Source organism: Camellia sinensis, chromosome 7, assembly GCF_055761805.1.
Source record: "Camellia sinensis isolate YWXY chromosome 7, ASM5576180v1, whole genome shotgun sequence".
NCBI classification, from domain to species: domain Eukaryota; kingdom Viridiplantae; phylum Streptophyta; class Magnoliopsida; order Ericales; family Theaceae; genus Camellia; species Camellia sinensis.
In genome coordinates, this window is record NC_138967.1 from 55,555,762 (window position 1) to 55,622,598 (window position 66,837).

A 66,837-nucleotide genomic window follows, 5' to 3' on the forward strand; every position below is an offset into this window, starting at 1 on the left:
CATTATATATATAGAATGGAAATGATCAAAATCCGATGATAGTAGGGAGGGATCTAGAATTACCATTATGAGAGTGCAAAATTCTTATGATTTTAAGAGAGATTAACCAATAAATCCCATATTTTAGACTTGTGACCCATATAATTTCATATTTTTTCCTGGAGTGCTGCTATTAACACCCCATCAATTATTTTGGACCCCCCATTTTAGTTTTTTGTTTGTTACAATAATAATCTCAAATGAAATTACTAAAAAGGACATTAATAATCTTGGAACACCCCACCTCACAATTAAGCCTACACACCCGCTACATCATGAGTTATGGTTTATGAGAGCACCCATCTCCATCACCACCCATCCATCCTCCCCAAATTCCACCTTTCAAAACTTACCTATCCTCAAAACCTTGAAAACCTTTTGGATGTAATATTCTGGTGACAACCATTTGATTACCTACACTTCTCCGACAATGACAATGAGTGGAAGTTTTTTCGGCAACCACAACTCCATGAGACGAGAAGAGTACAACAATAAAAAGCTTAGAAGAGATTCTTAGATTTGATGGTGTTCTTAGTTCAGAGGAGATTGATCTTGTAAGGGTGAGTTTCTTGAAAAGAAAATGACAAAAATGATAAAAATTAGTCGTTATTTTTTTCAGGTCTAAACTCTTGAATACATGACCGAAATTCGGGAATACAGATCCAAACATTGTTTATTTGTTCAGGAACAGGTAACCGAACATTTATTATTTGTTCAGGAACAGATAACCGAACATTATTAATGAACCTTTTCCAAACTTTAAAATCACAAAACCCAGGTAAGATAAGGAACAAGAATTGAAACTGTCAAAGAATTCAAAGAAACTCGCCTGCGCCAATCCAAACTCCTGGACATCGCAAAACTCACAAAAGTGGAATTTTGAATCAACAACAAAAAATCCTATATTTATTTTCTTAGGTCATGAACAAGTATATGGAGATGAAAGAGTTATCACCTTCATGAATTTTGTTAGGATTTTTGGAAGAGAGGCTTTTTGGAGTGTGGGGTTGTGTATTTAATTGAACGGATGAAATGTTTTTACAAAGATAAGTTTGGTATTATTTAGGAGGGAAAAAAGAAATTTTAAGAGTTTTATGCTGTGTTTGGAACGTTTTCCAAATTATGATTCTACCCCTATATTCTAATATGATGCTTGGATAGTATTCTCAAATCACATTTCCACAACATTTAGAAAACTCTGCAAAATGTTCTGTGTTTTCAAATTTTTTTTTTTTGAAATTTGGCCTAATCGGTTGACCGGAGCAGTGCAATTTGGCCTAAACATTCTGTCCCACCAATTGACCGGAGTAGTGCAATTTTTTTTTTTTTTTTTTTTGTAATTGACATGTGTTAATTTTTATATATTGGAAAAAAATATTTTTTGAATTTTTAAATTTTTTTTATGTACTTTAATAGAATTTTGAGTTGTATATTTGGTTATGAGTTGTAAGTTTTTGTATCAAATATCATATGTCACATCAAAAATTTCTCACTTAATTCAAAACTCTTTTACCAAACAAATTTTTCACACTCAAATTATAATTCCAAAACTCACAAACTCAAAATACAACTCCTACTCTCAAATCATATTTAGAAAGCTCTACCAAACGTAACCTTAGAATTTATAAATGGTAGTCCAAAGAAATGGAGGGTCCAAAATAATTGATGGGGTGCTAATAACAGAATTTTTTCTCTCTTGTGATCCATTTAGTCCTTTTGGATGTGTAATGACTTATTTGCTCACTATATTAGAGTATCACATTTGGAAAAAGTGCACTAAGGAGTTTTTAATTTTTTTGGAGTGTCACATGTTACATTTGGAAAAAATACACTAAGCGGTTTGTAGTTTTTTTAGGTCATATTTGATTTACAAGACTAATAGTGAAGGTATTAATAATCCCATCAAATTAATGTGGTATTCACTATTCAATTAGATTAGTAAGATAAATTATCTCCTTGTCTATTGTTTGATTTGTATTAGATAAGAAAACATATGCATGTAGAATTACAACTATATTTATCTTCTTTTCCAATCTTACCCTCCATTAATGTTTCTTCACAATCTTTATTTTATCAAAATTTCTTCATACACTTGGTTTTGAAAAGACATTATAAATAAATAAATAAAAGCAAAATAAAAATACAAAATACAAATGCCATGTTTGGTTTGTTTTTTAATTTTTTTTAAAAAATATAAACTAATTTGATAAAATAAATATCAAAAAATATTTTTAAATTTTTAAAAATTATTTTTAGTATTCTAAAATATAAAATTATATAAAAATAATAAGTGTTTCAATTTTTAGTCAATGGAAAAAGAGTTTTTTTATTTTATTTCCCAACTCAGAATATCTAATCCCACCCCTACCCCATTACTAATAATTTTACAAATTTGTTAAATTACTTATCCATTGGATTAATAATCCTAAAATAAAATTTCAAAACAAATACAAGATTATTGAGCCTACGGATTAATAATCCAAATCCCATACTCTAATCTTGTCAATCAAACCTGCTCTTAGAATGTTATGTCATACTTGTTATGTTGTCACATTTGGAAAAAGTATACTAAGAATTTTTTTAATTATTTTGGAGTATCATATTATACCCGCTAAGTTTTCACATTTGAAAAAACTACACTAAGAAATTTTTAGTTATCACATCACACCTACCATGTTGAAGTGTCACGTGTTACATTTGGGAAAGGAACACTAAGATTTTTTTAGTTTTTTTTGGAGTGTTACATCATACCTGTTATGTTGGAGTGTCACATTAATATATGTTATATTAGAATGTCACATCATATCTACCATATTAATAAAATGGTATAACCGTCTACCAAAACACTATCAAAATTAAAAATAGGGCCAAACGAAAAGAAATTCTCTAAAAAATTTAAAACTAATTAAAGTATTTATTTATAAGATGAGATTTATTAATAAATATCTTAACAAATTTTTAATTATTTAATTGTTTTAATATAATATATAATATTTTAAATTTTTTTGAATCCACCCCCATCCGATCCAACCCCATCGGCAAGTAAATAGGGACTTGGTTTGGGAAGTGGCTTGGCTATTTGGTTTTTTTTTTTTTTTTGTTTTTTTGTTTTTGTTTTTTTTAGTCTGAGGTTAAAAAGTCTAGTTTGAGAAGAACTTTTGACTTTTTTTAATTTTTTTTAAGAGAAAAAATATAATAAGTATCGATTAAATGTGATATTTTATTTTATTAAACTTAAAAACCTCACCTTGCCTGTTTTCACTTTTCAAAAAACACTTTTCAGAAAATTCTACTTTTTTATTTTCTGTATTTTTTTGTTTTTACTAAATTTTTTTAATAGTTTAAACATTTTTTTTACTGTTTAGACACATCTAACATAAATACACCTAAAAAGTGAAAAAATTGTAAAAACAATATTTTAAAAATTCACTAAATACCCAAAATATAAAAAATACAAGAATTCAGTACATTTTGTTATATTTTTATGTATTTATTAATTTTTTTAAATATTTTTTATAATTTTTTTACTTTTTAAATACATCTAAATAAGATGAATCTAAAAAAGTAAAAAATTGTTTAAGATTTAAAAAATATTCGCTAAAAACAAAAAAAAATATGAAAAACAGAAAAACCAATTCTTAAAAAACTAAATTCAAAAAATTCAAACGAAACACACCGTTATTTTTTGGCACTAAAATAACCCAAGCCCACTTCCGAAAGCAGAAACTCTCCAATTTATTGAAAAAAAGTAAACACGTTCGACTCTGACGCAGTTTGCTCCAAAATCGCAACTCCTACTTCAGAGCCCTTCCCCCAAACGCCATTTGTTGAGAAACAAGAAAACAAAACCAAACAAAAAAAAAAAAAAAAAAAAACGCACCATGTGGAGGAGAAGACTCACTGCTCAGCTCCACCGATTCGCCGCCGCCGGCCTCTCCTCTTCGCCGTCTTCGTCGCCGTTCCGGCCATCAGTCACTCTCTTGTCTGCTTCCGATTCCGCTACAAAGGTAGGTCTGTATATATGCTGTTGTTTTGTTAATTCTTAGCTCATTTTACGGTTCTTCTTGTCATAATCAATATGCTTCAAATGATTGATTTGATTTGTGAACCTTGTTTGTTTGTTTGTTTACTTGCGATTTGTGTGTGACTGAGTCTGCTCAGTTTTAGGCAAAATTTGAAATGAGTTCATTGCTTTTTATTTTTATTGCCATATTAGATACGTGAAGGTTTGCTTCTATATTCAATGTCTTGTGTGATTGTAGATTAGTTCATTGAAGTTATTTTCAGTGAAATAGGCTTATAATTGAGTTCAAATTTGGCAAATGAGATAGCATCTGCTGTATATGGGCAGTGGCGGAGCTAGGTTTTTGGCTCAGAAGGGGTGACATTGAGTTTCAAACCTTAGCAATAATCATAATCTTTCATTTGGTGGTAGGACTAAAAATCAGCGCGATGCCAAAGTTATAATTAGAGATATGGTCAAGTTAGTCGACTTATTTTTTTTTTGTTATTAGTTTAATTTTGTAGGATGATCATCGTGATTTAAAAATCAATGCCTTCATAAAAAATGAGAGCAAAATTATATCAAGATGCACATACATACACAAAAAGAGAGGTATGGAGAAAGACATGAGAGAGAAAGTGGGCAAACAATATAAGGTACATACACAAAAAGAGAGGTATAGAGAAAGACACGAGAGAGGTGGGGAAATAATATAAAATTTATAAGAGAAGATTTTAGCATAAGTAAACATTTAAAGTGACAAATTGAATGGATTTTGTTAAAAAAAGAAAAAGAAAAAAGTGGAGGTATAAAAATTAGGTACATACTTGAAACTTCAAATGAAAATTACATTTATATCTCTAATAAGAAAATGTGGCTACAGGCTCAGGTTGCTAGTTGGGTCAGTATTGTGGCTCATACTTGATAAATGCTTTTGGCACAGTTCCCGCCATTACACCATTTGTTGAACTGCTTCTCATCCTTGAATTCAATCAGTGTCGGAGTCTCAACCGCAGCTGTCGCATTATCGAAGCCCTTTGTCCTCACGTGCCTCTACCCCTATTTACGTTCTTTTTTATGCTTCTAAAATCAAAACATAAGGTGAAAATAAAAAGAAATTGTACAAAATTAATTTTTACAAGTGTGGATTCACTAGCCTCAAGTGGTAACTTGGATGCAAACTAGTCTTCTGCGTGTAGGTTTATTAGGAATTTAATTGCTTTAGGGAGAAATTAGAAAAAGAAAAAAAAAATGAGAAAGAAAAGGGAAAAGGTATGGAGACCAAAGTTGTTAATCCCGTACCGGACAAGGTACCACTTTTTTCACTGATACGGTACATATTGGTACCAGAGTGTTTTCGGATACCGTTTTAGATTTATCGCTACAAATAAATATATTTATTAAAAATATTGTCAAATAGTGAATAATTATAGCATAACAGAAACAAGTTCTTTTATTTGAAAAGGACTCATAAAACAGCTAAAAGCTTAAAACACAAATTTCAAACCAAACCAAACTAAACCAAACCAAATTAAGCCTTAAGTCCCATCAAATGGGATCAGCTACGTGAATCCTTCTTCTCCACTCGATTTTATGAAAGGCCATTTCGTTAGCCAAATTAAGGAGATTCGTATATCTATTTACTAGGCTAGCCCACGTCAATTTAGGTTTACTCCGGCCCTTAACACTTCCATCTACCGTCACTACATCACATCTCTTCACTATTGCCTTTGTTGGTCTCCGTTGTATATGACCAAACCATCTCAATCTATTCTCTTTCAACTTATCTTCTATTGGTGTTACTCCTATCCATTCTCGAATATACTCATTCCTAATTCTGTCTTTCCCAATCTTGCCACATATTCACCTTAGCATCCTCATCTCAGTAATATTCATCTTATCTACATGTTGTTTCCTTAAAACACAAATTCCACATACCTTAAAATGATTTAAAATACAAACCCATTGTCTAGACATAAACACAATGAAAAACATAATTAAGCTGTCACGCCCCCAAATCGCCCCTAGTAGTTTGGTGCCGTGATGGCCAGTAATCCGAGATTACCGAAGGCCGACTTACAAGAATCACATACAATCAGAGTATAAATATGGGGCTTACGAGTGCGGAAGCAACATATATACATATACAGAATTTAGATAGTCCATGAGAGCCGTGCTTAAGTCCAATGAAATGACATACATTTGTACAAAGTCTTACAACTTAGATACAATAAGGAAATGAGATACAAAATACATTTTGACCAAAAGGCTTCTCAAGCCGACATATACAAGTGCACATGAAATATAAGCTAAGAAGCATAATCTTCAAGATGGTACAAAATGTTAATCCAAAACACGTCGGCAATGCACCCAAAAACACATCGGCTACACGTCTAGGCCTCATGGCCTTCTTGCTCATCACCTACATATATATAGAGAGGGTGAGCTTGGATACTCAGTGAATGATATTAGAAATAAAGGTTTTGCATGATTGATATCCAAGATTTCTTTCAAAACAATACATATCATACTTTACAATCAAGGGGAAAAATCAAGTTCATTGCCGGCCTTTCAAGTTCCTGGAATGTTAATAACATCTACATATTACAAGGGGCGATGACATATCAAGACAAGAGTGCAGTTGCATTATAGTCCCCTGCAACTAAGGACTTTCAAGACAAGAGTGCAGTTGCATTATAGTCCCCTGCAACTAAGGACTTTCAAGACATGTCATCAAAACAAGATAGTGTTTGTTATACAAATAGGGATAGTCATTCATGCCGAAATCAAATACTCTCTGTCAAAACCAAGCAAAAACGAGATTTATCAAAACAGGTATAATATAGCTTTATTAAAAATACCACTCACCTAGTTCTTCACACGTCGGGGTCGAGACAAGCCCAAATCCTATAAACACATGGCAAAGCCTATTGAATGCACCTTCAAATAAGTCTCTTATGTACACAAATGATTTCGGAAAAACATGCTGGGCACCAACCAGGTCTAGGCCGAGGTTCCACACCTTCTCGCCGAGGTGTGTTCCCGAGGGCCACATTTAAGGACAAGAGATCGGGGAAAATCCGGGTTTCCCTCTACTGATGAATCATGAAGAACATGAGTATGAAAAACATGAGGAGTATGAATGTTCAATCACCACCTGACATCACAAAATCTGGGATTTTCATGCTACGAGTTCGAAAACATGGACCTGGGTACCCATAGTTGAAAATTATGCAAGAACAAACACAAAACATGAGTCTAGGCAAAAAGCTTTCGGATCAAAACGTGACTTTTCTTGAAGAACACATGAATGCCATTTTTTCTTCCTAAAACCGAATTTCAAGACGATGCATGGCGTACAAATCATATCCGATCATGCAATGCAATAACATGAACATAAGGAATATCATGAGCAGGTCAAGAATCTAACCTTAGAACACGAATCTAACGGTTTGATCTCAAGGAATCAAGCTTGAAGACTTACTTTCTCACTCTAAAACTCCTTCTTCCTCCTAGAGTTTCTCTCTCTACAAGGCAAGGTTATGATACCAAATGATAGTTTTCTTTACCCGGTTCTGGGGTTAACCCTCTGCTGAGACACGTGGCGGCGACTGGTTGGTTTCCCCTGAAAAGGTGGCTGACAGACCAGACAAGGCATGGTGGAAGGGTGTTCAACAAGTAAAGCGGTATGGGCTCTCTGACGAGGCAATGACATCGGCTAGTAACAAGGCGTATCTAACAAGCTACACGGAATGGCACTCCGGCAAGGGGTGACATCGGCTAACAAAAGGACTTCGGCAACTAAGGTGACAATGACCTCGGCTAGGAAGGACAACACTTGACTAAGCTGTGCCACATCTTGGCCTAGATGCGCCACACCTCGGTCTAGGTCATACCACTCCAGGACGAGATCACTTGGGTGCAAGGTAACATCTCGGCTAATGTGTCAAGGCAAGGACGGAGGTCAACAAGGGGTTCCAAGACACTTCTAGACTGAGGATGACCTCGGCTTGGAATGATCTAGGCATAACGTAACCTAGGCTTGGAATAACATCGGCTAACATAACTCAGGCTAGGCGTGACCTAAGTTTCACATCAAGGAAGGAACAAGACAAGCATACAACACTTAGACAAATCACAAGGCTTCAAACAAGGCATGGATTTCACTCACATGCAAGCTCAACAAGCCATAATCATACAGATGCTCATGAACATGACGAAGACATAGAATGTGGGTTCCTACAGTCTACCCTCCTTAAAGAAGTTTGGTCCCCAAACTTAAGTTACCTTGTCCTACGAATAACTCTGGGTAACGGATTTTCATCTCCCCTTCCTTTTCCCATGTGGCCTCCTCGCCATAATGTTTCTCCCATTCGATTTTCACCATTGATATCGACTTGTTTCTCAACTGTCTCACTTGTCTGTCGATAATTCTCATCGGCTTCTCTTCGTAGCCCAGGTCTTCATTAACTATAACCCCGGAGCAATCTATTACATGCAGTGGGTCTCGGATATATTTTCTCAGCATTGAAACATGGAACACGCTGTGGACTTGGCTCAAATCTGGCGGCAAAGCGAGTCTGTAAGCAACGGTGTTAACTCTCTCAAGAATTTCAAACGGCCCAATATATCGGGGTGCAAGTTTACCCTTCTTCCCAAATCTCGAAACTCCTGTCATCGGCGAGACCTTCAAAAATACATGATCCCCAATTTCAAATTCTAACTCCCTCCTTCTTTGGTCGGCATAACACTTCTGTCGACTCTGTGCGGTTTTAATCCTCTGCTGAATGAGTTTGATCTTTTTAGTTGTCATTTGAACCAACTCGGGGCCAATTAGAGCTTTGTCTCCTACTTCAGCCCAACATATCGGCGACCTGCACTCCCTTCCATACAAAGCTTCATACGGCGCCATGCCTATGCTGGCTTGATAACTGTTGTTGTACGCGAACTCTACTAATGGCAAATGCGATTCCCAACTTCCCTGGAAGTCCAACACGCATAGTCTGAGCATGTCTTCGAGTGTCTGAATCGTTCTTTCTGTCTGCCCATCGGTCTGGGGGTGAAAGGCTGTGCTAAATCTCAATTCAGTTCCCAAGGCTCCTTGTAGACTCTGCCAAAATCTAGAAACGAACTTCGGATCTCGGTCTGACACAATGGACATCGGCACACCATGAAGCCTAACGATCTCATTCATGTACAATTCGGCAAGTCGGTCGGCATTGAATGTAGTCTTGACAGGCAAGAAGTGAGCTGACTTAGTAAACCTGTCGACTATAACCCAAATGGAATCCATACCTCTTTGCGTCCTCGGCAAACCCACTACGAAATCCATGGAGATGTGCTCCCATTTCCACTCAGGAATTGACAAGGGTTGAAGAAGTCCTGCCGGTCTCTGGTGTTCTGCCTTCACTTGCTGACAACACAGACACTGAAATACAAACTCGGCTATTTCTCTTTTCATGTTTGGCCACCAAAAAGTCCGCTTTACGTCCTGATACATCTTGGTGCTCCCTGGATGAATGGCAAACTTGGAACTATGGGCCTCTTGCAAAATCTTCCTTTTCAACTCTGGTATGTCGGCCACGCACAATCTTCCTTCAAACTTAAGCACTTGATTCTCCATGGTGTATCCCGGCCTCGGCTTGGTGACGAATTCATCAATTACCTTCTTGAGGAATTTATCCTCCCTCTGCCTGGTCTTCGCTTCCTCAATAATGGTCGGTTCCACCGAAACCGCTGTGAAGCACGCCAAACTTCCAACTAACTTCCTGCTCAATGCGTCGGCTACGGAATTTGCCTTACCTGGGTGATACTGAATCTGCATGTCATAATCCTTCAGTAGTTCGAGCCATCTTCTCTGCCTCATATTTAACTCCTTCTGAGTGAACAAGTACTTCAGACTCTTGTGGTCGGTGAAAACTTGGCAAGATGTTCCATACAAGTAATGACGCCATATCTTCAAGGCAAAAACCACGGCAGCTAGCTCCAGATCATGGGTAGGATAATTCTTTTCGTTGGGCTTCAACTGACGAGACGCGTACGCTATGACTTTACCTTCCTGCATTAACACGCAACCCAAACCCTTATGTGAAGCATCACTGTAAATCTGAAATTCCTTATTAGCCGATGGTAGTACGAGAACTGGTGCTGTAACCAACCTCGTCTTCAGCTCCTGGAAGGCTGATTCTCTTTCATTGGTCCATTCATAAGCTGCTCCCTTCTTAGTTAGTTGTGTCAATGGCACTGCAATCCTCGAGAAATCCTTCACAAACTTTCTGTAATAACCTGCCAAACCCAGAAAACTACGAACCTCGGACACGTTGGTCGGCGTCGGCCAATTCACAATGGCTTCAATCTTATTGGGGTCAACCGATATACCATCTTCATTAATCACATGCCCTAGAAATGAAATGCTGGAAAGCCAAAACTCGCACTTACTCAACTTGGCGTACAACTTCTTATCTCTCAAGGTTTGCAGGGCAAGTCTCAGATGATTCTCGTGCTCGCTTGTATTCCCGGAATAGATCAATATGTCGTCGATAAAAATAATGACAAACTCATCTAGGTACGGCTTAAAGACTCTGTTCATCAAGTCCATGAATGCTGCTGGGGCATTGGTTACTCCAAAGGGCATTACCAAAAATTCGTAGTGGCCATATCTTGTCCGAAAAGCAGTTTTCTCGATGTCCTCGGCTTTAACCTTCAACTGGTGGTAGCCTGACCTGAGGTCAATCTTGGAAAAGACTCGTGCTCCGCGTAGTTGATCAAGCAAATCATCGATTCTAGGCAATGGGTACTTGTTCTTAATGGTCACCTTATTAAGTTCTCTGTAGTCAATGCAAAGACGAAGTGTGCCATCCTTTTTCTTAACAAATAGTACGGGTGCTCCCCACGGTGAAGTGCTCGGCCTAACAAATCCCTTATCCAACAATTCTTGTAATTGCGATTTTAGTTCTCTAAGTTCGGCTGGGGCCATTCTGTAAGGTGTTTTGGAGATGGGTTGTGTTCCTGACAGGATGTCCACAGTAAACTCTATTTCCCTATCGACAAGGTGGCCAGGCAACTCACTCGGAAAGACATCGGGGAATTCCTCAACAACGGGTATGTCGGCTAACTCAACACTTCCATTCAAATCACTTAGTATACTGCACAAATAACCCTGACATCCTTTTTGGATCAACTTGTAGGCCTTCATGGATGAGATTAAGTAAGGTGGGGGTACTACTCCTTTACCTTGGAATATGACCTCAGCTTGACTTGGGGTCTTCAATGTGACGCTCTTAGTAACACAATTAATGGATGCATGGTTCGCTACTAACCAATCCATTCCCAATATGACATCGAAGTGGGTCATGCTTAATGGCATCAAATCAACTAACAACTCTACACTCTCAATCATAACAATACACGCCTTATAAATGGATGTAACAATCATATTTCTCCCAGATGGAGTAGATACAGATAACACGTAATCAAGGGGTTTTAATTCTCTATTCAACTTCTCGGCGAATATAGTGGACACAAATGAATGCGTAGAACCCGAATCAATCAATACGTATGCATCTTGAGAACAAATTGAAAGGGTACCTGACACTACCGCCTCGGCATTCTGGGCGTCTCCGGGTACCAATGCAAAAACTCTGACTTGCCTTGCCTGTATTCTCCCGACGTTGTTGTTCTGTGCCGGGCCCGAGGTGCTTCCATTCCTCTTTCCGCCGTCAGTCCCTGCCTTCGGGCAGTCCTTCACACGATGACCTATCTCGCCGCACTCATAGCAAGCTCCTGTTGCCCAACGACAAACCCCGAAATGTAGCTTTCCACAACTCGCGCACACCGGCTTGGCGTTACCTTCCTGATTTGAGTTGCTGGAACTGTCTGTGCTCATTCTCTTCTTGGCATTGAACGGAACTCGGCGATTATCATAATTCTGTCTCTTCCTCTGACCCTCACCTGAACTCTGGTATCGGTTCAAGTTAGCTTCAGCCAGGATGGCCTTGTCCAATACTCCGGCGTACGTCGGCATATTGAGCATATTGACCCGATCTTGTATCGGTCCACGCAACCCACTTTCGAACTTCCTCGCCTTTCGATATTCGTCGTCAACCATATGAGGCGCATATCTCGCCAGTTCAGTAAAGGCACGATCGTATTCTGCGACTGTCTTGTTCCCTTGCATCAGATTCTGGAACTCTGTGGTCTTTCGGTCTCGGACGCTAAGGGGGAAATGCTTGTTGTAGAATAGCTCCAAAAATTTGGCCCAAGTCAAACCCGGATTGCTTTCTCGGACCATCATCCACCACCTACGAGCATCGTCGTCTAATGTGAATGCTGCCAGAGATACCTTCTGGGCGTCTGTACTGGGGAAGATCTCAAACAACTTCTCCATCTCTAAAACCCATGCCTCGGCTTTCATTGGTTCTATACCTCCTTGAAATCTCGGCGGTTTCATTTTCTTGAACTCTCTGATTAGGGTTATCGTGTCGTTCCCATACAAAGCCTGCTGTAGTGGCACTTGTGGCACTGGAGGGGATGGAGCTGTATAACGGCCATTCGTCCGTTCGGCCTGCGTGGAAGTCGTACCAGTATCCTGTGGCCTAGGTTGTCTCTGCTCACGAACCAAGCCTTCGACTAACCTTTCCAATCTCTCCAATCTATCCTCTGAACGATCTCGGCCAACTGGAGGTCTACCTCTCCTCATGATGCTAGGAGAATGCAAGATGAGACTTTAAAATTACTGAACAGATGATACGTATACAAGTAACAAATGTCTATACCGAAATGATGCACACGTAGTCAAGTAGCAAGTAGTATGATGCAATCCTAACATCATTCTAAGGAAAATCCTATGCTCTTTAGGACTCAAGGTGGGTGATTAACGTACTATAAGGATCTAGGGCTCTGATACCATTCTGTCACGCCCCCAAACCGCCCCTAGTAGTTTGGTGCCGTGATGGCCAGTAATCCGAGATTACCGAAGGCCGACTTACAAGAATCACACACAATCAGAGTATAAATATGGGGCTTATGAGTGCGGAAGCAACATATATACATATACAGAATTTAGATAGTCCATGAGAGCCGTGCTTAAGTCTAATGAAATGACATACATTTGTACAAAGTCTTACAACTTAGATACAATAAGGAAATGAGATACAAAATACATCTTGACCAAAAGGCTTCTCAAGCCGACATATACAAGTGCACATGAAATATAAGCTAAGAAGCATAATCTTCAAGATGGTACAAAATGTTAATCCAAAACATGTCGGCAATGCACCCAAAAACACATCGGCTACACGTCTAGGCCTCATGGCCTTCTTGCTCATCACCTACATATATATAGAGAGGGTGAGCTTGGATACTCAGTGAATGATATTAGAAATAAAGGTTTTGCATGATTGATATCCAAGATTTCTTTCAAAACAATACATAGCATACTTTACAATCAAGGGGAAAAATCAAGTTCATTGCCGGCCTTTCAAGTTCCTGGAATGTTAATAACATCTACATATTACAAGGGGCGATGACATATCAAGACAAGAGTGCAGTTGCATTATAGTCCCCTGCAACTAAGGACTTTCAAGACAAGAGTGCAGTTGCATTATAGTCCCCTGCAACTAAGGACTTTCAAGACAAGAGTGCAGTTGCATTATAGTCCCCTGCAACTAAGGACTTTCAAGACATGTCATCAAAACAAGATAGTGTTTGTTATACAAATAGGGATAGTCATTCATGCCGAAATCAAATACTTTCTGTCAAAACCAAGCAAAAACGAGATTTATCAAAACAGGTATAATATAGCTTTATTAAAAATACCACTCACCTAGTTCTTCACACGTCGGGGTCGAGACAAGCCCAAATCCTACAAACACATGGCAAAGCCTATTGAATGCACCTTCAAACAAGTCTCTTATGTACACAAATGATTTCGGAAAAACATGCTGGGCACCAACCAGGTCTAGGCCGAGGTTCCACACCTTCTCGCCGAGGTGTGTTCCCGAGGGCCACATTTAAGGACAAGAGATCGGGGAAAATCCGGGTTTCCCTCTGCTGATGAATCATGAAGAACATGAGTATGAAAAACATGAGTATGAATGTTCAATCACCACCTGACATCACAAAATCTGGGATTTTCATGCTACGAGTTCGAAAACATGGACCTGGGTACCCATAGTTGAAAATCATGCAAGAACAAACACAAAACATGAGTCTAGGCAAAAAGCTTTCGGATCAAAACATGACTTTTCTTGAAGAACACATGAATGCCATTTTCTCTTCCTAAAACCGAATTTCAAGACGATGCATGGCTTACAAATCATATCCGATCATGCAATGCAATAACATGAACATAAGGAACATCATGAGCAGGTCAAGAATCTAACCTTAAAACACGAATCTAACGGTTTGATCTCAAGGAATCAAGCTTGAAGACTTACTTTCTCACTCTAAAACTCCTTCTTCCTCCTAGAGTTTCTCTCTCTACAAGGCAAGGTTATGATACCAAATGATAGTTTTCTTTACCCGGTTCTGGGGTTAACCCTCTGCTGAGACACGTGGCGGCGACTGGTTGGTTTCTCCTGAAAAGGTGGCTGACAGACCAGACAAGGCATGGTGGAAGGGTGTTCAACAAGTAAAGCGGTATGGGCTCTCTGACGAGGCAATGACATCGGCTAGTAACAAGGCGTATCTATCAAGCTACACGGAATGGCACTCCGGCAAGGGGTGACATCGGCTAACAAAAGGACTTCGGCAACTAAGGTGACAATGACCTCGGCTAGGAAGGACAACACTTGACTAAGCTGTGCCACATCTTGGCCTAGATGCGCCACACCTCGGTCTAGGTCATACCACTCCAGGACGAGATCACTTGGGTGCAAGGTAACATCTCGGCTAATGTGTCAAGGCAAGGACGGAGGTCAACAAGGGGTTCCAAGACACTTCTAGACTGAGGATGACCTCGGCTTGGAATGATCTAGGCATAACGTAACCTAGGCTTGGAATAACATCGGCTACATTAACTCAGGCTAGGCGTGACCTAAGTTTCACATCAAGGAAGGAACAAGACAAGCATACAACACTTAGACAAATCACAAGGTTTCAAACAAGGCATGGATTTCACTCACATGCAAGCTCAACAAGCCATAATCATACAGATGCTCATGAACATGACGAAGACATAGAATGTGGGTTCCTACATAAGCTCTCCTTTAAAAACAAAGGTTAATTATAGCATGGATGGATGACAACCAGCCACTGTTAGTGGCATTGTATGAGCACCAACCACCAAGCCACCATGCATTCCCAGAAGAGTAAAAAAAAACTTAACAAAAATGTTGTAGTAAAAGCCAGCCAATGTTAGTGGCATTTTATTGAACATCTGACATACATAAATATCAGTACAAGCAAAACAAAGATACCCCCAATCAAACTTAGATCTAGGACATAAAATCGAAGAGAAAGGAATTGAGAGGAACGTAGAGAGAGTTAACTGTATGAAAAAGGGTAAGAGGTGAAGTAAAGCAAACCCACAATAAGATGTCGAATTTGTTCTGGCTATCAAAGTTGTAAAAGCCAAGAAGAAGCTCAAGATCTGCTACGGAAGAAAAAGAAGTCCCATATCATAGAGCACCCTCCTCCATTATTAACCTGCCATTGTTGTCACTCATGGCTACCAGTCCAGCCCTCAACAACATTGTTTTTGTATCAAAATCTCTAATTTTTTTTTTCAGATTGTGTACTGGTGTATCCCACAAGATGAAGGTTTCCGGCTGATATTATCCGCAATGACTGAAACTGTCCAGTACAAGCCGAGAACATAGCCAATACGGAGTTAGAGTAGCTGTGTCCCGTTTTTCTTCCTGAACGGCACATTTCGGGCGGTACCTTCTGGTACGGAACGGTATTAACAACACTGATGGAGACAGAAAAAAATAGCCTGGAAAATGATTAGAGAATGAATTGTATGGTGTAATTCAAATTTTTAGTATGAGGTGGGCCTCAACTGGAATGAATTTAGCCCGCACACTTCACTTTCTGGTCACTTTTTGGGCCTTTTTTTATTTTATTTTTGTTTTTTTATTTTTTTTTGTGGCTCCATGGCATTGTTGATAAAAAATAACATCTATGCATGCCTTTTGACCATTGCTTTCAAATTCACTTCTTATTTCTAGTTAGAGCCTCTTACAACTTTGAACTTCTTTATACATTGTCTTTCCAAATTCTAAAGCAATTTCAAGAAATTCAAAATGATAATATTCTTATGGTCATTCAATAATTATTACTTAATCCTTGCTAGTTGCATTTTTTGTTTCATAGTGAATTACTAGTTTAAGTTGTGAGACATTAAGTTCTTCACATGAAAAGTTATTCAGTGTTTCTTGCCTAGATCATTATGTCATATGTTCCTTAACCATGGTTTCATATGTTCATACACATAAAAGGTTCACTAGGTTATGGGAAGTTTTCTTAATATTGTTGCTTTGTCAGATAAATGAACGTGATCAGATTTGTCATGCTTGCTATTTGATCTTTCTGTTCATGAAAGCCATAAACCACGTTTTCCTCCTTTACACGTGATTATTGAAGTGAGATTCATGCAAGTTTAAATTTGTTTGCATCTGAAACATTGTTTGTTTTGAGTTTGGGTAATCTAATTCTTTAGAAACATAGGAATATAAATGAAACAGATTTTGTAATAATAGATTGTGCTACTGCAAGATCAACCACATTTACATATTCTAGCCTACTCATGTGTCAGCTTAGAATTTAGAAAATTGCATCTATGGAAATGGATGCCGTCCACAAGAAGAAGAAGTAAGTTAAATAAGAAATTGGAATGCTTTATGTTAGTTCCTATAGGAGCAATGCATAGTATTTTTTTTTATCTTAATAAAGTCTTGTTTATGTTTATTTTATGTTAAATACACTACGGATTAGTTTTTTATATTTTTTTGGTAGATTAAAGGTATTTTGGTAATTTGCAAAAATTATGAACATAGGCTGTAGCCTATGGGTCATAATATGGTCAAGTTATATTATTAGGTTTTCAAATATATGTTTTAGTTGGGTTTAAATAGGTTTTGTTAAAAGTATTGTTGCCTATTTAGTAGTCCAAGTAAATTAGTTCTCTCAAGCTAAGAAGTACATAAACTTCTTGGGAGGAAGGGTGTCGTGTCCGACTGACACACTCCATACACTTCTAAAAGTGTTTTTGACACTTCTACAGCATGTTTACAGTGTGTCTTAATTAAAAATATAAAATTCATAATATCGGATACCTTACTGACACTTTTGCGGACATTTCGGCAACGCTTCTTGAAACATTTATTAGATGAATACATCATGTGTATTTCAATGTTCTATATTTATTTTGCATTCTTTAAAATGTAATTATTATGTAAATGATATCTTAATGTTTAAGTTATGAAATATATAACTTTTTAATGTAATAAGTGCTATGTTACATATTTTTCATTATCGTCGAATAAATTATTCATATATATGACATGTAATAAATTAAAAAAAATAAAAAAATCTTAACGTGTCCAAAGTGTGTCATGTCTTGCATTATTTGAAAATAAAACATGTCGGCTTGTCAGTGTCGTGTTGCATGTTTGTGTTTGTGCTACTTAGCTCTAAAGTGTATAGGAAGCCTTGTAATGCTCCTATTCAATGGAGAATGCGCTTTGGAGAATTTTGTGGAGGTTTTTGTAACTCTTTTGGTATTGTGTGATCATGTGATGCAAATTGCAATATGGTATCGAGGTGTGGTGCCTAGAATTTTGTTTTCCTCATTTTTCTTAAATCTTTTTACACTTTTAGCCTCTAATACCCCCTTAACCAGATCTGATTGAACCTTCTTTCTAAATCTTGATTGAACTTTATTTTATCTCAATAAACCCTTCAAACCATCTCAGGTCAGCCCTTTATCATTCTACAATTATTGCACACAAAAGAGTCAAAATTTAGCAGGGTACTGTACACATCACCCAAAACAGGCACCAAAATCCTTTCCTTTCATTTCTTACCCTTACCCTTTAGTCACCCCAACAAACCTTAAAATCTTAGGACTGTAGTCACCCTTACCAACTTATCAATCATTCGATGTTAATTTTTTGCATTAGGACTGTAGCACTCTGCCGCTGCTGCACAATAATTTTGGACTGGCTAAGAGAATCACTTATGTAGGAGACTGTTCCATGCACTCTTCCTGCAGCAAAGAAACCACTTAATTTTTAAGATGTTCAAAACCATCTGGTTCTAGATTTCTTGGATCCTTAATCATAAACTGCAAACAAAATATGCTTTAATTGTTAAACTACACTCAGAAAAATTGACCAAAAAAAGGCTTTCTTGAAATTTTAAGCAGCGTGTGGTCTGGTCTCATGTTTAGAACAAATCGTTCTTAATGATTGATCATAGAAATGATTTGCTAATATTTTTGCTTTAATTGTTGGTAGGCAGCTGGATCCTTTAACCACCATGGGATCCGATTCTCAACTACTGTGCCAAATGATCCTGACACACATGAGGACTTCATGCCCACTAATAAGCTTCAGGATTCTGACCTTTCTTTGAAGGACATTGTTAAGCAGGTTGACAGCAGTCATCTGTACCTTTCACATTAGAAATTGAGTCTTAAGCTTTTTCTCTCTCTCTCTCTAATTATCCAGATTAAAGTTTTAGTCTTGTTTTCTAGTCTTTTTTATTGATAGCTTTTGGCTTTTATGGCAGGATGTCAATGACAACCCTGTGATGATTTACATGAAAGGAGTGCCTGATCTTCCTCGGTGTGGATTCAGCTCATTAGCAGTGAGAGTGTTGAAAGAATATAGTACGTGTTCTGTTGCTTCGTTTTACAACAATATTCATACATTCCCTGGTTCAGTTGAGGCTTGAGCAACCATATATTTATATGAGCTTGAATAATTTATGCTTTTTTATGTGGTCTATATGTGACTATTTGGTATGGTAGGTGGCCTCTTCTAAATTTTTGAAGTATCTGTGTTAGACACTGAACACTTGAGTAAGGGTATAGCGTATATGATATGTGACCAACATGCTTATTTAGAGATGCACCCATCAAGTATGGATAAGTAGTCAGGTTTACTACGCACAATACTCCCATTATGTTAGTTTGTAAACTTCATTTTATCATAAGAGATAAAAGAAATATTTTATAAATATGACCTCTAGCCTTGTCCTGGTATCCTTGGATATGAATATTAGATCAATTTGACACTTGAACACATACCTTCTAAGAAGTATAGAAACGGGCATGTGGCACGAGACGGACACAACATCGACACACTAACACATAATTTTTCAAAAAAATAAAGGACACATCATGTGGGGGACACATGCAAAATATATGATTTTATATATTTATTGTATGGCATATATAAGAATAAACCATTAGTATATGTCATATATGTGAATAATCAATTCAGAGATAATAGTTTTTAAAGTCTAAAAAAGATGAGAATAGGTATGAATTTACTTTGTTTTTATTTTTATTTTTATTTTTTATTGTTGGATTCCAAGTTATTTTATTCAAACTTATAATGTGTTTTATGTGTTTAAACAATAGACATGTGTTTTACAAGTGTCTGAATCGTGTCCAAGTTTTGAAAAAATTTAAAAATAGTTGGACACGTTTGGATGTGTCTGACTAGTGTCATTGTCGTGTCGTTGTACACCACCTCTTTAGAAGTGTCCGTGCTTCTTGATATATCTCCACCCAAAACTTGCTTTTGGGTGTTTAGTCAACTATGTCAAAATGACAAATTAAAGAGCATTTTTGTTTTTGTTTTTAAAAAGAAAAAGAATAATTGTGAGAGATGACCATGTAGTTGGCTTAAGTTGTCTTAGGGAAGTACAAGAAGACGAGACAATGGAAGCTCTAAGAGAGGAGCTGACTGGAGCTAATTTTGTGGCTGGAATTTTATTTAGTGCCGTACTTTTTGAACTTTGAGCTCGGCCTTGCACCTTGCTGACTTGACTACTTTAAGTTGTTTGTGGCATTCTTACTGTTGATATGCTTTTTTCAGATGTTCCTTTGAGTGCCAGAAACATATTGGAAAACCCTGAGCTTAAGAATGCTGTCAAATCATTCAGGTAACGTAGTACTTGACATCATTCTTTAGAACATCCATTTGGCATTGTTATACATCTAAAGAGCAGCAAGAGCCTGCTTGTCAGATATAAAGGACCCTCCTATTGGCAATTCTTAATAATACAGGATGAACTCAAATTACTGTAATAATTGACATTATTGTTTATTGGGAGATATGAGTTTGCATCAGGGGCAATGGTTGTAAAATTGTATAAGTTTTTCAAGGTGTATGATTGCATGTCCTGTTTTTGCATTTTGTTTTCTTGATGTTTTAAGGACTGAGCTAGTGCATAGATTACATCTTTTCAATTGCCCCCTTGCAATAAAAGTAGCTGATGTCAGTGAATAATTTTTTAATGTGAGACTTAATGTTTCTTGTTGTTTCCTTATCTTTTGGGCAAATTACATGGACCTCTCCTGAGGGATCTGACAATTACAAGGACCTCCCTTGTAGATACCTCAGGGGATCCATGTAAAAAAAGAAAAAGTAGGCAAAGAACTTGTTTTAAGAACATGATATCATAAAAATAGAGTATATTTAGTCTAAAATTAACATGGAGTGGAACTTAAAATGAATTTCCTAATGATGTATTTGAGTAGCAGTTATTTCAAGTGAGGTTACAATTTATCTAATTGAATGCTCCATCCAACAGTGTCTAAAGGATACATGGCCATGCCAGAATATTTTCAAAAGTCGGTGAACACTTGTTCAGGCAGTTTTTCATTTATCAAATTTATTTCCATTTCAACAGTTTACTTTTATAGTAAGTTTCCTTGTTGCCTTATTGATGAAGGTATATGTTTATCTTTTGGGAAATTACACGGACCTTCCCTAACAATTGCCCAAATTACAATTGCCTTGGAAATATGGACACAGGCCATGGGACATGATAATTTCAAAAAATTCAGGACATGGATACAATGGGGGTATACGTAAAAAAAATATTTTATTTGCTATGTATGTAAATATTACATTCAGAAACAACTAAAATTAATAAAAACAAACACTAATTTGACTTAAAAAAACTAAATTTTAATTAACCAGCGACTAAGGCTTTGTTTGGCATGTGCTAAACAATTATCTTATTTAGATCACATCACCTCTTATTTGGGTCACATCACCTCTTTGGTACATCACTTCAACCCCAACCCACATTTCACATTTTTTCGTAAAAAGTCAAAAAGCATACTAGTTTAGCACTTTCCAAACAACCCCTAAATCTGTGCTGCATTAGGCTCCAAGGATTGTTAGAAGGTTGTTTCTCCACTTCACAAATGTGTTTTAGATGTGTGTTACATGGCCGATGATTTCATATGATTTTTATTTTTTTTAAAAAACCAATCCTTTTGTTTCCAAATATTGTAATATGACCCTAGAAATTAGCTTTGAAAAATTAAAAAAAGACTTGTCGTGTCCCAAATTGTGTCCCACCATGTCTAACGTGTCTCTCGCCATGTTTACACGCACCCCTATTGTGTACCCTAAAAAAAATGGACACAACCACGACACCTATTTTGAAGTGTCACTGCTTCATAGATACTGATCCCATTAGCATAGGACAATGACATTGACTCCCCTAACATTTGAGTAGGCATATCATTGAGTGCCTTGCTGTTAGGTGTCAAGAAAGAGAGATGGATGGAATATTATGGTGTCGATAATTTTTGGATTAAATTTTCTATTTTTACCCTTCAAGAAATGGGTCAACTCTTTAACCTTTACCAGTTTACTTTTAGTCACTTTACTCTTCTTCCCCATCTATTTCCCCTCTTTTTGCGTTCCCCCTTCCCCTGCCACGGCTACCTCCCACCCCACCCCACTGCCCCCAACGATCCTTTCCCTCATGCCGCTGCCTCAGCTCCCCAAACACCACGCCTTTCCTTCCCTCAATTCCATCGTGCTGCCACCAACCTCTCACCTTAATGTGCTTGCCACCCAACCTTCTCGCCCAGATACAAACGAGAGATATATAGCTTGGCTCTAGGTTCATGCTGATGATGATCACCAATGGCCTCCATGTCAAACCCTATTGTCTTCCATGGCCCTCCAATGCCGCCTCCAGCGCAATCCTAGCTGCGACCCCAACCCTAGCGCCATCATCCAACACCTTCTAACTCCAAAGCCCCCCTTACCTTTATCAATTGAACACGTTTGGTATATGTTTTTCTTCCTTGATTTCTTGACTTATGGATTTTTTTTTTTTTGGCTTGATTATGTTTTGTATTGTTTTGATTTTGTTGTGTATTGTATTGATTTTTGGTTTTGTTGTTCTTTGTGTGTGGTGGCAGTGGTCGGTGTTGGATTGTTATAGGGGAGAATTGGAGGGTGAGATAGGGTGGAGAGGGCTATGCTTTAATAAGAGGCTTGGGGTAGAGGAGTGTGGTGGAGGAAGGTGAGAAAGATAGAGAGAGGTAGGGTGTAAGAATGGCTTGTCGGCCTAAGGCCAGACCAGGCCTTGCCATATCCCCTGAGGGTAGGGCATGGGCCATGGGTTTTTTGGCCCGGCCTAGCCCAAGGCCCATTGACCCAATCTGAGGCTTGACCCGCCCGACACCTAACTTAATTTTTAAGCTATTTTTGTTTTTTTTTTTTTTTTTTTTAAACTAAAAAAGTCAAGCCCGCCCCTGACCTGATTACCCACTAGGCCTAGATTTTGCACAAGTGGCTTGGCCCGATTTTTGGTGGGAGCTTGACAGGCCTGACGGCAGGCCGACTCGGGCCGGGCCAAAATTACACCCCTAGAGAGGGCATTTTTATCACTTCACATTTTCTATTAACGGAGTTAACTTTTGAGGTGCATTAGGGGATGCCGGTCTCATTTCTCCATACTATTGGGCCTGTTGTTATTTGGGCAATAGTTAGGGGAGGTTGTTGTAATTTGCCCTTCTTTTTTAAATGGTACTTCATTTGTTGTTTTATATATATGGCCAAATCTTGATTGAATTTTTCAGGATGTGGTTGCGTCATATATATATCCGCAAGGTTGCCTGTGTGTCCGTTGCACACGTTGTTGGGATCATTTGTGAGAATAAGCTATTAAGCTCAGTTGTCATGACTCCTGATTAATTGATGCAAATTACTGAGAAACAACATTTGCAAATGGAGTTGCTGTTGGTCTTTACCTAATCAACCATTTTGGTCCAAAATGTTGATAAAAAAATGTCTAGTTTGTAATTGTTTCAATTTGTCCCATGGTCTTTCATTGCAGCAACTGGCCCACGTTTCCACAGATATTCATCAAGGGGGAGTTTGTTGGAGGATCAGACATCATTCTCAACATGCACCAGGTATTCTCATACCAAAATTGTTATTCTTTAGCCTGGTATACATTGCTTTAATGGTTTGGTCTGTCATGTAGACTGGCGAGTTGAAGGAAATGCTTAAAGATATTGCAGCCAACCAGGAGAATTAAGAGCAAGTTTATCATTACTGAACATGTAGAGTCACCAAGGAATATAGTTATCTTTGATGATGAAGAATTATGGGATATAAGCATGTTCAGCTTTGAATGTTTGTTGACGTGATCCAATAATGTTTAGTTAAAGTACGGATCCCATTCCTTTGATGTTTAATGTTCTTGGCTACCAAAATTTTGAATGTGAGTCTGTCTAGAAAACTTTGTGAATAGTTGGACCATTGAGGATAAAATAAGTTAGCCCTCTCTCTAAGCTTTTAGATGAGTTGATGGCCAATAATTCAACATGGTATCAGTGTTCATATTGCAATCTTCTGGTGAGACAATAGCAAGAATCATATCAACTTGTCTATTCAAGCATATAAAGACATCATGCATGTATTTTGAGGCTCCTCAGTTCTTGTTCTTTTTATTTTATTTCCCTCCAAATTATTTCCTTTTTTTGTCTTTTGTTTTTGTGCTTTACTCTTGCAAGCTGGTAGGTGCCTCCTGAATACATTCTGTAGTAAGCTTGTATGGTGTGGGTATTGGTAAGACAGTCCTCTTTCTGCAGGTGTTATGGCAACTAACCTGGTTGCTCAAGTCGTGGTGGTTCCTTCAATGTTTGAAAGGTCTAGAAACTTGATTTTAAGTAGATTTTGATTTACTAGATGAAGGGTTTGTCTAGTCAAATTGTGACCTAGGTTCATATATGAGGGTCAAGTTTGACAATGTTACAGCACAAAATTGATGTATGTGTCCTGAGCGTATAAAATATTGTGGTTTACTCTTGCTCTTCTGTAACATGTTCAATCTGATTCATAGTTTGGATTCGAGGAACATGATTCATCTAGGTGAACCTAATTTTGTGATGTGTGAGGGTTTTGGAATTAGACATTTTGTTTGTTAATTTTTTTTTATTTTTAACCAACCTGGATTTGGAATACAGTTGTGGTTGGCATGATTCTCTTAAAAAATTGTCATAGTCTATGGACAACAATCATGAGGGAAACAAGTGTTCAGGCATATTATCAGTAGAAGGTTTTAACCAAAATGGTTCTTCACTGTTTTTTCTACTATTCCGGGTTGTATCTCATTCCAATTATTTGAAGATGTTAGGGGTGTTGAGTACTGCCAACATGTAACTTCTTAGTTTTTAATAATGCAATCTTTTTTATCTGTCCAAATAAAAAAAAAAAAAAAAAAGAGCTGTGGTTAGGCGGCGGCCTACTTGGGCTTTGGTTTCAACGACAAAATTAGCATTCAGCCTATATGTTTTCAAACGTGCCAAACTCCTCACTTTCAAGCTGGTGCACGTTTGCTGCATAGCCATGCTGCAGGCTTGCAGCAAAACTATTAATTGTTGCCCGCCAAGAAGTAAGGCTTCATATGCTCCTAGCCCCCCAAAAAGTGAAGGACGACTGCCCTAAAAAAATATAAAATAGGAAAGAGTTCTTTTCTTCCTAAAAAAATATGATTTTTTTTTTGCTGCATTGTGCAAGAATGATTATACACTTCTGAACACATCCTGGTATGAACCAGGGATGGTGCCAAAGAAAAACAGATATTCAACTTCCTTTTTAGAAAGTGTCAACGTAGGGGGTTCTGGGGAAGATGGTGAAGTTTTTGTCCTAGGCCCCCTTCTTAGTTAATGGACTGATAGTTGAAGGGATGGGATCATGATTTTGACCTCTAGGTTTGTAAGTGAAGGAAGGAACGACTGTAAGTTAAGATTTCAATGGAGTTGAACCTGCAACTAAACTAGAGAAGGAACCGAAGAAAGCTAGTAGTTCAGCTTCAATACTCAAGTTCCAGCGCTTGTAGAAAGAGGTAGGTTTGTCAGTTTAGCCCCATTTTTTAAAGCTTAGGGAGGATAGCTTTGCTTAGAGAAGAAATCCACTTTGTTTTTGGGAAAAGACAGATGTCAATTTCTTGGGGAAGTTATACTTCTAGGGAAGTTGGTTTAGAGAATATTCCCCTTCTTGCTTGGGTGCTTTAGCTCTTGGGAAAAAAAGAATCCATCCGTCAAGCTCTTTCAAGATTTGAAGTCTAATACTCCCATTGTAGGCACTCAACAGTAAAGTTGGTTCTTTTCGTATTGGCGGTACAAGAGAGCTATGGTTGCATATTTAGTTCAAAGGACCTTTCAAAGAGGGGCTCGCTTTTTCATGAATTTAGTCTAGAGCATCTCACTTTCTGGTACTTGTGAGGACTTTCAAGTAGGCGATGACAAGTCATCAGTATCTTTAATTCGTTTATCAAAAGCCCCAATCACACACATGCAAGTCTGACTATGTTTTGGATCAATTTGGTTCATCTAGCTATGGCCTAATCTAATCATACGAAAACTAAGGGTTTGTTTCTGGTTCAGAATTGATGCTGGTTCACCTCTCTAATTAAGCGTGTGTCTTGTTTCCTGCTCGTCGAGTAAAGAAAGGTGATCCTCTGCCCAATAGAGCCCGGCCCAAGAGACTGAATTCTCTAGTGTGGACCAAAACGGTCTCTCGAAGCCAGTCCCCAAATTGTGGAAGTTCTTCTCTAACTTGAAGAGTAGCAACCTAGACTTCCGGGGGAAAAGTTTATTTATTTTTATCAATACAATTATCTAACTAAGAAAGCAGTCTACTAATGTACTCTAGCTTCGCTAATGAGATAGGGTAGTTGACTAGAGAGAAGAGTATGCTTGTGTATGGATGAAAAGAGCTTAGGATGAAGAGGTGGGACTAGACAACCAAGCCAGCCATTTGCCTTCTGTAAACTGGAATACAGAAGTGGGAGTTAGTCTAGTCTGCTCTCTCTGCTGTCATCCAACAAGCTCTTTAACACTAGCTAGCACTTAAGCCCTCTTTAGCCTATCTGTCCTCTTTTTTTTTTTTTTATTATTTTTATTATTTTTTTTTACCTCTCAACAGTAAACTAGTCACTTAACTTTCTAGCAAAGCGAGTAGGAGCATCTCTTCCCTCTTCGAGCCAACTATTCACTTCCTCTCTTGGCGGTAGAGGCAATTTTTATTTCCTTTGAGTGAGTAAACTTTGTTTGCCACTTATTACGTTCTTTCCTTAGATTCCTTGAAAGCAAGGGTGTGGAACAGCAGTAGCTAACAAGTAAACGAGTAAATATTGCGTAAATGAACGGAATGCTGTTGGCATGTTTGAGCTTTTGGATGATGATGTCAGGCACAATCATCTCCATGAGTTGGGAGTTGGTCAGTAGGGGTGCTCGTCCTTAACTTTGAAACGGAAGTGAAGGGAGCAAAAACATCTCTAATGTTTAGTTTAGGTAGTGCTATACTTGCTCTATCAGGGAAGTACTCTGACTGATCGGTATCTCTTCTTTTTAACTTGCCTTGTTATTGTAGGAGGATTCATTAGCATTAGTTGTGGCATGAGTGATTACTGATTCACCTTCTCGCATCTTTGATCATGGACCTCTTCTCTTCTCTTTTGTTGATTGTTCTGTTCTCCTTGCTCTGAGACCTTCACTAGCAAGCTCTTTATTACTTAGTACTCTCCTCAAAATAAGAAGGCCTTCCCCGTTTTTTCTCTTTTGTCTCACCTCGTGGCGTAGGCTTAGGAAGAAGAAAAACAATGTCCAAGAAAAGTTTTGTTATCCAATTCCATGGCTCAGGCCCTCACAAGTAGAAGTTTGAGAATGGGGAATGGCAAGAAAAGACATCCTTTTATTTGACGACATCGTGCTGGTAAAGAAAAGGAATGTCGAGACTGCTAACAATCTCAGAAGGCAGTCCATTGCTAACAGAAATGACTCCTAAGGAAGAGGGCCCCCTCTGGAGAATGTGTTCTTGAGTTAGAAGTTGTAGATGCAGACAACAAGACACGTCTTCGTTTGATAACTAGGAGAAATAAAAGACACCCAACATGAAGGCATAGATTTGATTCTAGGTTGGACAAAAAAAATGGGCGAGGATATCTATTAAAATAAAGGAATTTGTAGTAGATTGATTGATTTCTTGTCTTGCTCTCGCCACCCTTTGGCTGCCAAAGTTGCCATTTTATATGACAAAGCAATATGGTACATGGAAATTGGAATGGCCCGTATCTCACTTTATCTTATAGGTACCATTTTTTCTAGTAGTGGTATTCAAACTCATCTTGCGAGAGGTTAAAGGAGAAAAACGGAACTGTGAATATTGATATTTTTTAATGTGTTTTTTGGGATTTTAAACGATGTTCTTGTATAATGTACTTATATAACATTAAGGCCCTATTTGGAAACAACTTTTTTGGCTAAAATAGCCAATATAGAAAAAAAAAAGAAGCTAAAATAAGACAAAATGTTACATTTTACACATTAATCAATTATTTTTTCTCACATCATCTATTAAACTAGAAAAAAAAAAAAAAAATCTACAAATCATTCCAAACTCAATTTTTTTTTTTTAAATTTTTTTTTTTTCCTCAAAAAATAGCTAAAAAGTCATTTAAAATAGTTAAGTTTCCAAACGAGGCCTAAGTTTCACCTCAAGTTTTTAGCGCGTGAATGTAACCAAATAACCAAAATACTCATTGGCATATCGTGCTAATGCAAATCAAACGTGTATTACCTTGTTTTGGTCCCTTCATTCCAAGTTGACAAAAGATAGTCCCTCACCTATTAAAATCCTTAGGGCCTGTTTGGTGTAGTTTATTCTAAATTAAAAGTTGATAATTAGAAAGCAGAAAGTCAAAAGTACCATTCTCCCAACTTCTAGATGATCAACTTTTTTTAGCTTATTCATGTTATTTCTACCTTATAAGTTGTAATCAGAAGTTGCACTAAAGGATATAAGCAGCTTAGATAACCTACACCAAACAACCCTTAGTCACTAACAACCTTGCTGGTTGTCTACGGTAATTGGAATCTTGCAAGGTTTGCGAGATTTGTGTTGTTATGATGAACTAGCACATTGAATAACTTTCCCATCTTGTCCTAAAATGAATTGAGGTAGTTGCTGATGCTTATCGTCTGCTGCACAACTGGCACATTATGTTGTCATGATGTGCATATCGAGAAGAGCTGTGTTTTTCAGGTAAACTAGCATATTGAATACCTTTGCCATCATGTCCTAAACAAATTGAGGTAGTCAATGCATATCATATATTGCCATCCAGTTTTCGTCACTAACACCTTACAAGAGCCTACATGAGCAACACCAGGAAAAGCCCATACATGTGCCGCCACAGGTTCTTGATAAGCTGAACAAGCTTGAATCTAACAATCTTTACTCATAGGATGAAGTTAGCAAAGCATTGGACGACATATTGGAGACTTATTGAGTGGTGTTTGACCCATTTTTTTCTTGCAAACTGTGAAAAATTGTGAATTGGTGGAAGTTTAGTAGTTTTGAGAAATTTCTCATGTTTTGCAATTGAAAAGTTTCACTGTTTTGATTTGAATTGAGAAATTTCACAGTTTTGAGTAATTTCTCAGTTTTTTATTTTTATTTTTACATAATTTCTTATTCAATATGAATCTTATTTGTTTGATCTCGATAAATAAATTTCATAAATATCAAATTTATAGAGATTGGATGCATAGAATGAAAGATGATGTTTTAAAGATTGAAAAAAGAATAAAAAAGAAAAAATTTGCCTAACAGCTAAACACACTGTTGACACCCTTGCGCATCTTAAATATAAGGGTGAAGCCATCTGACAATAGATGATAATTTTAAGACTTTTAATCTCCCGAACAGTTTTTAATGTGGGTTAACAAACTTATGTTAGGACCTATCCTTTGATAAGTTCTTATGGTTAAATGTTACACTAATTATTAATATTTTTTTGGCCCTCTAATTAAGTAAATTGATGTAAAAGAATGCTAAATTTAAAATCTTCCTTTTTACTGATTTAATCTACCAAGCAACCTGAGAATACAACTATAAATTGTTAAGTAACCTAACAATCAACACAAAAATCCCCATTAGATACGAATCCTAATATGAGATAAATCAAATGGTGAAAGAAGATTATGTAGTTGATCCTACATGATTGGAACATAAGAAATTTGATTTAGATTTAGTTTGATTTTGTATGAAGGTCTCACAACTTTCAAAATACTTATTCATCAGACGTTTTCCAAAAGTTGAGTTACATGGTTTGAACCTTCTGTCCATTTACTTGACATGAAAAATGAGATCAACTAATGTCAAAATGTCAAATTGATCAAAAAGTGGAATGCAACATGGGTAGTGACAGCATGAGCTTTTTGGTTCCTAAGCAAACTTTTATGATGGATTCTTCATACATATTCATAAAAAAAAAATTTGAAAAAATTGTGAGTAAATAACAAGTGCTCACATCCACAGAAAATTTACTTGTATATATAATTAAATTATATGCTAAAATTTGCTTCCGTACATTAAGATTTGAAGAAATCATTATAAGAACTCAAAAAGATAAAATCTGGTCTTGTTTCATAGTTTGGCAAAATCTAGTTTATAACAAGAGTAAAAAAAAAAGCCAAAAACAAATTCCAAAGTCATAATATAAAAATGAACTAGATCCAGTGAAAAATTACTATGAAACTCATCTCTATATATGTTAAAAAAAAAAAAAACTCATCTATATATCACTTTCAATGAATAACATGTCTACTCTGTTCAATTTTGAATTTTAGATTCCATTCTTTTCTTGCTAAATGTAAATGAAATGGCTCTTTGGATGTTGGACTTGAATAGAGACCCTCATTTGAACGAGGATTAAACGGATAATTTTATTCTCTTTTTGAGTGAAAAATTGGGGCTTTTAGCAGTGATTTTGTGTGCTTATCCACAAGGCCAACCTTGGTGGATCATGAATCACCCTTACAACGATAATATTTGGAGCAACCTCTACTATAAGGGTTAGATTGTTGTGGAAGACAACCACTAGTCCTACTGTAAGCTTCACCACTTGCACCACCATTGCATACTGGTTGATTTCCCTTTAAAGCTCCTAGTGATATATACTTCTTTGTCTCCAGAAACCTTCGGCTTACCTCTGACGCCATCACCATCTCCAAGTCGATATTAAATTCTGTTATCGATCCGTTGCATTGTAAAATTGCATCACTGGTCATAGAGAGAGAAACATCAAGACAAAGAAGGCAAAGGAGTAGAAGAAAGTAAAGATGGAGAGGTATAATGGTAGGGCTTGTTTCCATGGCTTCTGTGGCTTTACTTTGTTCCTTCTCACTATGAAGCACTTACAATGAAATGGAGAATCCAAACTTTTTAAAAGGATGATGGTGGAAGCCACACTAGATACCGACCTTGTGGCCTTACTCCGGTGATGTTTGTTTGGAAGGATTTAAGTATGGGATAGGATTAATAGTTTATTCGGACTAATAATTCGTTGTTTGATTGAAATTTTTTGTACCGGACTATGAATCTCAAATCTATGAGATTATGGGGGTGGGACATAATCCATAGGATAACTCATCCCATGGATTAGGTAATGAAATTACATTTTTGACCCTCCACTATTTAATATCTTTTTCAAAATTTATTTATTAAATTATTTATGCTTAATTTATTTATTAAATTATTTATACTATTATACTTAATAAATTATTTATACTTTATTAAATTATTTATTTTAGTAATATCGTATTAATTATACTTAGTAAAGTAAAATAAAATTTAAAAATCTCAACTACAAATTAAAATAAATTTATGTAATTTTTATTAATATTCTATTTATTTAATTTTTTAAAAGTTCTAGTAAAAAAATAAAATAAAATTTATAATTCAGATTTAATATTCCTATTATTTAGTAAATAATTCAAAAGGGCAAAATAGTCTTTTGAGCATTTATTATTTTCCATAATATCCCAAACAAACATAAGATTTAATAGAATAGTCTAATCTAGACATCTAATTCCATGACTAAACAAACATAGGATACAAATTCAGTTCAACCAAATAGTTTGGGGACAATGTATTATAGGACTAACAGTTCGGTGGATTACAGTCTCCCCTTATCCAATCCGTTCAAACAAACACACTCTTTAGTTACTATAATGAATGACTTTTTTTAATTAAAAAAAGAAGTAAGTTGTTTTTGTTGTGAGATATTTTTAGGTTGTGTTTGACTTTTGAATTTGTAGAAAAATTTATGAAGAATAATGAAAATTGGAAAAAAAAAAATTATACTTTATTTATTTATATTGAGTTGATTAAGAGTTTTGTAAGTACGATTAATTCTTGATTACAAATGTAGTTTTCAATGTGTGTTTAGTTACGAGGCTGTGTGGGATTTGGTTGGGAATTGAAGTGATTTTGATTATGAGGGTTTGTGATGTTTTATTATGAGTTGAACCGGCCTTGGTTATGAAGTTTTTGTGGTGCTTTTGTGGTGAATTACTTTGGCTTTGGTTATGATCCAAATTTGTAGAAGTTATGAATCTTTGTGACAGAAATTTTTAATGCATACCGTATGTATCTTTTAGGAGTGTGTATAGTTTCAAGAATTTTGTACGTAGATTCTATTGGTGCATTGTTAAATTTTTTTTTGGAATAAAATATGATGTTCATAAAATTATGGTTGTTTCTTCTCTTTAATGATTATCAATTTATCAATGCCGCTAATGCTGACATTTTTAGTTCATCAAAACATTCAAGTATGAAAAAATTGTCCAACATAACCAGTAGTATAAATAAACTTAACAAACATAAAAAAGATACTAAACACACATAAGAAACAAAGACATACATATACACAAGTGAAAAGAACCAAATTCAAGCTCTCTTACAGAGATGCACGGACTCTTTGCTAACGGATTAACTCATCAAAATCCGAGTCAGATATTGATCCACTCCATCTTACATCAGAATTTAAAGTTAGAGCATGATCAGTATCCGAAGGAAGATGGCTCAGTTCATCACTAGAGAAGAAGTTCCTCGGTTCATCAATAGAGAAGACGTTGTTGCTCAGTTCATCAATAGAGAAGACGTTGTAAGAACTAGGTTCGGTCATAGATAACTCAACACCAATCTCGATACGAGTCTCCCAAGTCTCCTGCAATTGCAATGCTAACTGGAGACTCGTTACCACATCATCCATTGAGGGTCGTTGGATTACCTGAAAAAGAATACAACTCAATGCAATCTTGACAAACTCCTTGAAGCATTCTGTTGCTATTTTCCCAATCAGATATGGATCAATGACTTGATCAATGGTTCCTCTTTTGCAGCTACTTTTGGACCAACGGTCAAGGGGGTACTCGTCACCTTCATACAGGCTAAAAGTACGTAACTTCTTGGCACACAATAATTCCAACAACACCATACCAAATGAATATACGTCAGATTTTGTTGTCAATTTTCCATGTATGGCGTACTCTGGGGCCATATATCCATAAGTGCCACAAATCCTTGAAACTGTAATTGATTCATTTGCAATGTCATTGAGTTGATTAAGAGTTTTGTAAGTACGATTAATTCTTGATTGCAAATGTGGTTTTCAAGGTGTGTTTGGTCATGAGGCTTTGTGGGATTTGGTTGTGAATTGAAGTGATTTTGTTTACGAGGCTTTGTGCTGTTTTATTATGAGCAAAAATGGCCTTGGCTATGAAGTTTTTGTGGTGCTTTTGAAGTGAATCACTTTGGCTTTGGTTATGATCCAAATTCGTAGAAGTTATAAATCATTATGACAGAAATTTTTAATGCATACCGTATGTATCTTTCAGAAGTGTGTATAGTTTCAAAAATTTTGTAGATAGATTCTATTGGTACATTGTTAAATTTTATTTTTTATATTTTTTTTGGGATAAAATATGATGTCTATAAAATTATAGTTGTTTCTTCTCTTTAATGATTATCAATTTATCAGTGCCGCTGATGCTGACATTTTTAGCTTATCAAAACATGCAAGTATGAAAAAATTGTCCAACATAAATCCACTAAAATAAACAAACTTAACAAATATAAAATAGACCCTAAACACATAAGAAGCAAAGCCATACACAAGTGAAAAGAACCAAATTCAAGCTCTCTTACAGAGATGCATTGACTCTTTGCTAACGGGTTAACTCATCAAAATCCGAGTCAAACATTGATCCACTCCATCATACATCAGAATTTAAAGTTAGAACATCATCAGTATCCGAATGGCTCAGTTCATCAATACAGAAGACGTTATTTAAAGTTAGAACACCATAAGTATCCGAATGGCTCAGTTCATCAATAGAGAAGACGATGTTGCTCGGTTCATCAATAGAGAAGACGTTGTTGCTCAGTTCATCAATAGAGAAGACGTTGTTGTAAGAACTAGGTTCGGTCATAGATAACTCAACACCAATCTCGATACGAGTCTCCCAAGTCTCCTGCAATTGCAATGCTAACTGGAGACTCGTTACCACATCATTCATCGAGGGTCGTTGGATTACCTGAAAAAGAATACAACTCAATGCAATCTTGACAAACTCCTTGAAGCATTCTGGTGCTATTTTCCCAATCAGATATGGATCAATGACTTGATCAATGGTTCCTCTTTTGCAGCTACTTTTGAACCAACGGTCAAGGGACTCCTCACCTTCATTCGGGCTGGAAGTAGTTGGCTTCTTGGCACACAATAATACCAACAACACCATACCAAACGAGTACACGTCTGATTTTTTTGTCAGTTTTCCATACATAACATGCTCTGGTGCTATATATCCTAAAGTGCCACAAATCCTTGTAGAAAATGATTCATTTGCAATGTCATTGGGTATTAGTTTAGAGAGTGCAAAATCAGTAACTTTTGCAACCCAATTCTCGTCCAACAGAATATTGGCTGGCCTTACGTCACGGTGGATAACTCCATGCTTCACACTTGAATGGAGATGTTGTAGTCCTCTTGCTACACCAATGCAAATCTTGAGTCGCTCTTTCCACAAAAGTGGATCGCTGTTCATGTTGAATAAATGATCTTCCAAGGATCCATTTGTCATGTAATCATACACGCCGATTAACTGTGATTTCTCATTGCAGAATCCAATTGGAGAGACTATGTGGGGGTGACTGTCGAGTAGGGAGTGTACCTCAATCTCAACCGTAGCTGCTTTCCGGGCTTGCCTTGATTGCAACGTCGCCAACATTTTGATCGCAACAATACCAGTTTCCACATCCAAATACCCTTTGTACACCTTGCCAAACCCACCTTCTCCGATCAAACGATCCTTACTGAAATCATTTGTGGCTGCTCGAATATCAGCTAGTGAGAAGCGGCGGAATTGTCGGGTGACACTATCTGGAAGTGGTTCCCAAAATGAATCATTTGATGGTCCGCTCTTAAAACCATTCTCCTTTCTCTCCCTCCACCAACGATTCATACCTTTAGGCACAGTTGCAATACCCTGAAGCACATTTCCGATCATTCCCCTTGATTGTCCTTTACGTTGTGACAACAATGCAAGATCAAGAGTCCCCACCACTTCAGCCATTGTAGGCCTTTCCTTTGAACCAGCATGTAAACAATTGTTGGCAACTTCTACAAAGTACTTTAGACTTTGTGGTGCTATTTGCCCAATCAATGAGGGATCAATGATTCGATCAACCTTTCCCTTTTTAATGTGTCGTTGAGCCCAAAGGATTAAACTAATTTCCTCCTCCTCGAGTCTTGTATCCACCGGCGGCCTCCCGCAGAGAACTTCCATCAACACCACACCAAAGGCATAGACATCAGATTTCTTGGTTAGTCTGCGGGTATAGAAATAATCTGGATCAAAATACCCAAATGTACCTTTGACGAATGTGCTAACATGGGTTGCTGAATGGCTTGCAGGGCTCTTAGATAGCCCAAAATCTGAAATCTTGGCTACACATTTCCCATTTAACAGAATATTTGTAGTCTTCACATCTCGGTGTATGAAACTTTGATCGGTACCAGTATGAAGGTAGTCTAACCCTCGTGCTGCACCGATGCAAATGTGGAGCCTTTCCTCCCATGTGAGATGAAAAGTAGTAATTTCAGTTTGGTTTCTAGTTGTTTTATAGATATGATCGGCTAGGGTCCCACGAGCCATGTATTCGTAAACAAGGATCATTTCTTGGCAGTCGCTGCATTGGCCGATCAGAGCAACAAGATGAGTGTGTCGGAGCTTAGACAACATCTTGACCTCAGTCCAGAACTCCTCTGCGCCTTGTTTGGACTCTGCTTTCAACCTCTTTATGGCAACAGCTGTAGCACCGTTGTCGATGAACCCCTTGTATACCTTTCCAAATCCGCCACTCCCAATAACTAATTCTTCATTAAAATTGTTGGTGATTGATTGTATCTCAGCTAGTGAAAAGCAACGGCATGAGTACTCAGATTCAATCACAACGCTTGAAATTGCATCATCAGCACTTAAATCAGACATATCTTTGATATTTGGTACCAGTAACCCTAGTAGATGATCAAAAAAGAAGAATTTTTGAGAGATGAGAAGGAAACAATAAGTGGTCTCTGATTGAAAGAGGAGTTAAATCTAAGTGGCCGTCAATGTAGCACACCAGAGTTGAACACTCGGTGTGGTGTGATTTCAGTGTGGACCCCTTCAACAACCACACTGTGGGGCCTTGTGAAACCGTGTTAATAATTGGGCACTGGCATGACTTTCACGAGTTGCTGTTTGTTTAGTTTAGAATTTTTAAAAATAATTTTTTTAATTTCAATTCGTACTATTTTGTTACGAGGGCTCAAGTTGTAAATATATTTTTTAACAGCATTAGTTGGTGGTCTGAAAATTTGTGGTTCGAATGGTTTGAAATATCCAAAACCACGTTGTTTTGTCATTTTCGAGTCATTCGAGTTATATATTTTCAGACCACCAAATATTATTCATTTTTTAATTTTATTTAGAAATTCTTTCATGTGCTAAATTTTTAAGGAAGAATTACAACACAGTAGAAAAAATTAAAAAAATTACAAAAATATGTAGAGTGCAAGTAATTTGTGATAAGATGGAAGTGAAATGTTGTTGGTGCAAGGCATATTAAAAAAAACTAAAAAACAAAAAATATATGTGCCATTGGGATGTAACTCCCCCAATTTTTAAGGCCATTAGGACATATTTTTTGTTAAACAAATTTATTTTGTATTAGAAAAATTTAAAATCTCATAATTTGAGTTTTATAGATTTGTTTTTAATAAAATTCATATATGTATATTCGTTTCTTTTGATATTTTTCAAAAAATATTAATATTAAATATAATTTTTTTTAAAAAAAAAGTGAACAAAATGATTTTTCGATCAATCAAAACTGCGAAGTATGAATTTTTTGTAAAAGTAAATGCTCAAAATTGCCTTCACCAATTTCAGATGGATAGGTTTTGAAAAAGGATAAATCAGTAAAACATCTCTTTCCAACTTTTGATAGTTAGAGAAATTCGATATATTTTTTCTTATTAGTTAATGTTGCTTAATAATATTACAAGCTAAAATTTTTCTGTGAAGTTGAAATTTCTCTATAAAATTTTACTTTGAACCTTGTACTGAAATTTTTCTGTGAAAATATTGAGGGACTCCAACTATTATGAAAATATTATATGTTCTGTATCTCATAAAATCTTAATATTAGGACTTTAAACTAAAATCCTACGAAAAAATCTATGAAATAAAAAATATATCATTCAAAAAGGACTTGTAAAATTATGACATGTTGAAATTTTAAAATCATAAATGATTTGTTTTTTACTTTAAGCTTCAAGTACCTATTTGTCCAAATGAGGGCAACAAAAAAGTTAATATAATTTGAACAAATAAATAAAAATATTAGGACAAATAAATTAAAATAATTTGGATAGATATGTTAAAATATAGGGAGATAGGTTATAAATAAATAAAAAGGGTTTGGCTTCCCTTAAGTTGTGATCTCAATTTAAGAGAACGTTTGAATTTGATAAATTCATTTTAAAATGAATTTTGATGATCCAAACTATTAAACAATACCCAAAATTATGAATATTTTAATTCCAACCAGTGAATATGAAAATTAAGGTTCCGTTTATTTTCAGAGGTAGAATGGATGAGATTCATAGTGAGGGGATTAATAGTGAGGGATTAAGTAAAATTGTGTTTGTTTTGATGATAGTTGTTAGCATAGGAATTGTTAAATTATTTTTATATAAATAATAAAACAAATAAAAAAAATACAAAAAATTAAACATTAATGTTCATAAAAAATGCCCAACATGTAAAAAATAAAAAATTTCTAGTCCCCTCACTATTTTTCTAATACCACCTCTACCTCCACCTCCTCCATCCCAATCCCCTTTCTCACCTCCATCTTAATCTTCTTCTCCATCTTAATCTCTTTCTCAACTTTACAAACAAACACAACACTAAATGGGCCCTACTTCCATCCGAATCCCATCCCACCCTCTACACCCCAAAATAAATAGGGCCTAATATCCATTAACAACACTACAATTTATTAAACTACATACACGCAGCATAACGAATGTTACAAAATTCAGTCCCTTAAATCTTAGGAATATATATGATCAAATATATTTGATGCATTTTCTTTTTTTTTTCTTTTTTCTTTTTAAATTTTTTTATTGAAACAGGAGTTAAATTGTTAATCCAAGTGGCGGTCAATGTAGCACGCCGACGACTTGACTTAGGCAATAGAGTTCAACAGTCCGTGTGGTGTGATTTCAGTGTGGACCCCAACAATAATCATTTTTTAATTTAATTGCTAAATTTTGATTAATATTAATTTTACATCTAAATTTTTTAAATTTTGATATTTCGTCAATAATTAGATAGAATGTGCTGACGTGGAGAGTAAATTGATTTTTAAGGTATAATTTGAAGGGCAAATTGATTTTTAATTTGGGGGCAAACTAATTTTTAAGGTATAATTTGGAAGGTAAAATAAAATTTCAACTTTGGTGTCACATTAGTACATTCTGTCCAATTACAGACGGCATGTGACGACAGGGGTCAAATTGATCAAAATTTCAAAAGTTTGTGTGCAAAATTAATATTAATTGAAATCTGAATGTCAATTTAAAAAACACGTAAAAGTTTGTAGGACAAAATGATATTTCATCTATATCCTTTTAGCAGTGATGTTTAATGTAGAATTAAAATTATTAATGCAGTATTGTTTTTTTTAGGTACATCGGAAATAAAACAAAAAACAAAGGCCTAAGCCCTTTCCCTAGCTCTACCGATGATATCTGCAACAAGCAGACTCCGGATCTCAGCCGGTGGCTCATTCATGACTAGGATATCTTCTGGTTGTTCAGCCCCATGTTTTGCAAGTGCATCAACACACAGATTTCCCTCTTTGAATTCATGCTGCACAGTGCATTCACAACCTCTCATGATAATCTTGGCATCTTCTAAGAGACCTTTGTATGACGAGTTTGCCTCTGTTTCCTCCTCCAACAGCTTCATAGCTTGCACAGCATCCGTCTCAATTATGATTTTGGTCTATCCTGTTTGTAGCAGAACTGTTAGACCTTCATAGATGGCCCAAAGTTCATTTTCTAGACTTGTACCACGAGATATTCTACCATAGTAGCCACACAACCATGTTCCCGTTTCATCTCTAAATAATCCTCCAAAGCCACCATTACCTCCTAGCTTCCTGCAGCCATCCGTGTTCAATTTAATCCTACCTGCAGGGGGAGGAAACCACTTAATCAGATTAAAGGCTGGTCTAGCATTAACAATGGCCATGTTAAAGGCTTGGTTGATCTCTTTTGCATAGCTCCAAATAAGTTTTACACTGTCACGGCTAAGAGCCACAATTTGTTGAAATTTTTTTTGATTTCTCTTTTTCCATATTTGCCGAAGACAGACAACAAAAATAGTATACCAAGTGGTTTGAGCATTAAAGTGAGTTTTATTTCTAGAATTGGAGATAAGCCAATCCAGCCAAGGTTCTTGAATCATGGCAATATACCAAGGCCTACCAAACATAGCTAACCAAACAACTTTAGCTTTGTAGCAAGTTTGAAACAGATGGTTCATGTCTTCCACCTCATTACAGCTGGGACATCTAGGATCTGAAGACAGACCCCTTTTCTCTCTCAACTGATTAGTTAAGACTTTACCATGCATAACAATCCACAGAAAGCTTTTAAGTTTCTGTGGTAGCCGTAATTTCCACATCCAACTCTAGTCTTCCTCTAGTCTTAAGTTACCACAAATGATCTTGTAGGCATTAGAGGTAGAGAACTTTTCATCAACTGGACCTTTCCAAATAGGTGAATCAACATTAGCATTAAGAGGAGGTAAATTAAGGATAAGTGATGAAACACAAGATGGAAGTTCATTAACTTTCATCACATCCCAATCTTCTTGCTCATTAACCAGATTGTGCATTGAAACATTCTCAGTACCAACAAGTTGATTTTGTAGAGTCTGAGGAACAAACTCAACAAATGGCTTGTCACCACACCACCAGTCCCTCCACAAATCCACATTCTTACCATTACTAATCTCCTATTTCACACCTTTCCTCAAGGTGTTTCTGGTTTTCAAAATGCCCCTCCACACAAGAGAAGCAAGCCTACTTCTAGGCCAACCATTCAAGTTTGTTGTCTTAAGATATTTATTCTTAAGGACATCTTTCCACAAGGCACCTTCTTCACAAATCAGTTTCCAACTCAACTTAGTAAGTAAAGCTAAGTTTTGATTTCTGGTTTTCCTAATCCCAAGTCCATCCAGTTTTTTTAAATGGCAAACCTGTTCCCATTTGACTAAATGCATTTTCCTTTTTTCCAGGGTGTCACCCCACAGAAAATTCTTGTTGAGTCTGTCAATGTCATTACACACTTTAATGGGCGCATCCATAGTCTGCATTGTGTATGCAGGCAAAGCAGAACTAACAGATTGAATGGGTGTTGTTCTACCTGCTAACGATAGCACACTAGCTTTCCAACTAGCTACCCTCTTTTGCATTTTTTACGAAATTGTGTTGAAGTGCCCTCTATTCACTCTACCATGAATAAGGGTAACTCCAAGGTATTTCCCCAAATCATCAGTCAAAGGAATGCCACATTTGAAACTCATCTCTCTAGCATTCCTTCTATTAATGTTAGGGGAAACATACAATTTGGATTTATGGGCATTGACTTTCAAACCAGAGATCTCACAAAACTCATTCATGACATTCATAATTGTATAACGATTATTCATATTAGCTTTAGCAAAAAACATTAGATCATCAGCAAAGAATAAGTATGTCAGGCATGGTCCACCCTTAGCAACTTGAACCCCTTTCCTCACCTTATTCTTGGCCTTGGATCTAATCATATTAGATAGCCTTTCCATACACAACACAAATAAATAAGGGGAGAGAGGGTCACCCTGTCTCAGCCCCCTTGTAGGTTTAAAATCTGGCAGGGGTTTACCATTCCACAATACGACAATAGTAACAGAAGTGACACAACACATCACAAGCTCAATGAAGCTATTCTAGAACTTTAACTCCCTCAAAGTATGTTCAAGGAAGTCCCAAGATATGTTATCATAAGCTTTTTCCAAATCAATCTTCAGTATCATTCCCCAAAGTTTCCTTTTTTTTTTTTTTTTTTTAATGTTTTAAGGTATGAATGGTCTCTTGGGTTATAATGATATTGTCACTCATGGATCTTCCAGGAACAAAGTTACACTGGTTGAGGCTAACAATTTTATTCAAGAGTGGTTTGATTCACCTAACAAGGATTTTGGAAATGATTTTATACGACACATTACAGAGGCTTATGGGGCGGAACTGTTTGTTAGTCTCAGGGTTCTCAATTTTGGGAATAAGAGCAATAAGAGTTCTATTGATCTGATGGGGTATGGAGCTGGTAGCAAAGCAGTTTTTGACAAACTCACACACAGTGGGACCAACAGTCTCCCAATAGGTATGATAGAAAATAGCTTGGAAACCATCTGGGCCAGGGGCTTTGAAGGCCTTAATGTTTTTCACAGCCCTCCATATTTCATTCCTAGTGATCTCCCCAGACAACTCATCATTATCCTCCTGCCTAATCACATCAGGAGTGAGGTTATTCCAATGATCCAGTTGGATAGTTGGAGTACTCTAAAAGTGTTCCACAAAATAATCAAAAATCATGGATTTCAAAGCATCAATGTTATCAATCCAAATACCACTCTCATTCTTGAGAGTCTTAATTTTACATTTCCTCCTTTTGGTCAAGGTGGAAAGGTGGAAGAACTTGGTGTTTCTATCCCCCTGGGTAATCTAGTTGGATCTAGACTTTTGAAACCACAGGAGCTCCTCTTGATAGAGGATTTAATTGTACTGCTCAATGAGATCCGTCTCCAGGAGGTGGAGGTCGTGGGAATAATTATAATTTTGGGATTTCTGAATACCTTCAATCCTCCCTAGTAACCACCTCTTATTTCTGAAAATATTTCCAAACTTATCTTTATTCCACTCACTAGCCTTACAAGCTAGTTTCTCCAGTTTATCCATAAGAGAGGCAGGTGAGTTAACCCAATTGCTTTTCACCACAGATTGAAAGTTAGTATAAGAAATCCAAGCAGCCATAAATTTAAAAGAGTTACCTCTAGGAGAAGGGGAAGCCTTACCTTGGGCGAAAATCATCAGAGGTGAATGATCAGAGTAGGTACGAGAAAGATTTTGAACCAATCCTTCATGAAAGGTAGACCTCCATTCTGTATTGGATATAGCTCTATCTAACCTTACCATGGTATTTGCCCACCCTTTCCTATTGTTTGTCCAAGTTAACCTAGGCCCAGTACATCCCAAATCCATCAAGTTGCAGTTGTTCATTCTATCCAAGAATTTTTTAGTTATTCTCTGGTCTTGGCTCTGGCTTTAGTTTTGACCCCCCAACAAGCTTCTCTTTTCTGTCTGAGTAGCAAAATCATTGAAATCCCCAGCTATAACCGAAAGCTCAGACATGGATTGAGCAGTATCTTCAAGAGTTTGCCATAGTTCAGCCCTCTTGTTGGTGTTAGGGCTTGCATAGACAGCTGACAATATCCAGTCATAGTAATTTTGCCTAGAGACTCTGGCAGTTATTAGTTGAGAACTTGCTTTAATGACTTGAACATTCACAACACTGGGGTTCCAAACCATCTAGATTCCCCCACTCCTGCTAATAGGGTCCACATGTGCTGAAGTGGTAAACCCCATTCTATTGAAGAACATGACCATAGAACTAAACTCCACTTTGGTCTCCTTAAGAACTAATAAATCCGACTTGTGAATCCGAACTAATTCTCTCATATTCCTCTTAAAACGTTTGTTACCTGCTCCTCTGCAATTCCAAATCAAGAAATCCATACTTGACCGATTGAGTTGGGAAAGAGGGGACTGCGCTGGAAAGTCCAAAAATCCCCTTGTTCTGCTATGATTAATTTCCATTGACCACGAGGGAGTTATTGAGACATAATGTCTTCCCTGACGTGCTTCTATCTGCCTCCATGGTTGGATCCTCATGCTTACTTCCTCCATCCACCATTCTGAGGTGATGAGGTGAAACACTTCTCTTTCTAGGGTTAGTATCAGCAGAACTCTGTGTTGATTCAATCTGTGATGCTCCACTGGATAGTTCTCGCCCTCTTCTTCTTCCATTTTTGTCTGGTGGCTCTCTAAACTTGGGTCTAGCTTTTTTTTCCCTACTGAGGGGGGTTATGGAAGAGATAACATGGGTGGTGTGTGAGGGGTTGGAAGGGTGTATATGTGAGTGGTTGGTAGGGTGGCTATGTGAGGGGTTAGTAGAAGTAGTAGCTGCGGGACAGTGACTAGAGGGAAGCATTGGTGTATCAGCTTTATTACTCTGCCCAGCCTCAAGGCTATGTGTGCTAGCCTCTTTGACCCCTTTTTCTTTTTCTTTTCTCGTCTCATCTTTGTGCTTCCCCTGAGCTATTTCCAGTTGGTTCCCTTCTCCTTCTCTATTGACATCTATGCCGTTAGTTTTTACCTTGTACTTGAACCCCAACTCTTGAGAGACTAAGTGCATTGGTTCTTTGTCTTTCCCTGGTTGGGCCTTATAGGCCCCAACCTGCTCTTCTTCCTCTTCTAGGATTTTGAATCTATTCCCTTGTTGGTGTGTAGTTCCTCTTTGTAGCCTTGGGCCTTTAGTAGTTTTTTTTTTTTTTTTTTTTGATTTGTGACTTTTATCCATGGCCCATATCTAACTTGGCTTGTCTCACCTACATCCTTTACCCTGCTACAACCCAGCCCATTAGCCCCTACTGTTTTTTCCATCTAGTTTCCCCCTTCAGTGAGTTGTTGCCACTGTTTGATCCCCTCCAGCACCGTATTGTCACGACAAACCTCCTTTACATGTCTTACCCTACCACAGGAAAAACACACAGAATGAAGATGTTCATATTCCACTAAATATATGTCACGACCCCAAACAGACCCTAGTAGTTTGGTGCCGTGATGGCCAGTAATCCGAGATTACCGAAGGCCAGCTTGCAAGATTCACACACACATTCAGAGTATAAACATATGGGGCTCACAAGTGCGGAAGCAAAATTTAAAATACAAGTGGTCCAGAAGAGCTGTGCTTAAGTCAAATGAGATAGCAACCATTTACATATGGGTTATAACTTAATTACAAACAAAGCAGAATGCAAGTTACATTTTTCGTATTAGCAAAGGGCTCCTCAAGCCGACATAAACAAATTGTACGAATTACAGGTATAAGAATACAGTCTGCCAGGTTGTCGACATCTTCTTTGCTGACATAACAATCATACAAAAACATACATCTTGATCAAAAGGCTTCTCAGCCGACGTGTTCGGAATACAAATATTATAAGTCGAGAAGCATGATTTTCAAGACTGCCGACATAATATGCAGGTTAAGCCGACATAATCAAAACCCAAAACAAGCTCCAGAAATCACACCTAGGCGTCGCCGCCTTCTTGTTCATCATCTACATATATATAGAGAGGGTGAGCTTGGATACTCAGTGAATGGTATAAATAATAAAGGGGTTTGCATGAATAATAGCCGAAATCCTTTCAAAACAATATAAGACAAAGCTCTATATATAACCAGGAATAGACCTCGCCCATCTAACAAATCTTCAAAGTTTCAAGGGATACTTACTAGCATCACATATTACAAATAATAACGTTTCGGCAAATATATCCACGCAGTAATCGTCCGTGGCAAAGCAAGACAAAGCAAGATAGGCTTCTCAAACAAGGGTGCTACGAAAGTTTAGAGTCCTCCAGCCCAAGGGACTGTCAAAACAAGATGTGCTGTGAAAGTTTAGAGTCTTCCAGCACAAGGGACTTTCAGGACAAGGTGTGCTGTGAAAGTTTAGAGTCCTCCAGCACGAGGGACCTATGTTACAAAGGCCCGTAGCCCTTTAACACAAGAGTACAAATCAAGGGTGCTGCGAAAGTTTAGAGTCCTCCAGCACAAGGGACTTTCAAAACAAGATGTGCTGCGAAAGTTTAGAGTCCTCCAGCACAAGGGACTTTCCAAGAGGGTCATCAAGATAAGGTCATACTTGGTATACAAAACAAGGACAATTATTCATGCTTAACAAACACTTTCGAACAAAGCAAAGCAAAGCATTTATCAAAACATATAACATAGCTTTATTAAAAATACCACTCACCTTGTTCTTCAAATGTCGGGGTCAGGGCAAGTCCAAGTCCTGACAACACATGGCAAAGTCCATTGAATGCACTACTCAAAATAAATCTAGCACACATGCAAATGACCTCGGCATTCTTCAAAAACTAAGTCAAACCAAATCAAAACACAGTTTCCTATTCTGGAAAACACGCTGGGCAATTACCAGGTCTAGGCCGAGGTCCCACACCTCCTTGCCGAGGTGTGGCCTCGATGGCCACATTCAAAAGTGAAGTCAGGAAAAGTCTGGGTTTCCCTCTTGATAAACATGAAGAACATGAGCATGAAGGACTTGAAGAACATGAACATGAGCAAGATGAATGCAAAGATCAAAACTTGCTATACAAAAGCTGAGATTTCATGCTATAACTACAAAATCGTGGACCTGGGTACCCACACTCACGGATCTTATCAAAACAAACACAAATGCATGAGCTTCGATGCAAACTTTTGGATCAAACGAGGCTTTTCTTCAAAAACACATGAAAACCATTTTCTCTTTCTAAAACCAACTTTAAATCGATGAATGGTGTGTAAAACAGGTTTGATCATGCAATGCAGTTAGATGATGAATAAGAACAACAAGAATAGGTTAAGATTCTAACCTCAAAACTCGAATCTAACGGCTCAAGCTCTAACGATCAAGCTTGGAAGTCACCTTCTCTAGCTCAAACTTCTCCTCCTTCTAACTAGAGCTTCTCCCTCTAAAAAGGCAAGATTGATACAAAAATGAAATACCTCACACGACAAACACTGACTTAATCCCTCTGTCGGGACATGTGGCATCGACTGATTCGCTCAACTAAAAAAGGTGACTGACTTGACAAGACAAGACCAAGACAAAGCGTACTCAGGCGGCACGAACACACCGGCAAGTAACGACATCGGCTAACAATAAGACTTCGGAAATCAAAGGGCAAGGACATCGGCTTGGAAGGACGACACTTGACTAAACTGTGCCACACCTTGGCCTAGATGTGCCACACCTCGGTCTAGGTCATGCCATTCTAGGAACAAAATCACTCACGCAAGGATCAAGGATCTAGAACGCCTAGATATTAACATCTCGGCCCAGATGATGCACTTCTCGGTTTAGGCGACGCGTACCTCGGCCTAGAAGGTGACATCTCGGCCAATATGCCAGGATGAAGATGGAGGTCAAGCAACGGGGTTCCAAGATAGTTCTAAGTGACCAAGGTCTCGAAGGTGTCTAGGCTTACGATGACCTCGGCAACACACCAGACAAGAACAAAGCGTGCAAGCAATTATTCAAGCAAAACAAGACAAGATTTACAGATGCACATATTAACACAAGATCATCCACAAATGTATGCAAGTATGACTAAGTCAAAAATGAGGGTTGTTACAATATATATTCTTACCAATAGTAAATTGAGACACAAGGGGCTTTCGCAGGTCCATTTCAATGCACACTCGTGCATATTTCCCTCTGGATGCCATCGCGGTATTGATGTCAGTCTTTAATAGAACGCCTAAGACCTTTGCAATATGGTAAAGGACTTTTTAATTATAGTATTCTATAGGCAGATTCGGAAATCGTACCCATAGAGCTGTGGTATCCTCTTCTGTAGCATCTGATCTGAAATCTTGCTGCCATTTCCTCACCGTGACATAATGGTCCATAACAATCCATGGCCCCTCAGTGTAGACTTTGGTGTAATCTTCTATCATATCAAATTTAACAATAAAAAAGCCATGGCCAATATCTAGGGCTTCGAAATCATCTTGAAGGCCCCAAAGTCGAGTCATTTTTGCCATGAACAGCTTGTATCCTGTTTTCTTTCCCAGCAATCTGACGATCAAGCACTTCTTCCAAGGTTCTCTAATCTTTTTCAACAGAGCTTGGGGGATCTTAACTCTGGGAATACCCTCATTATCATCTTCCATAGCCTTTCCATCATCTGTTGGTTCTTGTGCCATCTTTGGTTTATCTTCATCAGATGATACTTCCTCCACATCACAATCGAAGTTCTTTTCATTCTTTTTTTCGTTGAATCTTGATTTGAGGAGGGCTTGCTTGAGGGATTTCACTTGGTTCATCTTTCCTCAATGTTCGTTGCTTAAATTGCTGTTCGCTACCTCTGTTAATCCTTCTTCAGTCATTGAAACATCAGGAGCAACTGGGTTAGTCATAACCCCCAAGTTCTCACCCCCGACCGATTGGTTTTCCACCATTGTATCATCTTCTAAACCTTTGATGCTCTTGATCTTTTTCGTGCTTCATATCAAATGATCTTTTTCCTCAGTGGAGTATCCATGGCCAAACTTCGCTTCACCAGCACTCAGAGTTTCTGTAACGATCATATTGAAATTCCTTGGCACGTATTAATGCAGTATTGTTATTATTATTATTATCGACGGGAAAAGGTCAAGGACAAAATATATATATATATATATATATATATAATTTGGCTCTTTTTAGTCATCTTTTTATACAGAAAATATTAGAAGTTGACTAATGAGCACCCACCATTATTCTAACTTTACCCTTCGGACCCCCACTTCTACAACCTTCCTCAGGTAGCTCCTCTTTCTGTCACCCTCCCCCAGTTCCCATTCCCTATGGCAAATCCTTTTCTCCATTGGTGATCCCCTCTCTCCTCCTCCTTGACAACCATCATCTCCATCGAAATTATAAAAGTATGTTTGATTAGTAGGATTAAAGCATAGAATTGAAATTGTTAATTCATAAACTCATAATCTTATGTTTGATTGTAAATTTTATTAATCAAATTACATGTACAACAGACATTCAATTCGACAAAATCAACGAATTTTTAAAATTGAGAGGGGTTGAGGATCATAATTTCAAGTATGAAAGAAAAAATAAAATGAATACATAATAAATGGTTACCTCACTAATTTTATTTGAGAACTAATTTTACACTAATTCACAGGATTATTAATCATTTTACTATTAATCTTGTTAATCAAACAAGGCCTAAGAGGATTCAGTTTTGATTAGGAGCTCTTAATAGATTGATGGACTCTGGCAAGCATGGCGGACATTAATAATAATAAAACACAACTCACTCATATATATAAAACAAAGCTTGTAGATATGTACGACCTAAAGGTCGTACATAGCTCCTAAGAAGACAAACACCTCAATAAAAACGCTATATATTCAAATTTCTTTTTTTCCTTACTTGTTTTGTCTTTATTATATTGTTACAATGATCACTAACCTCTTTATAGAGAGGACTTTTTACATTCACCAAATACATTCATGTACTTTCCTAAATACATTCACCAAAACACATTGAACTTAACGAAATGATGCTTCAAACTTTAAGATTCTAATACATAAACTAAACATTTTAATGTATCTAACATTAATTCTAAATTAAATTCCAACAAATTCCTCATTGATTTTGAATTTCATCATTCCATGTTTTCACCAATGATTCTTCACTAGGATCAAACACATCTTTCAACTGCGTCCTTAAGTTTTCATTTTCAACAAATTTTTTTTATGTACGAGTCACACAAATCTGCATACAAACTCGTTAAAGTTGATATTATAGCAATTCTAGTTTAGACCTGACCCATTTGGTGTTCTGGATCCGGGTTTCATTGTCTTATATGGTTGTTCATGTCTTATTCATCTTGTACTTCATTAAGTTTGGTTGGTGGAGTGTCTTGTTGGCGTTTGGAATAGGTTGGTAGCTTGTTTTTCAAAGCGGTTGTTGCCTAGGTTTTGGCCTCTTCACTCTAGCGTAATTCTTACGCTCGAGCAGTCTTTGAGAACTCTCAGTACTTTTGCAGGTCTGCAAAGATGCTGGGAGGGTGGCATTCTTCGCTCGAGCAGTCTTTATTGTGCTCAAGTGGTGTTGGCTCGAGCGATGTTTTTTTAGCTCGAGCGGTGGTCCTTTACTTGTAAAACTTCTGAGAGTTGGTATTCTTCGCTCGAGCGGTCACTTTGTGCACTCGAGCGGTCTGAGCGTATATTAGTTGTTAAAAGTCACTTTTTGGGTCATTTTTTCATTTCTTTCTCTCTCTAAACATTCTAAAACCCCTAAATCTACAGCCTTTCTCTATAGAACTCACATTCTTTCTGCAAATACACCTAAATCCCTTGATTTCTTCACCCTAGTCTCCTTGTAAAAAACGTAGAGCTTGACGAGGGCTTCCATTTAATCTGTGCGGATCGTCTTTTCGTTGCCGGTGGGTTTTTTTGGCTTGTCTCCTCTTCACTTCAAGAGGTAGGGTCTATTTCCTTAACTCGATGTGAGTTCGTTGGTGTATTTGTGGTATATTTTGATATATAGATCTTGTGATGCTTAGATGATTTTTGGGATATATTTGTGGGTTGAAGGTTTGTCCAAATTAGGGGTTGTTGGTTATGATTTTGCTATTAAAAAGTATTTTTGGTATACAAAACTTGCATATGATTTTCTAAAAGAGAAAAACCCCAATTTATAGAAGAATCCTAAATGATGTTGATTTTGGAAATTTGGGTAGAATTATGAAAAATGGATTTGGTTGGAAAAGTATGTTGATGTTTTGGAAAAACACTGAGTATTAAATACTCTTTTGAAAATGTTCTAGAAAAGTGATTGTTGAAACTATTGTATTGTATATCCATATTGTTATCTTTTAATTATTGCATTAGAGATAACTGTTTTGGCTATCGATGGAGGATAGCATTGCCGTGTGTTAGAAATTGCATGTGGATTGGGCAAATTAAAATCATACATGTCATGTGCACGTTATGGATTTTGAAATGGATTTTGGAACTGGAACTGTGTATTTTTGAAAAGGTTGTTTTGGAAACTCTCGTATTATGTGTTGGAACATTTGCATTGTTTTGGAAAACAATATTTTGGATCATATGTATCGTACTATCGGAAAAAGGTAAATGAAGTGATAAAGCTATGAGGGGGTGTTAAAGCCGAATTAAGTTGGCTTGTGTGTCCATGGTGCAAGAAGTAAACCCGCGCGATAGGTGTCGAGCCTTCCGGTTAGTGCCGGTAAAAATGACCTTTTAACTTGTATAGTTACTCGTATGAACATCAGTCTTGGAGATTTATCCATTTTATTTATTATCATTTTGGTTTTGGATCAGGATGCTTGGTTATGGTTTTAGCAATGTATTTGCTGGCTGGTATTGAGACACCTATATTGGTTTTTGGAAAGAAATTTTATATCTACCAAATGTTTTGAACTTGAAAAGTGTTTTGATTAAATGTAAGGTTTTGATAATTGGAAAGAAAGAATTTTGTTCAGAAATCAAATGGATTTGAAATTGCATTTGGGCATATTGTATATGTGTATTGCATCATGATCATTTATGCTGGTGGAGCATGTTTAGTTTTTGAAACATTCTCTACTGGACTTTATGCTCACCCTACGTGGTTGAAAATATTTTTCAGGTGTACATGTGTGGATGCGAATTGAGACGTGAAGTTGTGTTCGAAACCGTGTAGGGTGGTTCTGTTATTTGTAGGCCATGGGCCATTCATGCCATTGGCTGTGTGCCATTTTGTTAAGGATTACACCCTTTGTATATGATATAAGCCTCTGGGCATTCAATTTAATGTATAACACTTGTGTATGTTTTAATTACAGGACATCCATTCGATTTAAATGTTGTATATGGGAATGTATGAAAATGGATAAATACATATATTGTGTGACTATATTATATACATCTGCATGAGGATTGTTATCTATTGTTTATCATTGGGTGGTCTATTCATGTGGGCCGGACTCCGTAAATCCAGGGCGTGACAAATATCGCGAATCTAAATTCCATAACGACTTTTAAATGTTCAGTTGCTTGAAATGTAGCTTGTTGCTTAGCTTCTTTATTTCACTACTAAAAAACGTACTTTTTGTGACCACTTCAAGCATCGCAAATAATAGATATCGTCACAAAAGACCTTTTGTGACGGCCCATGCAACGGCTAATGAGGGTCGCGAATGTAGGAGTGGCAAATATTTTTGTGATGGCAAAGCAGCTATGGCAGTCGCTATTTTGCCATCACAAATATCGAAGAAAAAATGCTAACATGTTTTTTGGCGACAATGTTGTTACCGTCGCAAATAATTTTCAATGACATTTGTCGCAAATAATTATTTATTAGATGATGTAGATCAAACTCCAAAGTAGCATTATTGTACCATGCATATCACAAGCAAGAAAACAAAATAAATAACAATAATAATAGGTACATCCGTAGCGGACAAACACAAAAGCAAACCAGCTAGATATCAACTAAGAGACATCAAAACATCTTTATTGCTTCTCACATGTAAGCTTACCATGCCCCATCTTTAGATGATATGGCCTCAAATTCCAACTCTGATAGATCTGGAACCTTATCTCCAGTTTTTGAAACAACATTTATTGTAGTCGCAGCGGCGCTTATTATATCTAGAGCATTGTTGTTTGCGCTTCTCATTTCTCTGTGGCGTGTAGGCCAAAAATAAACAGAAAGCAAAAATTTAGATTGAATAATTGTAGGAAAAAGTAGCATTTAAAAAAACGCTTTAGAAAAAACACGTAGGTAAGGGCACCATAAAAGCACCCAATACACGTACGCAGAGAGTAGTAATAAAACCAAAAAATGCACAGCATATGTGCACCTGAGCATGTAAAATGCAAGGATCAGAACACCTCTATGCACTGTCATCTTACTAATTTGTAATTTTACATACCTCAGTATTGCTCCCAGGTCCAAAAGAAAATGCATCACTTGGGAGAATACTAAATATCTTGCTAGCTATAGCAGGATATACTCCCTCCAATATGTCATGGATTGCAGTTTCAAATTTTTCTTTATCTAGTCAAGTACTTTTCAGATATTCATCTATGGGAGCAGTACTAAGTGAACAAAAAAAAAAAAAAAAATGTAACACTAAGAGCAATCAAAAGAGAGAGAAGGACCAAGGTAAAGTACTTGCAACAAATAGGTGAACTTCAGCACTGGAATTTTTCTTCCTCAACTCTTCTAGTAATTGAAACATAATGTCAATACAAGCAAGATTTTAGATGGTGATGTAAATGAATGAAGAAAAGAGGATCTAAATTTCAATAAAATAAGATCATTGACCTTGTCAATTAGGAACATGAAGGAAGTGAACTATTTAAGGAATTAAACATGTAGATATAGATGTTAAAAAATAAAAAAAACTAGAAAAATAAAATAAAATTATAAAACCATAAATTAGAGAGAATTTACCTGTGTTGGAAACATTCAATTCCAGTATATGCACATGCAGTGGTTATTGCAATCCATTTCTTATATCTATTTATCAAAAAAAAAAAAAAAAAATTCGTTTCTTATATCCATTGGATAAGAACTCAATAGTCTAATAACTTTGTTGATTCATGTTTGAACATCTGAATAAAAATAATAGGGCAGACAGTATATGTGCATAGGCCATACCTCTCTAGGATGTATGATGGTTTTGTACTTCTTCACAAATGGTGAGCATGCCTCCTATTGAACTGAAAAAATAAGCAATGCAACAGTAAGCAGAACTACAGGTGAATAGTTTGTGAACATAATAACTAACAATTTCTTAATTATTATTTTTTTTTATAGAAAATTGGCCTCGGTACTTATGGAATCAATTCCTAGTACCACCAAATTAAAAAGTATTCAGATTTTTCCCCATTGATGTTCATGAACAAAGTGGTGAATTTTCTAATGAGATCAACTTTGTCCTAAATATGGACTCAATTCATCAGAAAATCCCTAAAAATTAATAATTAAAATAAAAGAAGAACTTAATCTCTTGCAGACCAAAATTTTCAAGGAGCACATTGCAAATTTTGTTCCAAAAATTACAAAAAGCCTTTACAACACCATTACTCTGCATCTTACATATAATGCGCTCGTGTATATATGTACAGACAAAGAAAAATAAAATTAGATACATATAAAAACATACAAACAAAATCGAGAGAGAGAGAGAGAGAGAGAGAGAGAGAGAGAGAGAGATTACCAGCAAGTGGATTTCGGGACCTCTGAACTAAAGAGGCTTCGAACTGAAGAATCTCGGGAGCAGCCTTCTCGGTCCGCCATGCCCACTTCAAGAGCTCTGCATTGGTAGTTGAAATCAGCGACTCATAATCAAATTTTGGGATTTGTTGATTTTGTTCGATCAACAAGAAAATAAATTAGAGTAGTACTCCAATTATACTGAATTAATACCTTTAATTCAGCGAAACCCTATCGTTTATGAACCGAAAAAGTATATATGTGAGGTGATGTATGGTCGGTAGATATAGAGATTGAGAGAGCGAGAGATCGAGAGAGACATTTATATCGGTGTTCTTCAAACTATGATCAATGAGAGAGAGAGAGAGAGAGCGAGCAAAGTCTAGATTTGGCTAGGGCAAATATAAATCAAAGAAAATAAGAGAAATAAATGGGGCAAATTCAATATTTTTTGCCACGGCTAAACAGACGGTGGCAAAAAAATAGACAAAAAGTCCATTTTCTAGCAGTGTTTGTTGTTTTTTTCTTCCATAAATCCTCTTTTTCCAGTACTCATCTTCAACATTTGTTATGAAAGATGGATTATGATCTGGACTATACCTCTCAACTGCATAACTTGCATGATTTGATCAAACACATAAAATAGCTTTAGAAAACTTCAATACAAGACCCTTAAAACATATTTTATTAAAAAACTCATCAATTCTTGAAAGAATTGAACCAAAACTCCTTCATGCAAGATTTTTCAACTATTTTCATGGTTTTTCATAACATACAAATGGTGATCAACAAACTCATAAATTTCTGAAACAATGGACATGATTTAAACTCACATGCATGCAAGGACTTTAAAACTCAAACTCAAAATGATAAAATCAAAGATGATCTACCATGAATACACATGAAAGTCATCTACATGTTCAAAGACCCATTTCTTGCACTCTCATGAAAGTAGCTCAAAACTTCATGAAATCATGAGGCATGGAGGAATAGCTATAGAAATTAGACATAGAATCCTTACCCAAAGCTTTAATTTCAGAAATGTGAGATGAATCTTCCTAGTTCTCTTCTTCTTTTTCAAACTTTTGAGCTCTCTCTCTCTGAAGCCAAACTCTCTCTCCCTCTCTAGCTTGAACTCTCAACTCAATGGAGTAGAATGAGCCAAGGAATGTTGCCTACATTCCCTCATTTCTCATCAGAAACTACACAACACGCACTCTCAGATTTTGAATACATAACACGTGCACACACATGCATTATTCCAACACACCCACAAGAGTTGTAATCCCCTACATTCAATATCACCAAATGCCTAACTCAAATTTCTCAATACACCCACACTGATTTCTCAGCAACATTACAAAATGCCTTAGCACATCATACACTTAATCACATCTTGGATCATTAATAGGATTAGATTAGGTACCAATCATGCATCATTTAAATCAAACACAAGTAACCTTAATTAGTCAAGGTTAGCACAAAATTTAATTATTCAAAAATAGTTCCAATTAAAGCTCAATTTAATCACACGCAATTTTATTGAACTAAATCAATTTTTAACAAAACTTTTCATATGGTTCCAAATATTCTAGTTAGTCAATCCATGAACTCAAATTCGGCTTCTGAAAGCATTTAGGCTGACAATTTCAGATTCAAAGCAAAAATCATGACAAGTAGTTTTCAAATCATATAAATATGCACAAATTACCCCAAAGCACATATCACAATTAATGATAACACATAATTCCATTCTAAACACTTAATTAGCATTCTTAATTATGAATTAGTAGTTAACTATAGATTGGGGTTGTTATAGTCTCCTTACCTTAAAAAGTTTGGTCCTCGAAACTTGAGTTACCACATATATATATATATATACACATCAGATGTAGACCAGATGTCTTAGGTTCACACTATTTTCCATTTTCGTAAGTAGTTTCCTTCCCATTCAGCTTGTTACAGGGACTTAATTCGTTTCCCAATCATTCAACAGTTCATTGTTCAATTTAGTATTCGATTAAGCACTCCACCACAGTTATTCAAAGTCATTTAGAAGTTATCAGGTATACAAGGCAAATTCATATATTAACCCCATAGCAGTGAACGTAATTATAAAGTAATCATTCATATACTGTTCATTGGTCTCAGTTTCCACTAATTCAATTGTGCTACATGTTAATACAGAAGCAGTCATTCATAGAACATATTGATTGCATATACTTCCAAGTAGTTAGGGTTTATAATCAAACTAGTCTACTGTTAACAAGTCCCATAGCATCAATTTCGAAGTACAGCAACACAAAAGCAATCATTCTCTTATTCAAACAAGTTCATGGTAGTAACGGTAATACCAACCACGTGTCATACATACAGTATTCCCATATTCCCAGAGCATAATTTACAAAATCCTATAATCCCATTCATGTGTGTTCCTAATTAGTTATAGGCATATGGTTAAAAGCTATTTATATTCACATAGTCTACTATTGATGGTTTACATTCTTCATAAGTGTTCACAATTGATTCAAGTTCATGTTCTGATTGCCTAGTTGCGACCGTGGCTGGCACCTGGCGCTGGAATTTTCAAGCTTAACTTTGATGGTTCTCTGTGCAAGGGGCAAGAAGCTGCTGGTCTTGGGGTCGTTGTGGGAGATTGTAATGGGGAGGTGATTGCAGCTATGGTTGATCAAGTGCCTTATCTAATGGATGTGGACTGTTTTGAAGCTCCATGTACGGTAAAAAGCATTACAATTTGGACAGGATCTGGGGCTCAGTGATATTCATCTTGAAGGGGACTTGTTAAATGTTGTGTCTATTGTACAAGACACGGGGCCGACTTGTCATCATATGATCATTTGGTGTGTGCTGCTCAAGATCAGCTGAGGCTGTTTCGGACTTCGGTTGTCTTCCATGTTTGTTGAGAAGGCAATATCGTGGCTCATTGTTTATGTAGATTAGCCTTTGATTTTGAATCACGGGTTTCGATAGAGGAGGTTCCCTCATCTCTAATGACATTGGTAGAGTTGGAAGTTCCTGTTGGAAAATTTGGTTTTTTATTTTTTATATTTTTTATAGGCTTATTTTGGGCCAACTTTGAGCCCAAATTTGAGTGGGTCCAAAACGTCTTTTGGGGAGGGTCCAAAGAGGTGATGTGTTCTTTGCCGCATGGCAAGTCATATATTGAAGACGGTTCGTCAAAACCATTTATGAGTGAATGGGAACTTGACATCGTTTTCGGGTTCGTGGAATGGACATTTAAAGAAGTAAATGTAGGTATCCTTGTAAGGCTTGTCCCACATTGGAAACTTAAGAAAACTTTTGTGTGTATATAAGTTCTAGATGGCAACACTTGGGTTGGGCCCCAAGAGGCACCCCAAGTCTGTAGAAGAGAGGAGTTATAGACAAATGGAACCTTGGTTAAAACCACCATACACGCGCGTGCGCCGCCGCCCGTTTGGCTGGGCGTAGGTGTGGGTTGTGGGTTGGGTTGATTCTAACATTAATTTTTTGGAGAAAATCTATTTGAATTTTTTCCAAAAATTATTGAGGGAAATTAATTCAAAATTTTGCACCAAATTTGAATTCAAATTTTCTGTCCATAATAGTGCCACTTCTAGTCCAAAATTCCCAACAGATAAATTGGTTTTTAACAGGTTTTAACTGCCAGAAACTGCCCAGCAGCTTCAGACAGTTTTTCCAGACAGATTCAAATATGAAACTACTGCAGATTTGTTGGAATTTTGAACTGTATCTGTTCAAAACAATTTCATACCTGTTTGGTTCAAAACAGCACCTGTTCGGACATATCAGATTGCTTATAAATAGAGACCCAATTCTAGCAGTTTTAAAGATCTAAAAACATCCTGAAAAACTCCAGAAAAATTTGTCCCCTTCCCGATTTTCCTTTTTCTTTGTATTATTCTACATATTCGTTTTATAGGAAAAATTTTATAGAGTTTAGAACACAGGTTTTGTTTATTGTACAAATTGTTTGGAGTGCTACTACAATTTGTGAAGATCATTGTATCCTGAGAGATAGACGCCATTTATCCGTAAGCACCGTAGCAGGGCGAATCTATCTTAAGGACAGAGTGTCACACACTCGACTTGACCTTTTTGTACTATTACATTTCGGTAAAATAAATTCTATAAGTAATTTATTTTTATTTGTTTGATTTGTTTGATTTGTTTCAATTTATTTACTGTACACAGAAAATTGTTCCAACAATCTTAAGACATATTCATATTATTCTGTTTATACATAATTTTTTGTTTGTTTCCTTTTCTCTTTCTTCTTCTTACAGAAATTATTTTCTATGGTTTTACAATGAAATATTCTGGTTGGAAAAATAAATAGTAGTAATATACTGTATATTTTTTTTGATAACTAGTAGTAATATACTGGTGTCATTAACAATTCCGAATATTTATTTGTGAAGTTTGTCAGAAATTAATTTTGATTTTCAGAAATAATTTCTGAGTGTTCATTAATTAAAATTTTGTTTCAGTATTTTAATTATTGAAGTGCTACAGAAATTTAATTTTTTGTGTAGAATTAATTTTTTTAAATAAAATTTTATTTTATTTTCAAATTAATTGGAAATAAAAGTTACAATTCTTGTTTCTTTTATTTTTACAAAATTTAATTCTGTAGTTTTGGTTTAAATTTTCTATGTAGTATAAAGTTCTAATTATAATTTTGTTTTATAATTTAGAATTCATGGCTACTGAAATTGGACAAACTAATGTCCAAACCAGTACTAGTATGGTTGCTGTAACAGCGCCAACCCCTCCTCCTATTGTGACTGTACCAGTCAATCATGGTGAAAAACCAAAAAAGTTCTTAGGAACTGATTTTAAAAAATGACAGAAGAAAATGGTATCTAAAGGAGGGGAAACTAAGAAGTACAAGTTTAATGGCAGGTGTTATATTTGTGAGAAAGAGGGATATCGGGCCAAAGATTGCCGTTGCAAATGCAAAGGTAAAGGAAGATCAAGCAAGAAGCTTGCTTAAGCCAATATGGTCGAAGTGGACAAAATTTCCAATGGTGTTGATGACATAAATCTTTCTACAGTTGTTTCCGAGGCAAACCTTGTCGGAAATCCTAAAGAATGGTGGGTGGACACTGGTGCTACTCACCACATCTGTGTTGACAAAACGATGTTCACATCTTATTCTATAGTGGACAACGGTGAACAACTTTTTATGGGCAACTCCTTAACTTCCAAAGTTGAAGGACAAAGAAAGATTGTTTTGAAGATGACATCTAGAAAGGAACTCACTCTCAACAATGTGCTGCATGTACCAGACATTCACAAGAACCTTGTTTCCGGATCTTTGCTGAGCAGAAATGGGTTTAGGCTAGTTTTTGAAAGTGACAAGTTTGTACTTACCAAAAACGGGATGTATGTAGGAAAATGTTACATGTCTGATGGCCTTTTCAAAATGAATGTAATGACTGTTATACCCTTTGATATTAATAAAAATACATCTTCTTTTTACTTGCTTGAGTCTTCAAATTTATGGCATGGTAGACTTGGACATGTTAATTATGGATATTTGCGTAGATTAATTAATATGGAATGTTTACATAAATTTGACATTGATTCAAATCATAAATGTGAAATTTGTGTTGAGACAAAATTATCCAAAACTCCTTTGCATTCAATTGAAAGAAGTACGGAACCACTTTAATTAATTCATAGTGACATTTGTGATTTTAAATCAATTCAAACTAAAGATTGGAAAAAATATTTTATCACTTTTATAGATGACTATACTAGATATAGTTATGTTTATTTAATTCGAACTAAGGATGAAGCTTTGGAAACTTTCATTCAATATAAAAATGAAGTTGAAAATCAACTTAGTAAGAAAATTAAGAAATTTAGAAGTGATAGAGGTGGTGAATATAAATTACCTTTTGGTGAGTTTTGTAAAGAACAAGGAATAATTCATTAAACCACCGTTCCTTACTCACCTCAGCAAAATGGAATTGCTGAAAGGAAAAATAGGACTTTAAAAGAAATGATGAATGTCATGTTAATTAGTTCTGGATTACCTCAGAACTTGTGGGGGGAAGCAATACTTTCTGCTAATTATATACTTAATAAAGTACCCCGAAAGAAAGTGAATCAAACACCTTATGAAATGTGGCATGGAAGAGTACCATCCTATAAATACTTAAAAGTGTGGGGATGTTTGGCTAAAGTAGCTATTCCTAGTCCTAAAAAGACTAAGATAGGTCCTAAAACTGTTGATTGCATTTTCATTGGTTATGCCAAGAATAGTAGTGCATATCGATTTTTGATTTATAAACCAGAACATTTCGAAATGCATGTAAATACTACTATTGAATCTCGGAATGCATCATTCTTTGAACATATATTTCCAAATAAGACTGGACAAGAGACTAGTAAAAATAAAAGATCTTATGATGCTATTACTAGTCATGATCAAGAACAAGAGCAAGAAATAGATCAAATTGATGAAGAGAAACCTAGACGTAGTAAATGTCCTAGATCCTCAAAATCTTTTGGTCCAGATTTTCTAACATTTTTGTTAGAAAATGAGTCTTTAACTTTTAAAGAGGCTATGTCCAGTTCTGAAGTTCCTTTGTGGAAAGAGGCTATAAACAGTGAAGTTGAATCCATCTTGCAAAATTACACTTGGGAATTGGTGGATTTACCGCCAGGTTGTAAACCGCTTGGGTTCAAGTGGATTTTCAAAAGAAAAATGAAAGCAGATAGATCAATTGACAAATACAAGGCAAGACTTGTGGTCAAAGGATATAGACAAAAAGAAGGTCTTGATTACTTTGATACATACTTACTAGTTACTAGAATAACATCCATTAGAATGCTAATCGCTATTGTATCTTTGTACAATCTAGAAATTCATCAAATGGATGTGAAAACCGCTTTCTTAAATGGTGAGTCAGATGAAGAAGTTTACATGAAACAACCAGAAGGATTTTCTGTTCTAGAAAAAGAAAAGAAAGTGTGTAAATTAGTTAAATCATTATATGGTTTAAAACAAGCGCCAAAGCAATGGCATGAGAAATTTGACAAAGCAATGATGTCAAATGGATTCAAAATTAATGAATGTGACAAATGTGTTTATATTAAAAACACAAACAAAGGATATGCTATAGTATGTCTTTATGTGGATGATATGCTCATCAAAGGTAGTAATAATGACATGATTAAAACTACCAAGAAAATGTTGAATAAACATTTTGACATGAAGGACATGAGGATTGCTGATGTAATACTTGGTATGAAAATTACCAAAACATCAGAAGGTTATGCTTTGTCACAATCTCATTATATTGAGAAAATACTTGACAAATTCAGCAAAGATGATGATCATCTTGCTAGAACACCTATAGATGTTAATTTGTTTCTTTCTAAGAATGTACAAGAAAGTATTTCTCAATTAGAGTATGTCGAAATTATTGGAAGCTTAATGTACTTGATGAACGACACTCACCTAGATATAGCTTATACAGTAAGTAAATTAAGTAGATATACGAGTAATCCAGGTGTAGAACACTAGAAAGTTATTATAAGGGTTCTAAGATATCTCCAATTTACTCGTAACATTGGGATAAATTATACTAGATATCCAGCAGTACTTGAAGGATACTGTGATGCAAACTGGATATCAGATACTAGAGACTTGAAATCTACCAGTAGGTATGTTTTTACTCTTGGTGGTGTGACTATATCTTGGAAATCTTCCAAACGGACTTGCATTGCTAGGTTTACTATGAAATCATAATTCATAGCTTTAGATAAAGCGGGGGAAGAGGCAGAATGGCTTCACCACTTCTTTGAAGATATTCCAATATGGCCAAAATTGGTGCTTGCTATATGTATACATTGTGATAGTCAATCAACAATTGGTAGAGCACAAAGTCATATATATAATGGTAAGTCTCGACACATTCGTCATCGACATAACACTGTGAGACAACTACTCTCTAATGGAATTATTTCCATTAAATATGTGAAGTCTAAAGACAACATAGCGGATCCACTAACCAAAGGGTTAGAGAATTCATCGAGGGGAATGAGACTTAAGCCTATTAAATAAGAGTTACCACAACGACAACCTAACCTAGTTGACTGGAGATCCCAAGATCTAGGTTCAAAGGGACAACCGAGTTGTGTATGAGTCAGAAGGATCACTGGGGAGTCAAACTCCTACCAATTTCTATGATGAAATAGTGATGTCTGCAGCGTTTTAGGTTAAGTAATACTTTTAATGATTCTTATATCTAGGTATACCTAGTGGAGTATGGTAGGATACTCTTCATAAGAATCACCTATGTGAGTGTGAACTGGGCCGGTTCTATGAATTTTGTGAAGGGCTACAATTCTTTAGAGCACTCATGAAAGACCAAGTTGTCCAGGGCCAAAATAAACACTATAGTGAGAACTAAACTGTGTCTGGTAATGTAGTGTGTGAGTTCTATTGTCTTCGTTTACATAAACAGCTGAACAATTCAAGACATCATGTTCACTGGTTAGCTAGTAAATCCGATAGTGTCTCACAAGGGAAGGTTCAAAGCCAAAAACTACCTATCCTTACAGAATATTTCTAATTTTTGTACTCTCTGTAATTAGATCATGTTGTTGCATTTTCTCTCCGTCAAATTCCATTCATGTGGGGGATTGTTGGAAAATTTGGTTTTTTTTTTCTTTGGGCTTATTTTGGGCCAACTTTGAGCCCAAATTTGAGTAGGTCCCAAACCTCTTTGGGGGAGGGTCCAAAGAGGTGATGTGTTCCTTGCCACATGGCAAGTCACACAGTGAAGACGGTTTGTCAAAACTATTTATGAGTGAATGGGAACTTGACATTGTTTTCGGGTTCGTGGAATGGACATTTAAAGAAGTAAAATGTGGATATCTTTGTAAGGTTTGTCCCACATTGGAAACTTAAGAGAACTTTTGTATGTATATATGTTCTAGATGACAACACTTGGGTTGGGCCCCAAAGGGCACCCCAAGTTTGTAGAAGAAGAGTTATGAACAAATGGAACCTTGGCTCAAACCACCACACATGTGCGCGCACGTCGCCGCCGCCGTTCATCCGGCCGAGCCTAGCCATGATGGGTGTAGGGTGTGGGTCGGGTCGGTTGTAACATTAATTTTTTGGAGAAAATCTGTTTGAATTTTTTAGAAAAATTATAGAGGGAAATTAATTCAAAATTTTGTACCAAATTTGAATTCAAATTTTCTGTCCATAATTGTGCCACTTCTAGTCCAAAATTCCCAACAGATAAACTGGTTTTTAATAGGTTTTAACTGTCAGAAACTGCCCAGCAGTTCCGGATAGTTTTTCTAGACAGATTCAAATATGAAACTGCTACAAATCTGTTGGAATTTTGAACTGTGTTTGTTCAAATCAGTTTCATACCTGTTCGGTTCAGAACAGCACCTGTTCGGACAGATCAGATTGCCTATAGATAAAGACCCAATTCTAGTAGTTTTAGAGATCTGAAAACATCCTCAAAAACTCCAGAAAAATCTGTCCCCTTCCCGGTTTTGCTCTTTCTTTACATTATTCTATATATTAGTTTTATAGGAAAAATTTTAGAGAGTTTAGAATACAGGTTTTGTTCGCCGTACAAATTGTTTGGAGTGCTACTACAATTTGTGAAGATCATTGTATCCTAGGAGATAGACACCATTTATCTGTAAGCACCGTAGCGGGGCGAATCTGTCTTAAGGACAGAGTGTCACACACTTGACTTATTCTTTTTGTACTTTTACATTTCGATAAAATAAATTCTGTAAGTAATTTATTTTTATTTGTTTGATTTGTTTCAATTTATTTACTATACATAGAAGATTGTTCCTACAGTTCTTACTAGTGTGTAATTGTTTTCCCTATCTAAAAGAAAAAATATTTTTTAAATTTGATAAAAATTTAAAAAGATCATAATTAAATATGATTTTTTTCTCCATCAAATTTGATGAAAACAATTTGAAATAAAAGATGAATTTTAATAATAAATTAATAAAAAAATTGAAATAATTCATATGAAATCAAATACGTTACTTAAATTTAAAATAAAATTAGTGAAAAAATAAAGATACTTTTAACTTAGCTGTCTCCACACCATCATTGTTTAAAAAGCCTTTCAAAATTTGGTGAAGACAAATCCCTCCATATGCTCGTACAATTACAGTAATTAATTACATACAGATTCAGAAGAGAAGACCCACCAATCATGGCAGAGCCAAAAAATTAAATCATAGAGGGCATTCATTAATTACAACATTGAAAATTTTTACAAAAACATACATTTCCCTCCATATCTGATCTTCCTGGAGAGAAGAACGTAGAGACTGATCTTCGAATTCGAGATTTCAAAGTTTGGTTTTCTTCCTCGCCGGATAATCTGACAAAGGCCTCCAGCTTCAGACCCACCACTATATATACATACACAAACTCCTCCTCCATCTATTTTCTAGGGTTTTCAGAGATTTCGAGCCCAGACCTCTTTCACTATGGGAAGGAGTAAGTGCCTTTTTGTTACGACCCAAACCCGTCCCTATAGGTTTAGCGTTGTAACTGGCTAGTAATCCTTGGATTACCAAAGGCCTCTTAACAGAATGACATATAATAAGTATAGCGATCCCGGTTTCCCTTCCTTTGATTGTTGTATTTCGGACTTAGGTTCCATGGAGCTGGTGGTGGTATATCTTGTTGTTATCCTTTAATTCCATGTGTTTGAGTTCTAGGATGTATTAGGCATGTTTCGAACAGGTTGGTTGAGCTTTTGTCCCATTCCTTGTTGCCCAGAATTTTGGTGGTACGCTCGAGCGGGTCCCTTTCCGCTCGAGCAGAGTTTGATTTTTTTTTTGTTGTCCGCTCGAGCGGGTCTTATTGCGCTCGAGAGGGGTTTACACACTCTCAGCATTTCGTGCCTCTGCAAAACTTCTGCAGGTGTGTTTTTCACGCTCGAGCAGTTATCTTGGCGCTCGAGGGTGTAGTTCATTGTCTGTAAAAGTAATGGAAGGGGGAAATCTACGCTCGAGCGGCTTTACCTTTGCGCTCGAGCGGGTGTGTTTTGCAGTTGTGTCTTGGCGCTCGAGCGGGTCCAGTTTTTGTGCCTGACGCTCGAGCGTCCTATTATCCGCTCGAGTGGGTCATACGTGTATCAGATATCAGCTGGGTCTTTTTAGATCACTTTTTCACTTTCACACTCTCTCTCTTACTTTCTAAAAACCTCTTTTGAGAGCTCCTCTCTCTAGAATCTACCTTCTCTCTAGGGTTTGATCTAGTTAGAGTGATCCACTCTTTTAGTGTCTTTGTAAAAAGTGTAGAGCTTGTTGAGAGCCACCTATCCATCCGAAAATTTCTTGGTTTGGAGCATTTCGAGATTTCTCCATCATCCCCATTGGTTTCATCTCTTGAGGTAGGGATTCCTACTCATCTTTATGATCTTTAACCTAAATGTAGGGCTTTTTGTATAAATGGTTTGGTTTAGGAAGTTAGGGTTTGTAATGTGTTATATTGAAAAGGAGGGGTTTTGTCTTTTGACTCATATATATATATATATATATATATATTTGGGGTCTTAAAAAGAGATTATTGATGTTGTTGATGATATTTGAACCTTTGAGCCAATATTGGGAAAAAGGGGGAAAATGCCATGTTTGGGCATATTTGGGTCATTAGTGTAATTAATGACATTTATCATGGAATCATGAAATTGAGTTGGAAATAATGAAATTGGTATGATATGAGATGGAATAGTGGAGTTAGATTTATTAATCACCCACCTTTGAAAATTGTTGATAAATCATCTGTTGATGTAATTACTTTCTGTTTAGAAATAATTGTTTCGGGTTATCGGTGGAGAATAGTCTTGATTGTTGTAGACAATGCATGATGATTAGGCAAACTAAAACTAATCAATTGAGTATGTCATCGAATATGACGGTTGGAATAATACATCAAATTTATGTATTGATTGATTATGTATATGATATGTGTTTATATACATCGTGTTGTGTGGGAGAAGATAGGGGATGTACTCTACGGTTTAGGGGAAGATAGGGGATGGACTCCTAAATCGGATATTGTTTGGGAGGAGATAGGGGATGGACTCCATCGATACAACAAATATGTGTATCTATTGAAGTATTGATACAGCAAATCTGTGTATCATATATGAAGTATGGAAGTGTTTTGTTTGAGATTGATACAGCAATTATGTATATCTATTGTGAAGTAGGAAGTGTTTAATTTGAGTTGTTATCTCAAGTGAAATGGAAGTACTGTTGATATGAGATGTAATCTCATTTAAATTGTTTGGCCAGGTTCTGAGCCATAGTTATGAATTGAGAAATTGGATAAGAAATGGGAAGTGAAATGAAACATGGACACATTTGTCATGTAATTGAATGGGGTTATGAATTGGTTCATGTGAGTTAAACATTTATCAAATGCAAATGTTTTAGTTATTGTTCATATCAAGTTTAGCATATCTCTACTGGGCGTTGGCTCACCCTATATGGGACATCATTTTTAGGTTCAGGTATTATGCCGCCTCCAAGATCTTAGCTTGGATGGTTATCGAAGTCGAAGGCTCTTTTGTTTATTTTTGTTGTATTACATGCACATCAAGCCAAGGGCTTATTTTTGTAGAGTTAGTACTCTCCTTTTGTAACCAAGTGTTGACTTGGAAATTTGTAAGCCCATAGGGCATTTACTTTTGTTGTCAACATGTAATACATTTGTAAGAAATACTTTGATGAAATGTAATTATGCTTTATTCTCTTTTGTCTAAGCATGCCAATATTGAATGTTTTATGGGTTTATTTTGAGGGCGTTACAATAAGGGGCTGCGGAAGCAAATATAGAAAATATACAATGTCCATAGAGTTGTGTTAACGTATATGAGACAGAAAACTTCAAAACAAACTTATATATATGTGTGTGTGTGTGTGTGTGTGTGTGTGTGTGACGTCATAAATACATTAGTCATACGCCACCTATTTATACAGATGAAGCCAAAAGGGGACTTAGCCCAATATATAGATAAGCAAAACAAAACAAAAACATCTGTAGCAAGGTTATAAAACTAGACATCTCAAAAGGAAACCTCCCCGGGAGGCATAGTGGCTGGCTGACCCAAAACTCCAAGCAGCAGCTTAGGCCAGGTTACGCGCCTGCTCACTTACATACATAATATAAACAGCAAGCAAAAGCACAGTGAATAATAACAAAGTAAAGGTTTTAGTGAACGATGTCCGGAACAGATTTCAAGTCTCTAATCATATCGGAAACATAGTCATGTTCGTTTTCATATCAGAAACAGAGTCATATTCATATTCAAATCATGGGTGGTACTTCCTTTGGTGCAACATATCATGTTGGTCAAGCATATCAAGTTCCATAATGGAACCTCCAATGCCGGGTAACATATTTTATACATGGGCCACGATATTATTCCCTCGGGCAAGGGCCTAGCCACGGTATTATTCCCCCGGGCAACGACCTCATGACCATAAGCCACAATATTATTCCCCCGGGCGAGGGCCTGAGCTAAGGATACCACAAAGACATTTCAAAGAATTGGATCATCATTCATGTAATCACAAAATAGCCCTTTGTGTCATTAAAAAACAGTTCAAATCATATCATAATGTTCAGAAAGTATTTCATATCGAACATAGCTTTACTAAGTTATTACTCACAGATTGTTGTACAATTCGATAGCCAACCAATGGATCAACAGC

The 66,837-nt window shown here is 36.5% G+C and overlaps 2 protein-coding genes and 1 long non-coding RNA gene across 4 annotated transcripts; 1 reads left to right on the forward strand and 2 right to left on the reverse strand.

Annotated features, from left to right (window-relative positions):
• The first annotated feature begins 3,760 nt into the window (after positions 1-3,760).
• Positions 3,761-23,859, forward strand: LOC114273240 (monothiol glutaredoxin-S15, mitochondrial). 2 transcript variants are annotated; one of them, XM_028215013.2, is made up of 6 exons: positions 3,761-4,046; positions 18,502-18,636; positions 18,776-18,875; positions 20,092-20,158; positions 23,366-23,444; positions 23,516-23,859. In XM_028215013.2, exons 1-6 carry the CDS (start codon positions 3,921-3,923, stop codon positions 23,567-23,569), a joined length of 561 nt encoding a protein of 186 aa, XP_028070814.2. In that variant the 5' UTR covers positions 3,761-3,920; the 3' UTR covers positions 23,570-23,859. The 2 variants fall into 2 exon arrangements, with proteins under 2 accessions (XP_028070814.2, XP_082734095.1); XM_082877969.1 differs by having other exon boundaries at positions 3,798-4,050; positions 18,506-18,636.
• A 9,740-nt stretch (positions 23,860-33,599) lies between these two features.
• LOC114273238 (uncharacterized) lies at positions 33,600-35,876 on the reverse strand. The gene has a single exon (XM_028215011.2). It carries the CDS (start codon positions 35,874-35,876, stop codon positions 33,600-33,602), a length of 2,277 nt encoding a protein of 758 aa, XP_028070812.2.
• Positions 35,877-51,185: 15,309 nt separating this feature from the next.
• LOC114273274 (uncharacterized) lies at positions 51,186-53,716 on the reverse strand. Its single transcript, XR_003632989.2, has 5 exons — positions 53,287-53,716; positions 53,078-53,173; positions 52,516-52,577; positions 52,309-52,374; positions 51,186-51,532 (listed from the first exon to the last, which is right to left on the reverse strand). It is a non-coding gene; the product is annotated as an uncharacterized LOC114273274 (long non-coding RNA).
• Positions 53,717-66,837: the final 13,121 nt, after the last annotated feature.

What these genes read in the sequence shown, in the direction of transcription:
- LOC114273240 (XM_028215013.2), top strand. Translation starts at nt 3,921, where the DNA reads ATGTGGAGGAGAAGACTCACTGCTCAGCTCCACCGATTCGCCGCCGCC. An exon ending in CTTCCGATTCCGCTACAAAG is followed by an intron (nt 4,047 to 18,501) that starts GTAGGTCTGTAT and finishes AATTGTTGGTAG; the next exon opens with GCAGCTGGATCCTTTAACCA. An exon ending in TGAAGGACATTGTTAAGCAG is followed by an intron (nt 18,637 to 18,775) that starts GTTGACAGCAGT and finishes CTTTTATGGCAG; the next exon opens with GATGTCAATGACAACCCTGT.
- LOC114273238 (XM_028215011.2), bottom strand. Translation starts at nt 35,876, where the DNA reads ATGTCTGATTTAAGTGCTGATGATGCAATTTCAAGCGTTGTGATTGAA.